This window comes from Homalodisca vitripennis, chromosome 7 (genome assembly GCF_021130785.1).
Source record: "Homalodisca vitripennis isolate AUS2020 chromosome 7, UT_GWSS_2.1, whole genome shotgun sequence".
In the NCBI taxonomy this organism is placed as follows: domain Eukaryota; kingdom Metazoa; phylum Arthropoda; class Insecta; order Hemiptera; family Cicadellidae; genus Homalodisca; species Homalodisca vitripennis.
Genome location: NC_060213.1, coordinates 108,690,269 through 108,762,357, shown reverse-complemented (window position 1 = coordinate 108,762,357; position 72,089 = coordinate 108,690,269). Strand labels below are relative to the sequence as shown.

Sequence of the window (72,089 nt, the reverse complement as noted above, 5' to 3'; positions counted from 1 at the left end):
CCTCGATGTCGCCCTGTACTGCCGATTTAAGTGCGAGTTCGTCCGGGGCAGGGACGTAGGCCCTATATCAATACGGGACAAGAGGCAGGGAAAAACCTTCGGTTACATCCGCACAGAACAGCCGCATTTAAACGTTTGCCATCCGAGGTTGGTGTTAAGCTGATCAAGAAGCTCCCTGATGAAATCAAAAATTTGAATGAACCAACAAAATTTAAAGCTCGGATTGAGACACTTTTTTATGTCGAGGGTGTTTTATTCAGTGGAAGAGTTTAAGATGAGCCGCTAGGATGAAATTTAAAGTAATTCGATCATCCTTTATTTCTGGTGGTAAAATTTAGAAGATTTTAAAACGTATGGCTGTAAGTATGTATCAGTCTTAGGAATGAGTGTGGACTGTATATGAACGGGTATGAATGGGGGCAATTTAAAATAGATATACATATTTCTAAATAATTTAATTTGAGGATTGTATGTAATTTTTATTACTGTTGATACAATAAAAAGTATTATTATTACCTCCGGTCGGAATATACCGAGAAAAAGCTCTACTGATTCAGATTTTGACGATTTTGGGTTTCACTGGTTGAGTCGTTGAGATAAAAGTGGTACTTAGAATTATGTTAGAACATTGATTTTAGGTATCAATTGAACGAATTAGGTATCTATACAATTATCAAAGAAAAATTGAAAAAATCGCTTCCGGTCAGAGAATACACCGGGAAAACTCTACTGATAAGAAGTTCCGACTACTTTGGATTTCACTAACTGAGGTATTATTTCATTTTTCTTAGTATATTCCGATCGGAAGTGATTATTTTTGTTTTCTTTTTCTCGATAATTATATATTTATAGTCGGCGTTGAATTAATCTCTAAATTCAATGTCCTTACATAATTATAAGTACTACTTTTACCTCAACCAGTGAAATCCAAAATCGTTAAAAACGAATCAGTAGAGAGCTTTTCTTTGGTATTTACCGACCGGAATTGATTTTTTTTTCTCGATAATTATATAGATAGTCGAGTACAGTTTAATGATAACAAAAACTCGTCGTCCTAACTCAATAAAAAAATACCACGTTAACCGAAGTCCGAAGTAGTTGAAGTTCTAATCATTAGAGTTTTTCAGGTGTATTTTATTTCCGACCGAAAGTGATTTTTCCGATAATTATATACTCGTCTACAGTGTAATGATACAAAAAATCGTCATTATAACTCATTCATAAATACCCCAATCAGTGAAATCCAAAGTGGCTGAACTTCTAATCAGTAGAGTTTTTCCGGTGCATTTTCCGACCGTTAGTTTGATCTGTACCCGAGCAACGCTCGAAAATCGCCCTTCTTTTCTAAAGGGTTTTCGGCCGTCAGTGGCCCAACGTCCACGAAGGAGTATTTCATTTTCTCCACAGAATATAGTTGAGTCAATTATACGCTTGAGTGAAGCTCTGTTTTGTTCTTTTTATTTCTTATCCAGTGAATCCAACATCACTTTTGTGCCTTCTACTCGGCCAGAATCGAACTTCGTAAAGTTTCTGTAGCTATACAAGAAAATTTGTGGTACTAGAGTTGCTGTGAGAGTTTAATTTGCCTATTACTTCTTTCCACTTTCTATAAGGCGTAGTTAGTAAAGCTCCATATTTTTGGTATTTACCTTTTACCAGTGAATTCATTGGCAAATAACACACAAAACGTCCCCCGGATGCCCAGGTTTCGGACCCCCCCCCCCCGAAAAAAATTTTTTGGCTACGCTACTGGTCACTTTTTTCATTTTTTGTACAATTTTCCAGACGACTTTGCATGGATTAGAAGACTGCTCTATATAATTTTTCATTGGCTAAGTTTATTTTCTATATTAATTTTATTTCTATACATTTTCTTAGTTTATATACAAATATTTCTATTTTTTATTTAATTTTCAGTACCTTCACTTGACTTAAACTTATCAGTATCGTTAATAGATATCATAACTTTTTTAATTGTGGAGTAACCATGTAATACTTGGTCTGTCATTACTCCTCATTTACTTTACGGCATTCTTCGAATTTGTCAATATATTTATAAAACAGTTTAAAACATCGTCAACAGATGACAACTGAGTTAATTGTGCTTGAAATATTTGGCTAAATAAATTAATAAAGATTCTAAGGTCTGGAGTAAACTATGTACATTACTATTTGGAGTGTGATAGATAGTGGCTATTAAAAGCAATCATTTTAGTTAGGAACCCAGACATTTAAAATGATAATTCTGTGCCAAACTTGTCAATTTCTACTGTTTCAAAAATTATGCCTGACCTAATTAAACTGATCTCCCACCTCTAGTTAAGGGAGGCTTTCTACCATAAATACTACCAACCGAATAACCAGCAGAAAATATAATAGAGACTCTTGTTCATATAAACCAGTGCTCATTCAGTGTCAGAATATCAAACTTATAGTCATATAAAAATAAATCTAATCTATCTAGCTTATTTCTTAAGGATTGCACATTTAAATGGTAAACTGTAAGAGGCCTTTGAGAGTCTTGGTGGATAATTAAGTCTGGTAATTTGGTGATGATTGTTTCCCTGCAGTGACTGGTTGTTTCCCTCAGTGCCAGGTGGTGGTGGCTGCTCTCCTTCACTGTATGTCTCAGCATCTCCAAGATTTTTAAAGGTAGCTGCGTTCATTATTTGTTCTACCAGCCAACATTCTCCTTTAGTATTTAGGTACATACCATGCCTCGTATATAGGTGTCTTCCAGCACAACTTACTTCCATTAAGGTAACATTGCTGTATTTAGACGCCCTTTTTTGAGTATTAGTTTTCTTTACCTCCCTGCTTACACAGGACCAGTATACCAAATCAAGCCTATTAGAAATATCCACAAGAATTATTTTGCTGTTGACTGTAGAATAGTTTCAATAGCATCAATGACGCTTGGCAAATTTACTGACAGCTTCGTTTGTTCAACAAATGACAACCAGTACATCTTCTTTGCCTAGTTTCTCTTCCTTAATATTATTGCTGTTCAAGACCTCTTTTGTATGTCCACGAGGCTTCACAAATTCATTGGCTGGATACGGTTTTTGTTGAAAATTTAAATTCCAAGCTAGATTCCTCCCATTTTATCAATGAGGGATATGGTAGACTTTTTGATGAATTTTTCATCAGCAAACATTGAAAACTTAGCTTATTTAGCTTTTCTTGCTATTTTGTCAGTTATAACTTGGTTGCAAGCATCGAGAACTTGATTTTGGAAATTCCAACTATGTTGCATTTCTGCCATATGACTCAAAATGAGATCTTAAATGTTGGTCTCCCCTTTCAATTCTAGCTCTGAGCAAAGCTCTAAAGCAGAGTTTCCCAAAGTGTGCGCCGCGGCGCCCCCGGGCGCCGCGAACTAGTGCTAGGTGCGCCGCCGTTGTCTACCAAAGAGTCTAAACGTCATCATACTACAATACAGTACTAGCTTCTGTTGAGGTTATGTTTTAGATTTAAGTTGCGAGTTTATGTTTACACAGTGTGACAGTCGCACAAGTGAAGTAAATAATCAAAGTAGTGAAGTTGTAGTTTTGTTCAGTTTATTTAGTGTTGGTTATTATATTGTTCTTTAAAATGAAAAGATTCTTATCTTCAAATAAAACTGAACAAGGAAGTAAACAAAGTAGTGATTCCGCGTCAACTTCTGCAAAGAGCGATGCCGAGGCAGCTGAGGGAAGCCGTAAACCAAAATACAGAAAATACGACGATAAGTATTTAGATTTTGGTTTTTCTTGTATTGAAATTAATAATGAAGAGCGCCCGCAATGTGTTGTTTGCATGGAGGTTTTATCAGTCGAATCTATGCTGCCTAGTAAACAAAAACGGCATTTAGAAAACTGTCCACTCAAACTTGATAGGGAAACCAAGAGAGTTCTTTAAAAGAAAGGAAACTGAGGCAGTAAAACAAAAGGCTTCTTTTTCTAAACATTCCAAAGCTAACAGCGATGCACTTTTAGCTTCATTCAAAGTGGCATATCACATTTCAAAATGCAAAAAGCCTCACACAATTGCGGAAGAGCTTATTTTACCAGCTGCCGTTGACATGGCTAAGATAATGATTGGCGAGGATGCAGGGAAGCAGCTTCTTAAAATTCCTCTGTCAAACAATACAATAATCAGGAGGATTGATGACATATCTGAGGACATTAACAACCAGCTTATAAATAGTTTGAGAGGTAAAGAGTTCGGAATTCAATTATACGAGGCTACTGACAGTCACAAAGACGTTAATTTAATTTACATACGTTAGGTATGTGAATAAAAACCAGTAGATAGAATATTTGTTGTTTTGTAAGGAAATTGAAGGAGGCACCTCTGGTAAAGAGTTGTTTGATATTGTTAACAATTTTATGGCAGAGAATGATATTAACTGGGAAGACTGTCAGGCCACTACCAAGGACTGCAATCTCGCATTCGGGAAAAAAGCCCCAAACGCTGTTTGGACACACTGTATTATACACCGAGAAGCACTGGCAGCAGCAAAGTTCAGTTCAGAGTTAAGTGCAGTTATAAAAACCGTGATCCAAGTAATAAATTTTATCAAAACAAGACCAATGAAAGCCCGGTTTTTTTCTAAACTATGTGATGACAAGGCGCTCAACACTCGTCGCTTTTGTACTATAGCAGTGCTCGATGGCTATCTCTGGGCAATTCTCTACTAAGATTGTTGGAGCTGACGCAAGAAATCCACATTTTTCTGAGTGAAGACAATAATGATCTTGCTGATATGTTTATTGATGACAGTTTTCTCCTTAAACTGGCGTTCCTGACAGATATTTTTGAATGTTTGAACATTCTTAACAAGTCTTTGCAGGGGAACAATACGGATATTTTTCAATTGACCAGTAAAGTTGAAGCATTCAAGAAGAAACTTATGCTTTGGGAAAAAAGTTTGAAGAATGGAGATTGTTCGATGTTTTTAACTTTGAATCAGTTTCTTAAAGAAAACGATCTTACTCTGAAAGAAGAAATGAAAACAATGTTGACTCAGCACTTGTCTAGAGTACAAAGTTATTTTGAAGACTACCTGCCAAAAGATGAAATCAAAGCGCAGCAGTGGGTAAACGACCCTTTTCAAACTGAAATGCCTGAAAACTTCAGCAATGAAGAAGCAGAACAGCCAATTGACATTTCAACGGACTTGTCATTGAAATCAAAATATTCCAGTCCCAATCCCTGTTTAAGTTTTGGAATGGTATTGAAAACGAATTTCCACTGTTGAGCAAAATGGCTTTGCGTGCAGTTATTCCATCTGCAAGTTCTTACCTTTGCGAGTGTGGTTTTTCCGCTGCTGCAGTGATAAAATTCAAGTATAGAGCAAAGCTTAACATTGAAAAGGAAATTCGGGTTGCTATATCAAAATTTACACCCAGGTACAATGAGCTTATAAATGACAAACAAGCGCATCCGTCCCATTGAAACAGAAACTTATGGACTTTGTTATTTATGTATAATATTTTTCAAGTTAGCATTTCATTTCTATTATAGAATTTTCTTATAAAGGGAGTCGTGTTTTTCTTATGGTTGTTTTAAGTTATTATTATAACATTTTTGCAATAAATCAAATACAATCCTACTTTTGTGTGTTTAATGATATTTTTTACCGTTGTGAGAACAAGGTAAACTTGGTGTGTAGTTAAAAAAGTAATAACAATCTTATTAACAATGTACGTAAAGTATAATAACAAATAACTATTAAATTTTTATACTAAAAATTTAATTATTGTAATGTAAGTGCAATGCAAAACGGATAAAGTATACTAGGTGCGCCGCAAAGCCATGTCTGTACTCAAAGGGAGCCGTGGGCCAAAAAAGTTTGGGAACCTCTGCTCTAAAGTTTCCCTCGTTTCCAATTGGTTATTGGACATTCACTATAATCTCTAGTATATAGAATAGAGAAATTTTTATTTGTGATCATTGAGAACAGAATATTTTTACAAAATAAATTAATAGTAAAAAGAATAAATTGGTTACAAATTACAATAGAATAAATTCAAACAAAAGGACAAAAATTAAAGGTTAAGGATGCAATAGGATTCTTCCATACTGTAAATGGACTTCTTCACCAGCCAATCATATAATTGTCTTTTCAGTGTCTTCGGGTTACAACTTTTAAAGTCTTCAGGAAGTTTGTTAAAAAGCTTAGCTGCAGCAAACAATGGCTTGTTGATGTAGAGAGTGGTTCTGTGAGCTGGTACATGATATACCTGAGTTATTCTAGTTTGGTGAGTGTGCACATCCCCATTTCTAAAATTTTGTTTTAAAGCATATATAATGACCTCTAGTATGTAGATTGAGGTAACTGTAAGGATTTCTAGGTTCTTAAAAGCTTCTCTACAACTGTCAAAATGATAGTCAGCCATAACTCTTTTAAATAATTAATATATATGGCTCCTAGGGGGAATATTTTACCACAATAAATCATAGTATTTATTATTGGAGGTATTATTTTCATATTATTTTTGGTTTGAATGTCTTTTTTATATTTACAGATTTGTTTATTGGTTTTATTTGACTGACCATTACTCTTTTAAAGTTAGCCACACTTATGCATGAATCTTTATGATACCAACCAGTTACAGAAACCTTTATCAACAAGTTGGCCATTATGCTGAATTTTACTCTTACCCACTTCTTGTTTCGAGAAAAGCATAAAATATACTCAGTATGCAGTCTTCAACTCCAGAATACGAAAGCCAAGAATATTTGTTTAGTCATGAACACAAGAAAATCCATTGTTGGTTCCCATATGATCTGTAAGGGGAGTTGTAATGACTTGGAGTAACCCATTCGGCGTAACCTTTGCTATACAAAAACAAACAGGAAAAGCGCTAGCGGCCAATCACAAACTTGAATGCAAGCAACAGCGAAAACACAACACACTATACAGACACATCAACACTGGCAGGTTCTTCTGCTGTTTGCATGGGTCAATGCTTACGCTCATTTACTCAATTAGTTTCATAACTTCAGTGTTATAAATAGGTCTAACAAATAACAATTATTTTATTTTAAATAAATGGGAAATGTACCTACACTATTCAACCTAGAACCCATAATGTGCAGTCAATTTGTTTGAAAAATATTAGTAATTTTGATAGGGCAGACTGTAAGTCCTTTGCAGGGGGAGGGGGAGGAGTCTTAAGCCCAAAAGTCCTCCTGGGTGCGCCACCGCTCCATCTAACTTCACCATTCCATTTGTAAGATCTATATAATAAGAAATGTTATATAAATTTTGCTTAATTTACCATCTATTTATGTATGTGTTAGGAGAGAAATCATCTTTAAATTGAGTAAAGATATCAATTTAAAATGGTTACTTTAACGTCAACATTCTCATACCAATTTTATTTTGCTACGACAAACAATTAACTTTATATTGAGTGACAATCAATGCGCTCAATAAGATAGTAAACACTTTAATGAACGCCATGCCTTACCGTACTTAAAATACACCAATAGATTAACATACTGATTAATGTAATCAGCTGTGTTGCATTCAACAGAAGAGATTACTAGCTCGTTGTTATTTTGAACACTTGTTTGGATGTATTACGAGTTGATTATTAAATTTTATTTTTTTACTATAACCAAATACGAGTTATTAAATTAAAAATTTTTTAGCTTAAACAATTATTTTGTTATTGTGTTTGTCTTGCTGAAAATGAGATTATCTTCTAAATGCAATCAACAAACAATTAGCTAGTAATTTCAGCTTTTAAATGCAATATGAGAATCGCTTTGAAAGTTTAGAAAGTTTTAGTGCATACTGCAATGATCTTATTGTTCCTATCTTATTGTCTAAGTACCAGCCAGTACCTAACAGAAACTTGGGCTCATCAGTGTATCTGTGTCATCTGTACGGAACAATCAATTTCATGAAGTCACAGAGTTATCGAGAAAGAGCTTTTTCAGATTACGATTTTCCCCGACCTTAAAGTAAGTTCATCTGAAGAGGAGTGCATCAAACATCTCAAAATTGCTCTTCATTCTGAAGCACCATGCTGTCCTACTGTTTTAAGGTAGTATCTGGAATTTTTATGGAGCCATAATTCGATTCAAGATGAGGAATATTCAGGAGGGTTGCATTCCGCCATCACTAAAAAATAATTGATTGAGTGCATGATTTTAGATGACAGACACTGTACTTATTTAATGATGTAAGCTTCATTAGGGGTTGTATCCACAGCGGAGCCAATAATCTTGCATTACCTTTTAAGCCAGAAAAATTGTAACTCACAATTTGACAGCCGAGCAACAAGCTGTGAGTGTGACAATCACCCAGTAGACCTTTCATCTCCTTACTAATTGTTGTCATCAGGTTATATCCAAAATTATTATGGGTGATGGATGTACATAACATTTTATGATATTCCAAGTCAAGGAAGGTCTTGTGTGGATCTTTGAAAACGAGCCATCTCAACAACAGTCAAAAAACGAAGATCGGTGAAGAAAGTAATGTACGCAGTTTTCTTCAGGAGTACAGGACTGGTAAAGGCTATTAACCGGAAGGACAAAGAACTGTCACAGCAAATTGGTATACTGAACAATTATAGTTGCCAGAAGTTCTTCAGGACTGGAACATTGATAGTTTAATTTTACACCACGACAATGTGTCTTCTCACACTCCTGCAAAACCTTTAGAATTTATAGACAAATATGGCATAAAAATGATGGAACATCTTTATTCACCCAATCCATCAATCTGAAAAACATTTGCATGGTTGTTGCTTTTCTTTAAAAGCCAGAATTGATAATGAGATTTGTAAATATTTTGTCTCCATTTCAAAAATTGAGTGACAGGGTGCTTTCAATAAGTGGAAAATCCAAGTTCAAAAGTGAATTGGCACTGAAGGGGATTACTTTGAACACGCCTATCGTTTGTTAAGTACAGCCCAAAAACTCTTTGTTTATCTAAAACTTAGCTGAAAATTAAGTAATAAAAAAATTTAACTTTTCTTCATTTCCTTTGGTAAATTTAGTACATTGTCTCAATTAAAGTAGTAAAAATAATAAAAATTGTGTAAATCAACTAATTGTATATTTTATAAGTGGTAATTAGTTACAATACATAAACAAAACAAATATAAGTATCAAATAATTTTCAAAAGTTTTCAAAATGACAACAATGAGCAAGCGATTTCTTGATGAATGCAACACCGCTGATTATTAATAAACATTTAAATAACGTTAACAATAATATTAGTGTATTTTAAGCGAGGGGTGGCGTTCAATAAAACTTTTAATATTCAGTTATTGTTTGTTGTAGCGAAATAAAATTGGCAATATAAATTGATCTACTAAAAATATCCAGTATATCACATATATATGTTTTTATAACATCTCCCGATTTTCAGTTATTAGTTTAAAAATTTAGTACAATCGCCATTTTTAAAACTAATTTGATATTTTTCTGAACCTTTTTAAACAGGTCTTAATTACACTAAACATTCTACAAAGTTTGAACTTGATATCTTTATTTAATTTAAAGATATAATTTTTACCTAAAAGATACAAACAAATAGACGGTAAACTAAGCAAGATACTAAGTTTATATAACGTTTCTTACTTTTTGACCTGTCTAATCAAGTGGTAAAGTTTCATAAAGTAATTTATGGACACCCTATATAATCTTTTTATACTGTTATTTATTTTCATTTATATTATTTGATACTATATTAAACTTTATTCTAGTCCATGTTACCAATGAGTTGGTCTTTCAGCACATCATATGTAATAAATACTAGTATTTACCACTAAAAATAAAAATAAGTATAATCTAATTATATTTATTATTGGAGTTTAAAAAGTGGACTATTACATTTCTGACTATTGTACCCTTGTGTATCTTAATCACAATAAATTATATTGAATAAATTATTGGAGTTCATGATTTTCATGGTATTATTTGCAACTGGATTTGGTCTTCTCCAACCTTTATATTCTGTTCTACCAACTCTTCCCCTCAAATTATTCTTGTTAAGCAGAAATTATCTGAAATATTTATTATTTATTTGTAAACTTAAAATATAATTATATTCCAGAACTCCTACTTTTAGGTGCTAAATTAAAAAAATGTCTGGGTGATATTTTCTGATCCTTCACTATTCTGAAAATACTTCATGCTCTCCTGATCTCTCCAAAGCTTAATAATATTCTGAATCTGTCCTTTTGCTCTGCTGGAAACAGAGAAATTAAAAAAACTTAATAGCTGGTTTTGGGACTGCATTGAGAAATCTGAGTAAGAGTGTCCAATCCATAAGAGGCAAAGAGAAGAAAAGAAAGGACCTAAGCTAATTTGTTATGGAGATTTCTCCAATTTCCAGGTAAACCAAGCTGTCACAGCTATCAGAAATAAACTGGAATGATGCCAAATGTATGCAAGATGTTGATGATATAGAGATTTATCACTTCCAAGATAAAGAATGTATTTGATGAACGTGCTCCTATTCCCTAAAGAATGGAAGAAAAGTATTCATCAGCTGGTGCCTAAAGTTACAATACTCAAAATCAAGCAGAAACTAAGACCCATTTCCATATTTCCAGCTATGTCAAAAATTGTGGAAAAGATAGCAATAAAATATATTATGGCTCATGTCCAAAATCAAGACATTTTACCAAAATTATAGTCTGGATTTAAAAGAAATCACAGCACATGTACTGCCCTCACAAACTTTTTTAGCGATTTATATGAAGCTAAAGATAAAGACAAATGCATCTCTCTTGTAATGACAGATTATTCCCAAGCCTTTGATTCAATCAATCACTAAATGCTTCTATTATGGCTTTGGTGAGGGTTGTGATTTCATGGATAAGATTATACCTGCAAGAAATGCAGCAGGTCATAATATTTGGCAATATATCAACCCCTTTTAAAATTGCGACCCTTAGTGAGAGTGGGGTGGTGCTCGGCGGTGAAAGTTTAGCCATGTTCGATAAGATTCTTGGCTTCGTGTTGGATCGTTGTCTCACTTTTTCCGATCATATTTCTCATGTCACTCAGCGTGTGATTGGCAGATTGAAGAGTTTGTGCAGATTCAGCATATTAATGCCGAAGACTGTGAAACTGTGGTTTATATAGACTTTAGTCCTGTCACTCTTGTCCTACTGTCTACCTGCTTATGAGAACAGTATTTCGAGAGAGTACTTTGGCAGAATCCAAACTCAGCCATCAGGTTCACTTTCAACCTGAGACGGTTTGATCATATCTCTCCTTTCTGGGATGGTGTTTAAGTTACTTCCCGTGGGAACAGTGTGCAGGCTGCTGACATGTTGCATGAAGCACTCGCCAAGATGGAAGGGTACACTTCCTGAAAGTGAGGCTAGAAATTGGAAGAGGAAGCTTCTCTTACATTGGTCCCAGAATTTGCAATGGCCTCCCCGAACATATTACTAGCATTGTTGTACCTTGTTAGTTTTTTAAAGATAATATAAAGGAATTGTTTAATCAATACCAACTAGTTTATGATTACTGAACTGTGGTTAAGTTAGTATTCAGTGTTGACCTGAGATGATTTGAAAAATGGTTGTTTGCTGAAATACACTCATCATTTATACAGGTTATTTTATTTATTTATATCACTTAAAACAACCACTGGCCTCTGAGACAGTGGTTCTCAGCCTGGGGGACACAGCCCCTTGGGTAGGCACAGACATTTTCAAGGAAGAGGTCAGTGTATCACACTGTTTGCAAGTGATTCTTGTAATGCTCACTAGTCAATTGTTTATTGTGTAATTCTCAACACATTCATGGTTTCACTATACTTTGTTGAACCAGTAAACATAAAAAGTAGGACAGAAGTTGTTTTTTTTTTTTTTAAGACTAAAATTGGTCATATCACTGCAAAATAAAAGATTATTATTGTTATGTTCATATTCAATATGGATTCATTTCCATTAACAAAAACCGTTATTATTTACCTCAATGCATTCTTTACAATGTTGTTATAAGTAATGATGTCACATAGGCCTAGACGTTTGAAACTCCTCTATTGTACTGGAAGTTTTTGTATCAAGAACGAGACAGCTCTCGAAGATACATCTACCGCTGCAATTTATCAATGAATTTCAAGATCTTGTTATTGGTATAAGTTAAAAATTTAACTAGACAGTATTCTCTAGATGTTAGGACAAACAGCTGGCAATTTAAGTTGACATGAGGTCCATTTAAAATGGATGTGGGTGTACTTCCTGACTGCAATTGACATAAAATGTCATTCTCATGGTATAGTATATTAATTAAATAAATAATATTATGTGGTGTAACAAGACAGTTGGTACCCTGTATGTCAGTACAATAATTTAGTTTTATGTGGTTTCACGTGTGGCAATATGTTTTGCAAGTTGTATGACGTAGAGGGTGAGCTGATTCTAATAAATGGCTCTGGTTGGTCGGCTGGCATCATACCACCTCACCTGATGCTCGTGTCCAATCCCACGCCTCAGCCCCTGCTACCTTTGTATTGTCCAGTCCTCCCCAGACCATGAAAAGATGCGGTCGGTTCGGCCAGTGCGTTAACTTTCAAACATGTGTTTAATTTAACAGCCCGGTTACCTCTAGGCTATGATCCGACCACCACCGTAATGTCGAATCTCGACATTACACATGGGAAGGCGGAATTCCAAAACATGGGTGTCAAATATTTTTGGTCTTCTTGTATACCTTCCTGTTTACCAACAAGTTGCTTTGGAAGCTGCAAAGTTGTTAGTACAATTCTCATCCACAGACTTCTGTAAGTCTGAATTCTCAACATATGCTTATCTAAAGTCAAAAATCTACAGCAAAACTGGACGTTAAAAATTATCTGCAATGTGCTTTGTTTCTGCTAAATCCAGATATTAAAAAACTTGTAAAAGACAAACAGTGCTAACCTTCTCACTATGTTACCAAGTGACTGATAAAATAGCCTATCAACTGACTTTTGATGATGTTATACCAAATTTAACTTTTGTTTAATGTTTCATTGGTTTATTTTTGGAAACTTACTGGTGACTATAAATATAGGCAAAGACTACCCAAAAAGGAATAATATTAAACGTTTCATTGAAAAATTATTAAATATTTTACTTTAAAACGTTGCAAATCTAAAATCTACACTAACCTAAGTACAAATTTAAATCCTACTACTTGTGTTGACAACATAAGGTAGTGATGGTAGAGGTGAGAGAGGCATAACCAAATTTCACTGTACTGAGGAAGGCACAAAGCCTGAAGGTTAATGACCTCTGCTCTAAGATACTCCAACATAAAATATCTGGCCGCAATGGATATCTGAATCCTCCTGTTTATTTCCTGTTTTGGGTTTTTCTCTTCCTGACTCCTGTCCAAATAATATATATGTATTAGCATTTGAACCTTGCTTAGAATTGGTCATCATCTATTCACTAATAAAATGCACAATATCTCTGTGTTGTTTAGCAATTAAGTGTTTACATACTACTTAGTAAATACTTACTTACCTTCATGAATTGAACTGAGTTAAAACACAGAAGTCTGAAGAAGATATCAACGGAGGATTACTGAATCAACAAAAGCAGTGGTTAATTTCAGTGGGAACGCAAGGGAACGGCGTTCCCTTACCTCCCAAGAGTGCCGGAACGCAAGGGAACGCTTTTATAAACTACGAGTACAAGTTTTAGTTTAAAAAAATTGTAGGTAGGATCAATATTATGCTATGCTTTGTTTGCGAGTGACTCGTAAGCAGATAGTAAGCGCCCGTACAAGCAGTTGTGAGCTGTGCTGTGATGAGTCTTGCACGGAATCAGGCAGGAGGAAGGTGACGGGCGAGTCATCCTAGTTCGCGCATGCGCGGCTGCGCCTCTCAATAACAAAGCAATACCCACCCCACCCCCTTCCTTTCCCCCTCCATTCCTTCACCGCGCCACCGCCCCAGTGATCACAAGTGTGTTGACTAGTTGACTTGACCTTGGTGTGTTTCGCGTTTAAGTTACAAGTTGCATCGCATCCCATCACGCTTAAGTTCGTTTTTGAGGTGCAGGTCGTTGATTGTGTTCGTGTTTATGCTTATTAGTGCTGGTGCAGCTAAATAGTTTCCTAATTGACTATGACTACCAGAAAAATTGTTGATTTCTTTAAACCTAACCCTAAGAAACAAAAAGGTTATGCGAATAATGAGAACTGCAGTTCGGAAGCATTGACTACAACTTCAATTGTTGATCAAGATAAAAAAGAAGACGCAATCGGGATCAATGAGGATAATTGCCATTACCATTCCCCTTCGACTTCCTCGTCGGTCAAAATAGTATCCAGGTTGGTGGGTTTGGGATCTGATGCAGACGAAGCTAAGGTTAGTAATGAAAATAATGATTTTGTTAATAGGGGTGAACAGCCAGTTTGTTGGTCTGAAGAACAAATTGTTGAATTTAAAGCTAAAAATCCATGGTTAATTGTGAACAGAGAACTAGGTTGCAACGTTTGCCGTAGTGTGAGTACTCTAGGTGCAGAGAAAACGAAGGGCCTAAAGATTAGCGAAGAGTGGGTTTTAGGAACTGTTACCGCTTATGGAAACAATAAAAAAGACCAGCAATCCTCTCTTAGGAAAAAGATATTTTTACACCGTGGGTCTCGAGCTCATTCTTTAGCTGAAAAAATACTCATTGAAGCTAAGAAAGATACAATGAAAAAAGCTGTTGCTTCTATGCATAAAGAGCAGCAGATTGTAACTGAGCGCATTTTCCGCACGGCTTATAAGCAAGCTAAACTAAATAGGCCATTTTTTGAGTTTGAAACTGAAATTGATCTTCAAATAATGAATGGCTTAGATATGGGGCGAATCCTACATTCAAATGTTGCTTGCTCCAATATAATTCATCATATTTCTGATGAAATGAAATCAGACTTGATAAATGGCCTAATCAAGTCAGACTCTAAATTTTCCCTGCTTTTGGATGAAGCCACTTCAGTTTCAAACAAAAATGCTTTGGTGGTTTATATCAGAACTGTTCTAAAGGGAATGCAAAACCCTATGACAGTGTTCTTAACACTTTTTTAGCTAAATAGCACAACATCAGCTGGTACATTACAAGAACTTTTAAATCAGTTACAAGCATTAGGTCTAAGCTTTGAATTCATGAAAGACCATATGATTGCTCTAACTTGTGATGGTGCTTCAGTGCTACTAGGCAAGAAATCTGGCCTTGCTATACAGCTTACTGAAACGTTCCCCAACTTGTTCATTTGGCATTGTTTGAACCATCGTTTAGAGCTTGCCGTGCACGATTCCATAGAAGAAGTAGCTGGAATCAATCATTTTAAGATATTCATGGATAAAATTAGAAACATGTTTAGTTGTTCACCGAAAAACAGCAGGGAGTTGGCAGAAGTTGCTAAAGGACTAGAGGAGCAAATGTTGAAAATCGGCCGTGTTTTAGATACTCGTTGGGTAGCCTCCAGCTTAATGGCGGTGAAAGCAGTTTGGACAGATTTTAAAGCTTTGTACAATCATTTCATTGAAGCATCTGAAGACAAACAAAGGGACTCGAAGCAACGTTCAACTTACAAAGGGCTTTTGTACACAACTTCTACAACTTTTGTACACAAACTGGCATTGATGTTCGATGCTCTAGAAGAGTTATCGGATTTGTCCTTACAGCTTCAAAAATCAAGCCTCAACCTTATCCAAGCCCACAGTGATGTAACACTGTTAATCAAAGTGTTTGAAAACTGTTGTGTACGGGTTACGGGGAATCGGAATAAAAGACTGAATTAGTTTACATCATCGACTGTGCTCGGTTAAGGTTGGAGGGTAACTGAGAGAGAGACAAGGGCAGGACACTGGAAGTGGTAGTGGTGGTATGATCTGGTGGCGTGATGAGAACAGCCAATGGCATTTTATTCAAACTGATCACCCCATATGACGTCACAGCATCATACGATCATACAGTTGGTCTTTGGCTGTGGCTTTAACTTGCCAGTAACAATTTATAATATGTATAATAATTATTATTATAATTATTATTGTAATTCAATACATTACATTTCCTCCCTTCCAAATTCCAAAATAAATTGAATTCACACAAGTCATAGATAAATTAAACAATACAAGTGTAATAATAAATATGTAATAAACACATTTAAATATAAATAACACATATCATTAGTAAATGTCATCCTTAAGTACTGTAAGTTATTTACAAGTTTAATTTCTCTACAGGTTTCCTAATACGAGTTGGGTATCTGTTTGTATGGTCAGCTGTTCTAGTGACAGGAGAAGGAACAGCTGAGGGTAGAGAAAGACGTGGTCTAGAATGAGGGGTAGTGATGTGACATGGAGAGGTATGATGCGGTGAGGAGGGGGAGAGACCAGCTGATCTAGTGAGGTCAGTGTTACTAATTCTGACTGGGCTTGGAGTTGGCGGACACTGAGCGCCTGTCTCACGCTCCGCAACTGTACGGTCCTGAGATGGTGGAATTTGACTGTCACTGTCAACAATACTACTGTGTAGTCCTATCAGCTGATCAATATGTCTACTCCAAATTAAACCAGTTTTTGTCATAACAGAATACATCACATTATTTAACTGTTTTATTACAATGTCCTCTATCCATTTGTCTTTAGAGCGATAATCTCTCACTAATACAGATTGATTAGGAAATAGAATTCTCGTTTTCCTACCGCCAAAATATTCTTTTTGTTTGTCCTGTTTTAATTGCACAGTTCTGGCTACATTAGGTCTGAGTAAATCTAGCCTGCATCTTAGTGGTCTATTGAACATTAATTTGGCAGGTGTCTCGTTAGTAGTACTATGAACGGAGTTTCTGTAATCAAATAACATCCTATTCAAGGCTACTTTAGTATCAATATTTTCTTGAAAAGCCAATCTTATTTTACGTTTAGCATACTTAACTGAGTTCTCAGCCTGACCATTAGACTGAGGATGATAAGCTGGTGAAAATGTATGTCTTATATCATTAAGTTGCATGAAATTTTTAAATTCAACTGAGGTAAATGGTGGTCCATTATCACTATGGATAGTGACAGGTAATCCAAATCTAGAAAATAGTTCTCTTAACTTTTCTATAGCTAGCTTAGCTGAAGTAGAGCCTACTTCAAATACTTCCAACCACTTAGTGTAAGCATCAATTACTACCAAGTAGGTCTTATCTTTGAAAGGACTCAAGTAATCAATATGCAATCTTTCCCATGGCATAGATGGATAGTGCCAAACATGTAGATTACTCTTACTAGGACTAGAACGTTCCATAAGACAGGAAGAGCAATTGTTCGCTAGGCTTTCAATGTTTTCATCTATATTTGGCCACCAAATATAGGATCTTGCTACTGACTTCATTTTTACAATTCCCAAGTGACTCGCGTGTAACTCATTTAATACGTAGCTACGCAACTTGTTAGGAACAACAATTTTATATCCCCACATAACAATGCCATGCTCAACTGTTAGCTCGTCCTTCCTTTGGAAATAAGGTAACAATTCCCTATTCTCTCCTGACAAAAAATTTGGCCATCCGTACATCACATAGTTATGTATTTGTTTTATAATAGGATCATTTTGGGTTTCAGCTTTTACATCTTCAAAAGTTAAAGGTACTGAACTTTCAGCGATACAGTGTAAATAGGTACCTTTCCACCTTGGTTCATTGTTATTATTTACAACGTGTTTAGTGCTTAATGGTAAGCGTGATAATGCGTCTGCGTTACCATGCTTTTCTGACCTTACATACTGTACATCAAAATTGTATCCACTTAAAAATAATGCGTATCTTTGTAATCGGCCTGCTGCGAAAACAGGTAAACCCTTTTTCGGTCCAAATATGCTAATTAAAGGTTTGTGATCAGTACACAATGTGAATTTTCGGCCATACAAATATTGATGAAATTTCCTTACTCCATATACTACTGCTAAAGCTTCCTTATCTATTTGTGAATATTGATATTCTGCTGGTGATAAAGTACGAGAGTGGTATGCAATAGGTTTCTCAACGCCTTCAGGGGTTATGATACTAAGTACGCAGCCCAGCCCTGTCGGGCTTGCGTCTACTGCTAGTTTTACAGGCAACTTTGAATCATAATGCGCCAAAACTGGTGCTTTAGTCAAAACATCCTTGACATGGCTAAATGATTTGAGACATTTTTCATCAAAATCAAATGGCACGTCCTTTTTTAACAAGTTGTACAACGGACTCAAGATTGTTGACAAATTACTGATAAACTTTCCATAATAATTTACCAAGCCAATAAAAGCTTTGACTTGAGTGACAGATTTAGGTGCAGGTGCTTGATTTATAGCTTTAATTTTAGATTCAGAGGTATGCAGTCCATCTTTATCGATACTAAAACCAAGATACTCGATTTTGTCTACAATGAACGTACATTTATCTTTTTTTTACGGTAAATCCTTTTTCACTCAGGCGTTTACAAACCTCTTGCAACCTACTTACATGAGTTTCGTTATTAGGTGCGGTGATAAGAATATCATCCATGAACACTGATATGCCTTCTAAATTATGCAAAGATTGTTCAATAACTCTTTGAAATATGCCTGGGGCTGATGAGATTCCATAAGGCATTCTACAATATGAGAAAATACCCTTATGCGTGCTAATTGTACATAATTTTTGTGACTCACTGTCTAACTTTAATTGCATATAGGCTTGACTAAGATCTATTTTAGAGAAACGTTCTCCATGCTGTAAATTTGCAAATAAATCTTCTATTCTAGGTATAGGGTACTTGTCTACTTCTAGATACTGATTTAGAGTAACTTTAAAGTCTCCACATAGCCTAATTTCACCGTTCTTTTTTAATACTGGTACAATGGGCGTTCCCCATTCCGAGCTGCTTACTGGAATTAATACTTGTTCGTCAACTAAGCGTTGTAGTTCTTTTTCTACCTTACTTTTCAATGAGAATGGTATCGGTCTTGGCTTAAAATACCTAGGTCTAGCATTTTCTTTTAGATTTAGTTTTACTGGTTCGCCTGTATACTGACCTAGTTTCTCAGTGAACACTTCTGGAAATTGATTAGTTAGCTCGGACGTCATTGTCTCGAAATTAGCCTTGTTATCTATAGGTCTGTTTATAACACACAAGTTATTTTTAAACGAAATGTCAACTCCCAGTACTTTAAGCCAATCACGACCCATTAAAGGATGTGAACCTCCTCTAATCACATACAAATCTAAGCATTTATGTATTTTCTCATAGCAAACATCAACATTAACTTTGCCCACAGGTATAATAGGTTCATTAGTGTACGAACTCAAAGTTAGGTCGTTTTATAACAATTTACAAGAACTAAAATTATTTTCATAAAAATCCTCACTACACACTGTGACACTAGCTCCAGTATCAACTTCAAATATGGTTTCTCGACCTTGCACTAGCACTTTAATCTTAATTGGGTCAACTCTAATTCTTTTCACCGTGAGTTTCATTTACTTTAAATAAATTCTGTATGTCCTCGACATAACTCTCAAGATTTTCATCACTCTGAACATAATTCTTAGAATTATTTGAATCTGACAGTTCTGAACTATCATTTACAAAATTATGTTTCTTATAATCTTTGTTTTTCTTGTTTTGAAAATTAGACTGATAAGATATACCTTTCTTAACTTTCGAAAGCTGATTGTCTGGTAACTTACTAATTTCAGTAGATCGACATACCTTAGATATGTGATTTCTTTTACCACATGTGTGACACACAACACCAAACAATTTGCACTGCTTCCTATAGTGACCACACTGCCCACAGCACGTACACTGCACCTTGACTTCGTGCCTTGCGTTGTAGCTCGCGCTGCCACCGCTGCCGCCGACTCTCACATGTGGGTGGTGATGCGCTGCCATCCGCTGGACCCGGCTGCCGCCGTTCACTGTCAATGCCGCCGCATTCTTCTCCGCCGCTTCCACTGAGCAGACGATTTTCACAGCCTGGTCGAAGGTTAGGGTGGTCTCTCCCAACAGCCTCTGCTTGGTCGACACTCCTGATGCCGCTCACCAGTCTGTGAGAGCAGTAGCAATATGTGTATTGCTTCTGAGAGGTTCATCGGTTTCTTCACTTTCCTTGTTTCCATTAGATATCTTGTTTAAACTGGCTGACATCTGATACATATTAGCATTATGCTATGAGATCTCTCTTATGTACTTCCAAAAACTGCACCCTACATGAGAGAATGTTTTGACACCTAGGCGATCTGGTAGTGGAGTGTCAACACCAACTTATGAAATCCGGCCTAGTTTTGATGAAGCGCCATATTCATAACTCTAAATATGACCCTTTAGTGGAGGATGAAACATTGATAGATAGAAATGCTGATTGTGCTTACGTTTGACTTCCTGCTGGCTGAGAAACTACAATATCGACAAGACACTTAGCTCCTCCAGGTGACTAAGATTAATCAAAGGGCTTATAAGTTTTGCCTACTCCAGGATTTGTTGAAGAAGACATTACTGCAAGAGAAGACCTTATTAGAGATCAACCAGGCCCACTATCAGAAGTCTTAGACCAGCCTACTCGACAACAAAATCAAAACTCCTCAGTCATCAACTACGAGTAACTGCCTTTTCCTTGTGAGTGAAAGAGCTCTAGAGTCAGACGTCATCAAGCCTATCTCTCGGATTATAACTTAAACTAAAAAATAGCTAGGGAGAATGTAACAGATTATATGTTAACTTATTACCATTGTAATAGATCAACATCGATAAAATTCAAATGGTTCATGGTAAAAACAGTAAGGAAAAATTTATGTATAACCTGCAGATGTAAATAAAGATGTTTTTAAATTATGTTCAAACATATCTATATCTTTAGGTCTGGGGAGCTAACGACTTCTGTTGATTTCTGCTGCGTAACCGTTTTGTGGGCCTCAACGTTTGTCGGAGAAATCTCAGCTTTCTTCCTTCTTTTTGATAGCAAGACAGTAAAATGGAAGGACGTACCAGTGTCCTCTCAGTTCTTTTCCATGTGCTTTTCAAATTAAGTGATGGAGTGTTAAATACAGATGATTCATGTCTGCTTACTTCTAATGTGATCAAATAGTAACTTGAATAATAGGAGTTTTAATTTAGTTTTTCATTGGGGTGATGAATTTGAATTTGGTGAGCACATGCTCTGTAAATATGTTTAAATCCATACCATGTTTATACCATGTTTGAAGTGGTGTTTTTAGCAAATAAATCGGTGCTTTAAATTAAAAATCAAAAGAAAAATGATTGATTTATTCTTCCTTGCTATTCATAATCAGACAATAGGAAATGTAAATGGTAATGATGGAATAATTCTACACGAATAAAAAAGAATATTGTAACGTTAAAGGTGAGTGATAAATACATAATGTAATGTCCACTACATTACATCTACAGCGATATGGAATTCAATAAATTGACAAATATTTGATTCATAGAAATAGAGTAACTGATTAAATAGTGTATGTTTTGTTCTAAACTTTAATTGTTTGAAGAAATCAAACCTCAACTATTAGCACAATTAAATAAGGACATGTATAATAATTAGAATCACAATCTTGGGAATTAAAAAAATCAAAATTAATTTTAAATCCAATGAACATCAAATGACAAACAAGTGGTGTTTTAGAATAGACACAGATCCATAACATATGAAGTCACCAACGTTGGGCAGTTAATTTTGACCATATACCATATTTCTAAATATGGGATAACCAACGTTTGGCTGTTTAAATAACCTGCACACCGGATTTGAATGTTTTAATTTTTAAATAAACAGTTCCCAGGTGCGCGCTCACGGAAATACAGCAATAAAAGAAGAAGAGAAGATGGCTGTGATTCTGCTACGGCGACACACTTGCTCGGCTCACGTGTTGGAGTATGAAGACCCCACCACTTCGTACCCTTAGCTCCAATTCACCATCCTCTTATTGCAGCATCCGGTATCTGACGCTGTCTCAGACTTGACTTCTGGAATCTGAAGCTAAACTCAACATTTAAATTGAATTAACCCTTCCTATCATAGCTACATTATGTGTAGAAAACTCAGTTGCACCACAAGGATATTTCAAATTCTTCAATTCAAAATTAAAGAAACATAATTTAAAATTGATTAATAAACTGTTATGTTTATGTTATGTTATGCTGTGGTATAGCTGTCTACACCCTTCTATAACAAAGTTTCAGGTGTTTGTATAATCAGTCAAGAATAAAAACACTGATAATGCAGTGAAAACACAGTAGTCATAAGAAAGTAGAGATATAGATAAAGAATGTTTGTTATCCACTTAGCACAGGTGTATCAATTAATTATCTAAATACAAAGTTCAATGACACTAAGTCTAATCAAGATATTCTTATCTGCTGTTGGAAAGACAAGATACTTGTTCTTATCTCTCTTCTAGAACTGAATAGGTTTTAGATGAAAACAACATGAAATCTTTGCTTCTGATGAAAAAATATAACAGATTACTACTCACAGTTACAGTACAGAAATTGTCATTTACGGAAAAAAATACACTAAACACAGTTTAAAAAACATTTAAATACTCCTAAAAACCAGGAGACAAGATGAACCTTTTCACTAGCATCAGAAGCTCATTCCACCCCGGAAAACTTAGAGTTGTGCATAATTATTAATCGCAATGGCCTCTGCATGTACTAACGTAATTGAACTAATATACTGTTTTGATTAGTATTATATACATATATATAGAACTGAAATAAATGAAAAACTTCAGGAGGTTATTCCTATAAATGTATGTCCTAAAATACATCTTTTCCGTCTGTTTGTGTTTTTTACTTTAAAACGTTTTTCTAATACGCCATTAAAGGTAAAAAGTTTCAACTTACGTTAATCTAGTAAAGATCGTCAATTAAAAAAAATGTAAATGTAAATGTAGTCTAAAAAATTCATGTACGGTAGTCTAAATGTAGACTTGTTAAAATCTTTGATGATGAATTTCTTAAAAACTACTTAAAACCCCCATTTAAAACATTTAAATGTAAAAACACAAACAGATGGAAAACAATGTAGTTTAGGACATACATTTATAGGAACTTTTTGGTTTGTTTTGACCCCAGGAACAATCTGCTTGTTGGTGTATTTCAGTTACACCCTGTATATGTAGCAGCTTATAGTTATGTAGTGAAATCTGAATATGTAACCCAGCTAAGAATAGTTTCACAAATCTAAATTCATTTTTAAATATATTATGATTATTTTATTAATTTTTACTGTTTTAACCCTTTGAACTTTGCTTGATTTTGATCTAAAACACTTTTGTTCTTCATCATTGCATAATAAAATACACCCATCTCCCAAGGGCCCTGGTTTTTACGAATTCTTCCATCTACCTTCCATCCAAATTCCAAGGTCCTGATAATAGATATTAGCATTAAACTTTAACCTTTCGCACACATTCAAAAACGTAAGGTAACTTCAGGAGGAGAGTGTTCTTAAAATAACGGCTTTCAATCGCCAAAGTATATTACATTGTCATTCTCTTGAGAATTGCGTAACCACTCTGAAGAAGACCCTTGACCTTCGCGATGATAATTTTCTTGCAAGTCATCACTTCAGTGGTCCCATTTTTGACAGACAGTTCCCCCCCACCCCACAAATTTTTACTTCCTCAGTCATCCTCCTCTCTCCAAAAACGGAACAAGATAACTACACAATTATATCGTTCTTAGCAGAATGGCTTTTAACCTCCAATGTATTATACATTGTCATTGTTGTTAAGTGGAAATTGTGTAATCAATATAAATAGTTTTCTCATTTGTCAACACTTTAGTACTTATACAAAATACACTTTGCTATACATTTCTACCCCAAGGTAAAACTTGAATGTTTGCTTTTGTACCCTCAAAATATTTAAAAATTATATTACATTCATGGTTGAATAAATGTTTGCGATTTTAAAATGCTTCAGTTCTACTGTATACAAATTTAGAACGACTTGCTATTTTGAGTTCTAATATAGAGAAATGACTGACTGATTATCTTCTTTTACGTTTACCCAAAGCTTTAAATTTCTGAGATTTGTTCAAACAAGTTTCAGAAGTTAAAATGTAGAAAGATCAGTTTTAGTTTGACTTCTCAAAAATTTAAAATTATTTTAGCTTACATAAAGTTATTTATTTTAAATTGTGCTTTTTATTTTTGAATTTTTATTGGTTGTACAGAAAACATTCCAAACTCTTTTGTACCGTACTTCATTGTTTAAATATTAAAAAAGTATACATTTTACAAGAATAACTAAAAGGTGTTTCGATGCGTATCAATCATATCTATAAAATGAGAATTCTCTCGTAATTCTAGGACCAAAAATAAGGGCGTAAAGTGTTTTCAGGTAAAAAATTGTTCTTATGAGGTACTCAAGGTTGTTCCACTACAGTACGCTTTTTAATCTTAAAGTACAAGCTTATGGCTATGTAAATGTTGAGTTTAATCCCATTTCATCTTCACATTGAATCAACTCTTTCCAATATAGCTATGTTACTTATGGTTATATCAACATTGAAGTTTATGTGATATAGACAGCTGATTCTAAATTGTATAGTCACTATAACTAAAACATAGTCCAACATTTTACCCTTGTTTCAGCTACACCTTGGGGGAAAATGCCAGTTTTGGAGATAAACGGAGAGACGGTTACACAGACCGCTGCCATCTGCCGCTACCTGGCGAGGGAGGCAGGATTGTGTGGCAAGGACAACTGGGAGGACCTCAGGATTGACCAGATAGTTGATGTCAATACTGATTTTGTCAGAGGTAAGTAAAAGTCAGTGAGTTGAAGTTTTACATAAAGATAATTAGTAAATTAGTCTGAAGATTTATGCAAAAATCCTTATATCATAATTTCACTGTTTCAGTTGTATGATTAAAATGTTATTCTAAAAATACTACCATGTATTTTAAACATGCTCATGCCGAATTTGTTAAATTCAGTACATAGGAAAAGCTGATAGCATGCTGATTACACTTGTGCATACTTTTCTAAATATATATGTATAAGCCACTTTTGTTCTTTGTTAAAAACAAAAAGAGATGCATTACGTTTTACGATCTGGTGTGTGTCTCCTAACATAAAAAGTACTACTTGTAATATTTTAGTAAAGTTTACTCATACCAAGGACGTAGCCAGCGGGGGAGTCCAAGGGGTCCAGACACCCCCCAAATTTTCAAATTGTTCAACTACTTTTTTAGTAAATGATTATTATTATTTAAATAATTCAGTATTACTGACATGTACTGCTGAAGGATCGTTCTCAATAAAGAAAAGGGTCAAGAACGTTTTAAGGAACAAAATGGGGCCTTACTCTCTGTCCACTACGGTAAAATATCAGTTGTCTGGATCCTCCCAACGATTTTTCCTGGCTACGTTCATAACACATACGTTACAAAATCATCAAAAAGAAAAGCAATTTACTTGACAACGGAAAACTTTGTCTGTTAAAAAATTACATGTAGACTTGATAACCATCATCTGTGTCTTTATTGTACAGTGATGTTATGTTTGCTTTACTACTTACTGTGTCTCGTGCTGGTTATTACGTATATACAGGGTGTCCTGTAACTCTCTGGACAAAGGCATATCACATTACAGGGGCTGCTGTTTATTTAATTTTTGTATTGTTGGATATTTGCTGAGAACCTCAATGTAGATCATGTCTTGTCACAGTAAATCTGCTCTAAATCAGTTATTTATTATTCAATTTAAATAATTTTTGTGGCATTAGGTTTGTGATAAAAAATCCTCTAAAAATGTTATTCTTGTAATTCTTGAGTAAATTGCTGCTTTTTAAGATATTCAAAGTTAAAAAGATGTATTGGCCATTTAAAAAACATTAAAGATAATATAATAATATTTATTGTAGTAATTATCCTTGTCACTGTAAACATTTAAAGAAAATTCGGTAGAATATAATTTATTAGTTTTTAACATAATTATTAATTTTTTGTACATAAAACACATACAGACAGACAGATGGGAAGTAAGCGTGTATGTTTATATAGTGAAATGTGTTTGTCTTGACCTGAGCAATAATGTGATTTAACATTGGCCAAAGAAATACAGGACATCCTGTACATATACACCTTACTTAGTCAATGGTTTTACATTGTTTTGGAACGCAAGTCCCCTTGTCAAGTGTATACAAACACGGAAGCCAACAACAGTGTGTATTGAAAACTGTTAAATTTTATTTTACATATTTTTAACTTTTGCATTTTTATATACATGACAATGAAACTTTCATTCTAAAAGATGTAATACTCTAATAATTCCACAAAAACAAATTTTTGAACTGTGTACGAGGTAAAGTACCGTATACTTGTCTATAATTATAATTTTGTTGCTATTACAAATATAGATCTAGATTTGTTAATGATTGTGCATGATAAACCTTATATTTAATATTTTTTATACCTGAAGAAGACACAGATACCTATCCTACATTTTTTATATGAAGGGTATCAACATGAATCAACAATGGAATCAAATTTTACCTCAGCAGCCAACGTTTGATTTGATAGATCACAATACTTACACTATTTACAACAGAGAAAGTAAAAGAATTTTTATGTGAACAAACAAATATAAATTTAACTACTTTTAACTGTAAAAACAATCTCACGTTGTTACAAACAATAAATAACACCCAATTAAAGTTAGTAAAATGCCAAAAGCATGTCTTTCATTTCCAAACTATTAAATACCTTTAAGTGTCTTTTATTTTGGTTATAATTACATTATATAGTTAATCGTTTTTACAGAATTTACAAAATATTACTATGAGTTCGACGAAAAGAAGAAAGAATCATTGAAACGACCTCTTTTTAATACAATTGCACCATTTTATATGAAGAAGTTTGACGCTCTTATCAAGGAAAACGAAGGATATCTAGCAAACAAAGAGGTAATTTTGTATCTTATTTTGTTTCAAATAAAGAAACGTACCAACAGAGTTAATCATTTTAACTGTAAGTACGGGTTGTATGTAAGTTCTTTATAAATAGAAGTTAATAGTGAATAAGATAGCAGTATAAGAGAAAGATGGAAACCCAATCGTACACACAATCTGAAACCTTTTAATTCCTTCAACTTCCGTGCGTAGAATGGGTGCAGAGATTATCTGAATTTGCACAGCTTGTGTAGCTTTGGCGGCAATTTTTTTCACCACCCAAAGTTCACCCAAAACCTCACAGAACTATCTGTGATATTCCTGAGCACCCAAAACTTTTCAACAACTCTTCACTTTGAGATGATAAAATCTCGAACTATGGGATGCTAGAAAACAAGATGGTGATACAACATATGAGCAGACCTTTTTAGACACAACCAGTTACAATTGTTATTAATGATATCTCTTTTAGAAGGGGATGTGCAAAAGTCCTTTTAGGACTTTCCTCATCTTATCTTATCTTATCTTAAGTAAGAAAGCCTGAATGACCAGTTTGGTTTAAAACTGAAATATCATATTTTTAAGTGATAGCAGTAATAATTGTGCTATACTGATATTGGGAATGCTGATGGCAGTCTAAGAGGGACTTTTTATCTGAGTTAGAGATAGTGCAGGTTCAAATCCTGTCTATGTACATAGCACTTTTTACTGTAAAGTCTCCCCCTTATTCTGTTTGATAAGATCCTCATACAAGTCCAGTGGCTTATAGGGACAGACAGAATAAGGCTTAAAAGGGATCAGCCTCTCTTAATTCAATTAATTCTTTAAGTGATTATCCCTTAGCTCAGGATTGTTTGGAATGCCATTTAAAGAGAATATTCTCAGGGTCTCCTTGTTTTCAAACTGAAATTGTGTGTGAAGCAGTGGGTAACTGCTAGTATATTATTAATTATAAGATACACACCCTTTCAATGCGGTAGTAGGCTAAATCCATCCCTTCATGTGCAAGAGCTTTGCAAATAATTTTATCGTTCAATGATCTAAACTATCTATGCTAAAGATGCACAAACATGCACTAAACATGATCTGTGCAGATGTCATGGGCTGATCTGTACTTCACTGCTCTGAGCGATGGCATCAGCCACATGAATGGTTCTGAGATAACTGATGGCTATTCAAATGTCAAACGGCTGCAAGAAACAGTCAACTCGCTTCCACAGATCAAGGCTTGGCTTGCCAAAAGACCTGCAGATGACTTCAGTTTCGAAGACGTTTTGTTTGCTGCTGCAAACAAGAAATGAATTCAGAACGTTTCACGCGCATTTTTTGTAGTAATTTATTTTTTGTTATTGGCATCCCTTTATAATAAATCTTTACACTATACTGTTATTTAATTCTCCTGATTTTGAATATAAAATAATTATTGCTGCTCTCTTTCAAAGGTTACCCATATGCTTACAAAGTTCTGATTGTATGTGGCCACCTCAGTTAACAAAAGTATTCTATTTACAATATTCCATAACCACGCACCCGTCACACACCGTTTCACCCCCTCTCCCCCATCCCGTTATCCCATTGACATCGTATTATTTGGTTAATGATAGTAAAATGCAATATGTTATTAATCGGACCATTTTAAGCATCACTTTAAATTAATTTAGTGAATCCTAAACATGTATAGTAATTAGTTTATTAGTTATCCGATACAAATTGTTTTTAGATATTGATAATTGTGAGAAAAATCTTTAAAATAAGTGATTTGTTCAATTTTATTTTTGTTCTCAATTGAAGATACTTTGTCTTTTGTATCGACTTTTAGTGACAGAATCACTTGATTTATTAATGCAAAACACTCAGAACATGAGAATTAGAGATAGTAGGAAAAAGAATACAATATTTATATAACTGGTAGGGATGAGTTAAATTGCAATAGAAAATTAATTTAGACGAAAAAATACATAGAACAACTACACAACTACACAAACAGCAGTTGCAAAATAAAATAAAAAAACCTTTGATCAAACTTGAAACACGATCATGAAGATCAGAATTGGTGTCAAACAACAGATAATAATAAATGAAAAATATGAATAATATGATAATATGAAAGCAATGCTTAAGCCTGAATGTTACAGAGCCTTTGGCATTAACTACAATTCTGTAAGCAAATTTACACTTAAATTTGCTGCAAGAAAAAAATATCTATTCCGGCTCATGTGGAAGAAAAATAGATTTTATTTGTGACCGTTATCTCTAAATGTCAAACTGAAAACGAATTATTAGTTTAGATTTTTAATTTGCACAACACTAACGGAACAGTATCTTTCAATGTTAGAATGTTATAAATAGTTGTAACACTTTAAACGTTTAGAATCTTCATAATATTGAAACTGTATACTTTTATAACTTTAAAGGCCAACATATTGAAATCTTACAACTCATTGAAAAATAAGTAAAAATATATGATACTAATTCAAAATTTTTAGAAAAGTGTCAACATTTATTTAGGTTATGAAACCTAAAGATAAAACCAAGATAATAATTTGGCCCAAATGCAAATTATTTTGCCGCCATCTTGAAGCGTTTGAGTGCTTAAGACTGGCTAACAAACTCAACCAAACTATGTATAAATATTGTCTCTGTACCACCGGTTTAGTCTGAAATCAAGGACGTAGCCAGCGAGGGAGTCCAAGAGATCCGGATCCCCCCCCCCCAAATATTCGATTACTTTTTTAGTAAACGATTATTATTATTTAAATAACTCAGTATTACTGTCATGTTCTGCTGAAAGATAGTTCTCAACAAAAAAAGGGGTCAAGAACTTTTTAAGGAACAAAATGGGGCCTTACTCTCTGTCCACTATGGGAAAATATCAGTTGTCTGGACCTCCCCAAACATTTTTCCTGGCTACGTTCTTGTCTGAAACTATCTTCAGTCAACATAGCTATATAAGATATAGCTATAACACAGCTTAATATAGTTAACATAGTTCTATTAAGATTTTAAAAACTTTGGCGGTTATCGCTTCACAATTATTCCAGCAATGTATACTACTTAAAATTTTGTTTGCCCATCATCTGGAAATTTTACAAGATATAAAAAAACTCGTAAGGACATATTATCATCATTAGAAGGTTATGGTTCGATCCTGGTGGTCATAGTCAGAAAAACATCAAAAATCTTTCAGAACTTCAAAAAGACAATTGCAATAGGCAACTTTTTATCAAATCTGACTACATTTTAAAAGTGATCATTAATACATCTTAAACAAAAGTGGCGCCATATTTTCTGACAATATTACAGCTGTGCTTCTCATTTTATTAAAACGTTAAAATATATTTGTCTAATCTCTTTTAAATTTTAACTATATCGATACAAAATATGTAGGTTCATAAAAAAAACTCCTAAAAATCCAATAGTTTCTTTATAATGTTCTTTTTTATACACTGTAATAATTCTCTCTTATTTTTATTTTGAAACATTTATATTTTCCTTATCTCTTATGCATTTTTTAGATCATGTACCTTCTTATGTATTGTGGTATAGGACTAAATCGACATATTTTTAAAAGTCGTTTTATGTATAATAGGCCTTCTGTTTAATTTATAAAGTCTCTTACTAATGTTGAAGATGTTGGACAATCATATGACATGAATAATACATGAATGTCCAAATATATTTGACTATAAATATCTTAATACCTATCAAATATCAGTACAGATACAAATATAAATTAATTTAAATATGGTGTTATCCACCGTCTACTTGATTGTGTACTCATTATACAATGTGATGATGGTTAAACAAAATAAATACTATCTAAAATACTTATGATGAATTTCTTATTGATTATCTTATCAAAATAAAAACGGACTTTATAAAAAGTATTCGGTTAACACTAATCAGGTTTAATAATTTTTGTACAAGTATTGAACCTAACTTAATCAATATTGATGCACTAATATTTTGATTGATCGAAATTCTATCTGGATTTATTATATAATGAGATACCATTTTGTACTGGGTTGAAACAGACAGCTCTAGTTCCCACTGTTTTTCTTCTTTTATCAAGACCTTTCAAATGAGGTGTCACTTAATGGGTCTTTCTTTACATTTACACATTTTAAGCCGCCCCCCCCCCCCAAAATCCCATTTTAGGGAAATGAGCAAAGTTTTACAATGACTAAAAAGTTAACTTCTATTTCCTAGAAAGGTGCCCCAAGTTCCATCCCTCCATCTTTATCCATCAAAAACTAAAATCCATCAAAAACTAAACACAGCGTATCCATACTTTCAACTCACACTGTATAGAAATCATTATGAATGTTACAAAACAACTTAAATGTCTTTCATAGTTCAAAAATTAATTTAAAAACAATAACTATCGGTATGATAAGAGATATATAAATGAATAATTTATTAGTTCATATTAAGTTAGAATTAAACAGTGAGGAAAAAAATATAACCAACTACAGTTACTCAAAAATGTATCTTGCCCAGGGTGCTAAGATATCTAGAGACAGCCCTGATGGTGATTTGTATGCAGCTGGGTTCATGGGCGGGAGGAGCTATCATCTGACCTTGAATCACACTTTACCACTCTTGTATTTATAGACTCGACAATCTACAGCCACCCGTTGAGCTGTGCGGTCAGTCCCAGCTGCTGTTTGTTGTTTCGACTTTGAGGTTATAGCCTACTTCACTGTAATGGCTGGTGAATCGAAAATCAAACTATCCTACTTCACTCTCGTAGGGCTTGCAGAGCCTATTCGATTTATGCTGTCCTACCTCGGAAAAGATTTTGAAGACTACAGATTTGGAGGGAAAGAATGGCTAACAATCAAACCAAGTAAGTACAAACATTGGAATAAACAATCACTTTGGCTCAAATCAAACAATTTCGTAAAATAATGTTATTTAGGCTACATTTATCGCTGAATGTAAAAATTAATGTTTATTATTTTCTATTTTATAAATAGATCATTTGAGAATTTAATTATAATTAATAATATAGTTGTTGGTACGTTAAACAATACAGGGTGAGTCAGATAAGTTGTCCTAAACATGCATTAGGAGAACGAGAAAAGTGGGTCTTAGCCTACATAAAAAAACCGGTATTTTCAAATACTTTAAAGATAAAATACTTTTACTTAATCGGCTATAATTCCCTTTAAAATGACATGTACCATATGAACATATTTACTACCATTTCTTCATTTCCACAAAATTAATACCGTAGTTAAATAAGTTTAAATCGACATACTTCAAAATTCTAAATTGAAGGGTAGGTACTTCATGTTTTAACTCGTTTTAAACGTCTTTGAAATATTTTACGTTACAGCCATGTCTAACAGTTGTTTAGTGAGAATTAAAGAATAAATGTTTAACATTAAAACAAACCTAGTATTATTAGTATAAATTATAATTTCAACATTTTCAAACGTAACTAGGTGCGTAATTTAATGAAAATATTTTAAATGGATACTCTATGGGTGATTTAGTAGGGTTGCATTTTGTTTGACTATTAAAGCCCCTCTCGTTCTCCTAATGTACATCTAGGACACCTTATCCTACTTACCTGTATATCAATAAATTCTATCTCATTAGTGTATCAATTTATTTGAGATTGTGGGTTAGACTAATAATTTATTCTTACAATTATTTTTAGGATAAATCAGATAACCAACTATACGCAATGAGTTAAGAAAATTACAAAGGACAGAAGTAAATAATGGGATTTGATTGATATATGAGTCTGAATGCTGGTTTATCACCACCATAAAGAAACTTGAAAATCTATTATAGTTACATTGACAGTTGATTAAAATTCCATCAAAGAGTTTTGATTCATAATCTTGTACTGCTGTTTTAAAACTTGATTTTTTAATTTCATATAAAAATAAATATATACAATGCGTTATCGAACAAAAAAACCATTAGTTCAATTTGAATTGTTTTTCAGTTATGACTACTTATTAAATGGGTATCAGTTGTAAATTCTATTTCATTTTAATAATTGTTTAAATCATCCATTTTAATTCACGCACGTCTTACAAATCTGTGAGAAAAAGTCATACATTCGGTCTTCAGGGAACACCAGGCTATACCTGTTTATTAAAAAATATTTCGATTTAACACTGTCATATAGATTGAGGGGACTTTCAGACAACTTGTTGAAATGGAGAGGGTTTCTGATGGTGGAAAAATGGATGATTCATAAAATGCTTACATACAATGGGACTAGAAATGCAAGATAGTATCTGTAGAAAATACAACGAAGTCGACAAAAATGTACGCAGGTAGTAGTTTTTAATACCTGAAAATGAGCAACAGATAAAACCTCTTCCTAGGACAATATTTCTAAGAACTAATATGTAATGGTGCCTAAATTCCCTCTAAGAAGATGGACCGAGCCAAATGTTCCAGAATATGGCCCTAAAAGGTGCAAAAATTCCGAAGCTATTTAAGTTATAACTGACGAATCACAAAGCCAACTTTTAATTATTAGTCTCTCGCTACACTTATGTTAAGTAATTTCTCACCTGAAGAAGAAGGTGCGTTATAGTTCTCGAAACGTCGAATTTTTGTTGTGACGCACTTTAGAAAATTACCGGGGAATCTTTTGAATTTTGTCTCGCATTTTTTAAACTATTTTTACCAGCTCAAAATTATTTCTACATACTTATGGCGGATCCAAAAATTGTCGTCCATGACCCATTTTATAGCCTTAGCTGTTTTAACCGTATACGATAAAGTAGATTCGTTATCTCAATCGTTATCAGCGAGAGCTCTCTGTGCCCCGTTATCGCTGTTGATTGTTGGAGTTTCTCATTATCGGAAATTCGTTTGCAGTCGCCATCACGCTACCGTTTCACTCAGTTTGTAACAATAATTTAGTTATGTATTAATGTAAAAACGAATATTATATTGTCATCGTTATAAGTCTTTTCTGAGTTTACCAAACGATATTTGCTGTAAAAAAGGAAAAAATAACAACAAATCAATATTATTGTGTTTGAAATGAAGATAAAATTGCTAGTAAATTGCGGGGACGTAATGAGTATACCCAAACGGGTAGCCTATTAGTAGTAATGCATTTGGCCATCAGCGCGGAGTGAGGCAGTCATTGATGGCGGAAATCATTACTGTCAGCTCGTTTGACGGGGGGGGGGGAGGCGCTCGACGATAAAGACTGTGGTAGAACGATTTATTTTACCTTTTGTACTATAAATTTTGTAATCAACATATTTTGGTATCTCGAGCGGTTTTTGAGATATTGATTACATGTAATGACCATAAGAACTTTACTATTACAAAGACGTGGGTATAGGAATGAGAAACAAGTCGAAGTTTGGTACAAAAACTGTTTTTTCTAAACTCCTTGTCTAAGTTCGTTGACCAGCTTGGTACGCCATTTCTTTCCTTCAGAGCGGCCGTTTAAACTTTTGAAAATTGACAACTCCGTTATTTTTTAACCTAGAGAAAAACCTCAAACATTTCCTAAACCCATTGTTATACAATATTTTTTTGTATCTAGAGTGGTTTTAGATATATTGAGTACATGTAAATCCCCTGGTAATAGAGTAGACCTAATAATACTACAGTTCTCACAAAATCTACCAACTTCGTACTGAGATCACTTTTCCTTTACTAAATATTAAGTACGGTATTAAATTTTATTTGTTGTAAACGATGACGTAAATTGTTTATATTTTGCATAATTATGTACCGTAATGTAGTGAGAGTAAATTAGAATTAGAAACTAGCTGTCAAGGAACTTAGAACTTGGGAGGATAAAGAACGTTAAAAAAATGAACACAAAGAGAAAACACAATGTAATCAAAACAAAATAGTGGCAGCACCAACAGCTTTGTCGTAGGCAATTTATTATCTTTACACGTTACTTGCTAGATAAGTATTATCCAGCTGGACTTATTCGTATATGTTCAAGATACTCCATGGGGCAAATGTCCAGTGCTGGAATTGAATGGACAGAAATTGACTCAAAACGTGGCCATCTGCCGCTACCTGGGGAAGGAGGCAGGACTGGGTGGCAAGGACAACTGGGAGGATCTCAAGATCGATGAGATAATTGATGTCCTCACCGATCTTCGTATTGGTAAGTAGACTATCTGAGAACCAATATTCGTACTAGTGATGCACAGACCATGAGCGAACCGGTTCACTGATCCGGTCACGAAACTCTTTACCAACCTTTTCAAGTGTTATTGCAGGACCAGATACAAACAAGAATATATCAAAATTTGTGACAATTCAATAATCATCCTAACAGCCGCAATGTTGTCTCTTAAATTAATTATATTTCATTTGGGAACGGCTTTGTTGTAAAAATTTGAAATTCAGTATATAGCTTTATAACCTAAAGACTGAATTAGAAAAAAGTAATAACAAATAATAATAAAAATAAAAAACAACAAGCCTTAATAATATTTAGCAGTTTATTTAAGTAAACAAATCAAAATCGTGGCTTTTTGGGTATTTATTAAGTTTTCGCAAGTATTAATATGAAGTTTGGTTTGTCTTTGATCCTGGAACAATAACTGAAAATGTTGGTACAGAGTTTGTGACTCTCTGAATGATTTTTTTACATAATTACGTTATAAAAACAAGTTTTTGGTCGTAAGATATATGTTTTAGTTATTGATCAAAATCTTTTCTATGAAGTGTTAACTCAAAATCGAGTTTAAAAAATCTGTAAAAATGTTACTAGATATACCTTAAACTAACCCTGACACGCTTTTAAGTAGGCCTAGTTATTTTAAGGATTACTTCAGTTATTTAAAAACATTTTAAAACCAGTCATTGAATATTTTGTTTATTGGCAGGTTATTGTGTGTGTTTTGTATAGCGTACTGATTAGATAAACAAAATTTTACACCGAAATAAAATTAACTTGAAATAGGATTGGACAAGAGAGGAGTCCTTATTATTTTAATTGTATTAATTATTATATAGATTTTTGTTTGAAAATTTGGTACATTTCAAAATTGCCAACATTTACAAGTGAGCTGTGAATGTTAAATAAAAAAAAAACATACAAACAAACATCAACCGTCGTGGTTATGCGTTACCGATCGAGTGGTAAATTAAGGAATAATAATTATTAATATATTAAAATAAGCATTAAATACGCTATATTGAGTAGATCTAACAATAATAAAAAATATTAAACATTTAAAGTTTAACTAATGAAATTGAGTCCATTACTAGAAGATGGATTAGAAATAAACGATTTTATAGGCATATGCTGGTAGCGCTCTTTCAACGAATTACATTTGCCGAACAAAATTTCTACCACACAAGTCATGTTCTATTCTCTTTTGGAATAAATCATATTTTAAACACACTAGAAGGTATTTTAAGTTTAACTGAAAGTATTAAACCTACGAACTAATGCGAGAGTATAATGTTCTATTCTCTTTTGGAATAAATCATATTTTAAACACACTAGAAGGTATTTTAAGTTTAACTGAAAGTATTAAACCTACGAACTAATGCGAGAGTATAATGTTCTATTCTCTTTTAGAATAAATCATATTTTAAACATACTGGAAGGTATTTTAAGTTTAACTGAAAGTATTAAACCTACGAACTAATGCGAGAGTATAATGTTCTATTATCTTTTGGAATAAATCATATTTTAAACATACTAGAAGGTATTTTAAGTTTAACTAAAAGTATTATACCTACGAACTAATGCGAGAGTATAATGTTCTATTCTCTTTTGGAATAAATCATATTTTAAACATACTGGAAGGTATTTTAAGTTTAACTGAAAGTATTAAACCTACGAACTAATGCGAGAGTATAATGTTCTATTCTCTTTTAGAATAAATCATATTTTAAACATACTAGAAGGTATTTTAAGTTTAACTGAAAGTATTAAACCTACGAACTAATGCGAGAGTATAATGTTCTATTCTCTTTTAGAATAAATCATATTTTAAACATACTAGAAGGTATTTTAAGTTTAACTGAAAGTATTAAACCTACGAACTAATGCGAGAGTATAATGTTCTATTCTCTTTTAGAATAAATCATATTTTAAACACACTAGAAGGTATTTTAAGTTTAACTGAAAGTATTAAACCTACGAACTAATGCGAGAGTATAATGTTCTATTCTCTTTTAGAATAAATCATATTTTAAACATACTGGAAGGTATTTTAAGTTTAACTGAAAGTATTATACCTACGAACTAATGCGAGAGTATAATGTTCTATTATCTTTTGGAATAAATCATATTTTAAACATACTAGAAGGTATTTTAAGTCTAAAAGTATTATACCTACGAACTAATGCGAGAGTATAATATTAAAAAACTAATGGAAAATCCATATTAGAAGCCTGACAAACTTTGACTATCATAATTAAACTTAATGACTGTGCATGTATACCGCCTTCAACTCAATGGGACGGAGGTTATCTCTACTGTAGGTGTCACGAAAGAGTGTCGTTAGCGGCGATCAATAGAATGGACAAGTCCGCGCGACGTTGCCACACAACACGTCAGTAGTCAACGTAGAGAATTTTATTTACTTAAAACTATGTGGGGAACAATATTAACTTGCTGTATTATTATGAAATGTCGATAAATAACCGTCGAGGATTGAACACATAAGATTAAACATGCGCAAGAAAATGTGGTGATGACTTGCCACACACTAAACTAAATTTTGGCAATAGAATGTCGTGTACATTCTTATTTTACCAGGCGACGTTATGGATAAGAATCCCTCGATGACACTTAAGCTGGAGATCAACAACGGCTTAAATGTGACTTCCAAACCACCACCAATGGCCAGGCAGGCGGGCTGTTTGCAAGGACAGGGTCGCTCAGCGGTCACCCATCCAAGCGACTGTCATGCATATAGCCATGATTTTTGCTGTTTTGCTCATAATTAAATTAACTATAACAGTTTAAATAAAAAGTCGTATTAGCCCAGACGTATTTTCATTGAATCTTACAAAGTTATTTTAAGTAAACGTTATCAGATGTTTCTTTTACGTCCTTTTACCTGTTACATATTGGTAATATGTTGTATATTTTATATAGTACATATCTATATTGATATGAATGTGGCAGTGTACCAGTATTGTGATGGCACACAGCTCCACGTAAGATACAAAGATAGATTGAAGAAGATGCTTAGAAGAATACATTGTGTTGTGAACATGTGCCGTATTATTTCAATCCTATTAAATGCTAATTAATAAGTAATAATTAAAATATCACCCAAGTGATATTAAACATGATGTCAGGTGTGAATACTGTAAAAGTAGTGTCGTGAAGTAATAATCGCGATAACCTTGTTTTTAAGTAATGTTAATAGATTGAAATTATAACCTAAAAATGGATTTTAAACAACCTTGAGGGTTAGTGATTGATGAAAACGTAGCAAACAATTGGGCTCTGTTTAAACAAAAGTTTGGAAATTTCCTCCTTGCATCAGGCAATGATGGAAAAGAAGACAAGGTTAAAGTAGCAATGCTTTTACATTGCATAGGGGATGAAGATATGGAAATTTATAATACATTTAAACAAGACGAAGCAGATACTTTCAAAAAAGTGATCGAACTCTATGATGCATACTTCAATCCTAAGAAGAATGTTGTGTACTGTAGGTATAAATTTTTTAGTAGAATACAACAAGAAAATGAACTTATAGATCATTACGTTACGTCATTGAAAGCTCTAGCCAAACCTTGCGATTTTCAAGAAGACGAAGACACTCTAATAAGAGATAGGGTAGTGATTGGTATTAGCGACAAACAGTTACAGGAAGCTCTACTTAGAGAAAGCGATTTAACTTTGTCTAAGGCGTTGAATCAGTGTCGAGCTGCTGAACTGAGTAGGCAGCAAGCACAGGTGATTCAAGGCAAGGTAGGCCTAGGTACTGCAGATAGCGTAGGCTTGCATGCAATCAAGAAGAAAGGTTATATAAGACCTAAGTATTTCACTAATGATAGGCCTAAAAACAATAATTTTTAGTCCAAACCAAAAACTAAGCGACCAATCAAGAGGTCAAGGAGCTCGTCAAGATTTTAATAAAGGACAAACGTATAAGTGTCTAAAATGTGGAACTGAGCATACTAGGGCTAATTGTCCTGCGTATGGAAAAACTTGTAGAAAATGATGTGGGTAGGCCAAATGATAACAATATAAAAAATGTTGTTAAAGACCTAATGTTGTTCCTGATAGGCCAGTGCAAAACCAAACAACTAGATGTGGTCGGGCTATCAGAAAGCCTGCTCATTTGAATGACTTTGTTTAGAGATAACTTTTGTTTGAAAGTTTTTGGTAACATCCATTTTCATAATTATATTAACTTTAATCTGTTTGTGCTGTTTTATCATTTTTATTAAAAAAGGAGGATGTTACATATTGGTAATATGTTGTATATTTTTATATATTACATATCTATACTGATATGAATGTGGCAGTGTACCAGTATTGTAATGGCACACAGCTCCACGTAAGATAGATTTAAGAAGATGCTTAGAAGAATACATTGTGTTGTGAACATGTGCCGTATTATTTAAATCCTATTAATCCTAATTAATAAGTAATAATTAAAATATCACCTAAGCGATATTAAACATTACCTGACATAGGGCACTGCATTACTTTTTTAATGTTAACCAGTGTAGTCTTTGATTGTATTAGTTACACAAGAGATAACACAGCCAATGCTATAAATTGAGGCACGGCAATAGTGAGCGCTAGGACTGCCATCTGTGGAGTGAGAGGTGAAGTAGCTCAGCTTATGTGGCGCATCCCTAGCGTCAGATCTCAGAACTAACTGAAATAATCCACTGGATCCAGCATTCTACGTCTGTGTAAATTATTTATCTGATATGTAATTAATACAGTGAAAGGTGTAATGAAGTATTATTCTAAGGTTTTATTAGCATTTCATCAGAAATTGATGTATTGTTGGGCATGTAGTACATAGCCTACACTCGTATGTTAATATATTATTTCATTTTTATGTTGGATAGTGAAATATCAATAATGCTATAGGATGCCATTATGAGTGGGGTTGTAAGCTTGAATAACTATACATTTAGCGTAGAGGTAAAGTAGCGTCTAAGGTAGAGCCGGAGATCTTTTTTACTTTTTTTTACTAGGTTTCTTTTGTGAGAAATAAAGTTTCTTTCTTCTTCTTAAGACCTCACTGGTTCGATTCCCGGGGAGGAATCGAATAAATATTTGCAAATGGTTTGAGTAGTATCCCCGAGAGTATAGACCGAGTCTCTGATCGGCCCGAGAGCTTACCCTTTCTTCTTCCCAATTCACGTCCCCCGTCATGGCGGTACTCTTACCGAATGGTTACTGAGACAAAAAGTTGTGGGTATCGGCCGGGATTTGAACCTGGATCCTCGTGCTTACGTGTCTGACGATCTAGCAAATAGGCCACGGAGAATAATAATTGGAAGTGGCTAATTCATACAGTATTCGCCACTGTTGTAGTTCCCAATATTTCCACTGGAGTGCAACCAGTAGAGAAAAACAGCTGGTCAAGCCATCGTAGTTCCTAATATCTCTAACAGAGTGCTCGCCACCTGTAAAAACGCCACGCTCCGTGTACACTACCAACCGATCCACTACCAAACTGATTTACTTATTATAATGGCTAGAGCGCCAGGCACTTGGCATGGGGATCCGGCTTTAAATTCCACCGACGCGATGTAAGAACGTTTTGCCCCAGTCCCAGTACTCCACTCAGACCGTCACCGCTATTTCACTCACGGGGAGCGTCGCCATGGAGGCGTGACTTGGGGAGAGGAGAAAAATAGCTCATAACTAAGCTATAGCTAAGGTTTATACTCTCTTGAAAACTACTGATTTGGCCTTTATTCCTTAAATCGGTTTATATACTTAATTTAAATGTCACTGTCATAGAAACAACAATATTATAAATTAATGGTTTCAACTGCCTTCAAATTTAATAGTTATATGTATCAAAATCAACTCTTTATATGTATTTTGTTACTAGAATTGGTGAAATACCACTACGAAATGGACGTAGCAAGGAAAGAAGCACTGAAAGGGCCTACCTTCAACGAGATTGTGCCATTTTACATGAAAAAACTTGATGACCATGTAGCAAAGAACAATGGTTATTTGGCCAACGGAAAGGTAGGCTGATTTTTGTATATTTGTTATATGTTATTTCTGATTCAATAAGTTACGAGAAAAATATATATTTTCACGCTAGCAATAGAGTCCATTGTAATTAAACAAGCCTACTATAGTACCTAATAAATGAGCAAGATAACATTATTTTAACAACAACCAAGAAACATATCACATACTGTACCATATTAAACTTGATTATATAAATATTTCCTAATAGTATTGCAAATACACAGGTAAATAGTTTCCAAATATCCAAGTTTCCGGTATTGTGCGTGTATTTTACTCGGTTTATGTCGATTTTTATGACAATAATACCAGCGATTTCCTATGAGCCTGGACCACCTTTTGTCGGCTTCTTTGTTTGTCTCTATTTTGGGAATTCATCGCAGCAAAAAAGCTTGACTTCTTATTATCTAGATTCACTTCAACACACCATCGTACTCCTTCCCCCAACTTCGCCTGGTAAAATAAAACATTTCCTTTCATTACTTTTGCTATAAGACCTTCACTGCAGTCCAGACCGTTCTCCTGTACAAACTGAGGTGTGGGCAGATACGCTGAAAGCGTAATGGATTCGGCTTGGACAAGTTCAGCGGGTGGTGGCTCATAGTGCCTAAGCTCACAGCGCCACAACGTGAATTTGCTCACAGCGCCACAACGTGAATTTGCTCACAGCGCCACAACTCATAGCGCCACAGATTTGGCCGGAGTGCTCACAGCGCCCAACACAACCGAATAAATAATCGGGTCCATGCTCACAGCGCCACAGCTCATAGCGCCACAGATTTGGCCGGAGTGCTCACAGCGCCACAGCTCATAGCGCCACAGATTTGAGAGTGGGGGAAACACCCGCTGGAGGGGTAACCCGCCTTCCCTGTACCAACCTCCAAAGTTATAATTCCCGTGATAACCAAGAAAATTGTTTCTATTGTTTGAACCGGTATTTTAAAACCTATTATGTGGTAATCACGCTGTATTAATTAATTATCCTTTGTGTGTATATCTGTATTTATAATGTTTAAAAATAGATTATTATTGTTAATGAAATAATAGTAGAACAGGTATTAATTATCACGAATTGATTGTAGTTTTTTATTTTCTGTACGCATCAGCTTTATGTCATTGTGAATTTGCATGTTGTATATTGAATTGTAATCGCTTTAAAATTAGTCCTCACACTCGTACATGCATAATTGTTGTTAACATGATATTTTGAACTACGTGTGGGCTATGTGAATACTTTTTGATTTTAGTTAAAACAAATTTTATTATGTTCCTATACCTTTTTTAAATGATCTGATTGTTTTAAATTCTTCGTGAATGACATGCGTATTTGAAACAGAATACAGTTATTGTTTAATGGACGTTCAGATACCTATTTAGTGTACTAGACCTGAACTTGTATTAGTACATACTAACATTAACAATACTCATGTAATATTGTATGTATTTAGGAATAACAAAAAATACTATATTCATGGGAAACATATGTGCAGATCACCAGATTTATGCATATAGATAAAACAAGTTTACTTAACTAAAAGACATGACAAAAATCGAGAGAAAACAACAAAATTTATTAATTCTTATCTCACCCTGCTAGCGGTCTATTCTTAAGCGTAGTAGCCTAGAATATTATATATATATATATATATATATATATATATATATATATATATATATATATATATTATATATATATATATTATATATATATATATATATATATATATATATATATACACACACAGACACTATCATTTCCTCACTTCCCGCGCTTCCGGTGAGAGAGACAGCGAGTAATGGCCATGAACGCCTACCTGTCATCTCTTATAACGGCTAATTTGTAATAGTCTTAACATAGTTCTCATCGCTTTCGTTGTCGGCGCTAGTCGTGTATTAATGACTTTTGTTATTAATGAGTATTGATGTATATAGTACTAAAAAAACTAAATAATACCATAAAACCTCTAGATATCTAATTTTACAGTTTAGAAATATTATAATTCCTAAAAGAGAATATATTTTACTCTCTGTTACTTATAAGACATTTACGTTCTTGAAAGGTTCCAGAAAGGATCCGTGTACTTAGTTGATCTTTTTATTTATTTATAGGCTTCCTAAAATATGTAGAGCCTTCTCATTGAACAGGATACGGAGTTGACTTTAGTTCAGTTCGCCAAGCTGATCAGTCCGGCATTTTCTTCAATTGAATGTGCCATTATTGTACTTGTAAAATACAGGTTTAATTTAAACATCTAGCTGTTTTATTTGTGTCCAAACAACATTTCATCTTTTATTTAGTTTTTAAAATATAGGATAGATAGGTGCTCGTTTAACACGCTGACGGCACAGAGGCTGGTCGGGCCGAAAACGCGGCATTTCTAGAATTGGGCACCCAAGATTTTGCAAGATGTGCACCCACACGTACAAGTAAGGAAAGTCAGTAATAAATGCTGCAGAATCATATAAATATATCTGTATATATATATATATATATATATATATATATATATATATATATTATATATATATATATATATATATATATATGTATATATATATGATTCTGCAGCATTTATTACTGACTTTCCTTACTTGTACGTGTGGGTGCACATCTTGCAAAATCTTGGGTGCCCAATTCTAGAAATGCCGCGATATATATTCTAGATATATATATATATATACACATAATTATTGGTTGTATTATTTGTATTATTATTATTTTAATTATAATTATACACACACACACACACACACACACACACACACACACACACACACACACACACACACACACACACACACATACAGGGTGTAACTGAAATACACCGACAAACTTCAGGAGGTTGTTCCTGAGGTCAAAACGAACCAAAAAGTTCCTATAAATGTATGTCCTAAAATGCATCGTTTTCCGTCTGTCCGTCTGTTTGTGTTTATTACATTAAATTTTTTTTCTAAACAACCATTAAAGGTACAAAGTTAAACTTTTCAACATATGCTAATCTAGTAAAGATTGTCAATTTAAAAAAAATTGAAAATTTTTACTCAACAAAATTCAAAATGGCGGCTAATTAAAACCTTTGATGGTGAATTTCTCAAAAACTACTTCCTGTATAAAAAATCTACTAGAATATAAAAAAAAATCTAAATTTATTTATAAAACGAACGGTACCTCATTTTTTGAAATCGCTCAAGAAATAAAAAAGTTATGGCATTTTTCTTAACCTAGTAACATATCACATTTACAAGTTTTTTTCTTGTTTCAAAAAACTACAGTAGCCTACAATATTGTTTAGAACATTCAACAAAAATATCTCACATTAAACAAAAATATCTCACATTAAACAAAAGAGTTTTAAGCTGTCATTATTAAGAAATACGGAATAACTTAACGGAGCAACATTTATTTCAAAATATCACTTTACAATAAATGTTCAATATGCCTTCCATTTGATGCGATGCATTCATTAACACGTCTGGTCATTGATTGCCGAGTTCTTTCAAATATTCCTGGTGTATTCCTTACAGTGTTACAGGCTGCAGTGATACGCTGTAAAAGGTCATCCCTGGTATTAACTGGTCTTTCATAAACTAGAGTTTTCAAATGGCCCCAAAGGAAGAAATCGATTGGATTTAGATTTGGCGACCGAGGCGGCCATGATACAGGTCCCCCTCTGCCTATCCATCTTTCCCATAAGTTTGGTCCAGAAATTGCCTGACATCTAGTCTGAAATGCGCGGGAGCTCCATCATGCATGAACCAACAGTGCTCTCTCACACCCAAGGGAACATCATCTAAAATTTCAGGCAATTCGTGTTGTAAGAAATGTCTGTAGTTTTCACCATTTAGTATGTCAGGTAATACAAAAGGACCTAATAAACAGTCTCCAATGATGCCTGCCCAAACATTTATTTTAAACTGCTGTTGATATCTCCCTTCATGAATGGCTTGTGGGTTTTCATCAGCCCATTGATGCATATTGTGGTAGTTGGTTATTCTATCTCGATTAAAACAAGCTTCATCTGTATACACAACTAATGATGTAAAACCAGGGTTGCTTGCTCATAAAACCATTGACAAAACTGTAAACGTAATGGAAAGTCAGCTGGACCAAGGGCTTGTACACGCTGATAATGGTACGGATATAACATCTGCTCATGTAGAACTCGCCATACTGTCATGTGGTCTACGTTGAGTATTGCTCCTAACTGCCTAGTACTTACGACTGGATCTTCCTCTACTCGCTGTAAGATGTTTTCTTCCAAATCAGGAGTTCTACGCTGTCTCTGTACACCTCGGTCTGCAGTAGAAGGTAACAAAGTGCCAGTCTCATGAAGTCGGTTGAAAACAGCAGCAAATGTTGAATGAGTAGGTTGTTGTCGATTTGGAAATGATTCGTAATACAGGCGGGATGCTAGGCGACTATTACCGTTAGCTTTTCCATACATAAATATCATGTCAGCTTGATGGCTAAATGGGTAACCTGCCATCTTCAATAGAATAAGAGCACTATCGACTAATAATGTTTCTACAAGTGAAAGTAACAGATCATATCTTGTCAAAAATAAACAAGGAAATGACTTACTTATCTGAATTCATTGTTGTTTCTAATCAGCTGTGTCTCAACATGAAAACATATTCAGCTGTTTAAACCATGAAAGTTGAGTCATGTAGATTGCTTGTTACAATGTCGTTTTTAAAATTTAATACTAATTATCATGTTTAAAGTTTTTTAACCCAAAATATCGTTTTATTTTTATACTGCCTAAATACTTACATTAACTTTTGAAACAAGAAAAAAAACTTGTAAATGTGATATGTTACTAGGTTAAGAAAAATGCCATAACTTTTTTGTTTCTTGAGCGATTTCAGAAAATGAGGTAACCGTTCGTTTTATAAATAAATTTATATTTTTTTTATATTCTAGTAAATTTTTTATACAGGAAGTAGTTTTTGAGAAATTCACCATCAAAGATTTTAACTAGCCGCCATTTTGAATTTTGTTGAGTAAAAATTTTCAATTTTTTTTTAAATTGACAATCTTTACTAGATTAGTATATGTTGAAAAGTTTAACTTTGTACCTTTAATGGTTGATTAGAAAAAAAATTTAATGTAATAAACACAAACAGACGGACAGACGGAAAACGATGCATTTTAGGACATAAATTTATAGGAACTTTTTGTTTCTTTTTGACCTCAGGAACAACCTCCTGAAGTTTGTCGGTGTATTTCAGTTACACCCTGTATATATATATAATTCTTTTGTGCGTCACTGAACCCCTGCTAAGCGCATGAACCAATTTTAATGATATTGTTTGTGTGTCTTCAGGTAGATTCGAGAATGGTTTAGATTTACAATACGATCCAATTTAAATTTTTTAATTTAAGAAGTTTTTTTATTTATACAGTGTAGGCTACTTATTTTTTAAATATATTTATTTGTACTTAACAGCTGTTAATACTTTCACCTGAACTTCGTCAAAGAGGCAGAAACATTTGTTCATATTTAAATTTCAGAAAGTATTAAACTATTTTAAAGTGCTTGATCAGTAGTATAATGCAGATTTCAAAAAACGAAGTTATTATCTAATTTTAAGTTTAGATTGCACCAATAATCGATAAACCATGTAATGCAATGAAAATACTATTTAAACACTGTTATAAAAACTCCCTTATTGCACAAAGCAGTGCATGTTTGCACATAAGCTAATCGAATATGGTTAACTCTCTTGACATTGTGTATGGCATTTTTATTGTAGCTAAAGAAAAGGAAGGGGAGCACACTCTACCCCTTATAAATTTTTCTTGATAAGTGAAAACATCAAAATCACTTAGTTGGATTCCAAAAACCAACAAATGGGATGATTTTTTTGTAAGTGCAACAGCATAATCCAATAGTGTAACTGTAAATAAGGCCGCAGTAACTTTTAAGTCACATTGTAAGATATATATTTTCTTCATCGGAAAAAGAGGCTAGCTATAAAAATTTCGCCTTAAGAATCATAGATCGAAAAAAAAATTGAAAGAGTCGAAAGAAGACGCTGTATGATCGAAGTTGGTTTTTGTTAGTATATATTTTCTTGATCGGGGAAAACTCTACAATAGTACCTGAAATGGACGGAACTTGGAGCAACAGTTTTCTACACATAACATAGCTGGGGTAGGAAAGATGTATTGAATTTGAATGTTAAATATAGCCTCTGTTCACCTTTTATTGCAGCTTCTGTTATCTGACACTGTCTCAGGCTTGACTCCTAGTACCTCATTCCTCTGAAGGGATCCAAAGATAGTCAGAAAGTCAGAATGAAATTCATAATACAAATTTAACCAACCCTTCCCACCATATTTACGTTATGTGTATAAAACTCGGTTGCTCCACTGTGCTTAGAGACCGTATCAGATCATCGTAGTGCACTCAGTTGTGCATATGATGAGATAATGAGAACACCACTCCATCTATTCGGAGGTGTCTCTGATGATGTAAAGGTGTTAAAGCTTCGTTTTGAGCTTCTTCGTCGCCGACTTTCTTTGGATCTCTGCAGGACTCAAGTTTGAGACAGCGTCAAATACCAGACACTGGTATAAAAGGATTGTGAATTGCAGCTAAATTCAACATTCAAACATCATAAGTGCTTTGAAAAAGTAGGAAACGGCGCCGCGCGTGTAACAGCTGGTTGATTTATAAACTAATAAATGTCTAATGAGTATAAATCCTATCAGTATTCACATGCAGAACGTGTAATATCATACAGTGTTTATTAAATCTCAAAATAATAACTGATAACCGATTTTGTAAGGTTCTTCCTGATTTCTTTGTATGTCGTTCTTCAAAAGACATACACAAAATGCAAAATAATAATAAGGAATAATGATAAGTTAACGAGAAGAAACCTTAAATTTTAAACAAAACTGTTTTTGGTTATCATAATCCAAAATAATATACAAAATATTTTTCTTTTACTCGAATACATGTGTGAATACAACCTAATCGGTAAAAGATTATTCCAATGTGATATAGGTGTATAGACTACTTTAATGTGGTAGAAGTTTGAAATAAGATGTTTAGCATGTAAGAGAGGTCTTCGGTTCACGGTTCCGTCAGGTATATCCTGTAGAAAAACAAATTATAGTAAAACAATTTATGGCATGGATGTGTTCTAGTTTTTAAAATGCTTTCAAAATCTTTAATTTGTCTTGAAAGCGGTGTAACAATTTTCATTTTTTATTGTACCAAAGGTATCAGTGGAGAAAAAGCAGTGTTAAACCGTATACTACACAATGGGCTTCCCATTAAGTATTTTTAGTGTGAACTTCAACATCTGGAATCTGAATTGGGTTTACAAGCTATTAAAAAATCGTACAAATTAATTTCCATTATAATTTTGTTGTACGTATAGGCTACCGTATATTGAACAAGAAACTTCAAAAGGGAATGGTTGTTGGAAAACAAGTGCCCAAAATATTAAGGACTATTTAGGAACTAGGTGTATCGAGTCATCAGCCGATGTGGCCAGGAAATAAAACGTAGATCGGGACCGGAAGATGAGCAGATAAAGAGATTGGAATGCGTGAGAGCGAGCAGCCAACTTAGTTCGTAGCTCGTGGGATCTTCGCCTGGCGCGCAACACCAACGAGTCTGTGTTTTCCACCCAAACCACACATGAACAAAGTCAAAACCGATCTTCTTTAGAAAAACAATCTATACTAAAAGAATTGGGCTGCTAATTGATATGTGCAGTTTTTAACTGCAATAGTATGATATTATATGTAATCAAGAAGTAAAACAAACTTATGTATAGAGATAACTAAAATGCGACTGCAATGTCATTGAATTATCCACTACATGCGCCGTGACGTTGGTTGGGATGGTTGTCTGCCTCAGTATTTCCCCTATATCAAGTGTCCCCCTCCAAAGTTATTATTTAATAAGTTTGAACCATTTGTTGTGGCGCTGTGAGCTGTGGCGCTATGAGCTGTAGCGCTATGAGGCCGCACCAGTTCAGCGTCCAGAAGAACTCAGAATCGCTTCAGCGTATCGCACGACCTCTGGGCCAGCAGTCCTGTTGGTCGCTGGAGTCTACACAAGCTCTTAGCAGGAGACATGAAGGGATCTACCAGCGACGTGGTGACCACCGCTTTAAAAAGGAAAAACGTGCTCGCACCTATCGGAACTGGCGGGAGATGTGGGAACATGAATTTCGGGACGATGCGATGGTCTGCAAGTCTTATCCCGCAGGTCCAACCTTGGGTGAAATGGTGAGGTGGACTACTACCTCCAAGTGGACTTGGTACTTCCAGGTTTATCTTTTACATATGGCCAAACAGGGTCACCGGACTGAATCTACTTCTCGGGCGTTCCCGACACGTGGAGCACACTTTCTTCCGCTGCTTGCGTTAGGAAACGCCCTGTTGGTGCTTTGTCGGTAACCTCGGAAATAATGCTGGAGGGTCAGAAATCTGGGCCTGTTCGTCGCACCTCGTCCAGAACATCCTCCCCGCAAAGGAGGCTGATCTAGATCGTCACACGGTCTAGACCTAGCTCTTCGAAGGCCAGATCGGCGCGAGCCCTGAGGGTTTAGGTTTAAAATCAGACTTAACCTGAAGTAAGTGGCTGTCGGTTTCCAGGTTAGGATCCTGACGCAAAAGAAGAGGTTTTAGGGGGTAGTTTACGTCTTTCGTGAGAGCCCTAAACTACAGGCTCGGGTCACCTGTGTGCATACATGAATTTTCTTGCCTCTTCCTTAAAATAAAAACTTCACTGCGTATCTGTACAGAGTGACTTATAACATCAAAAGTGTTGTAAATTACCTGAAAATTGTAAACACCTTTTTCAGTTTTTGCTGAACGATCCTCAAAAGCTGAGTTGTTATTGATACAGTATTTAATTATTTTAAATGATCGCTATCCCGAACCTTAACTGATGTTTTATATGTGTGAGTATAAAACGTATTATAACTTGAAATTTTAAATAACGTTTTATCTTTGTACGCTAATCGAGTTGATAATTTTGCATACATGTAAATGGCCATCAACCTGACATGTCGCTTGTCAAGTTTTTGGGTAATGAATTTATCTAATGTGAGGCTATGTAATTTTCGAGACAAGGTTTATTTGAGTCGGACATTATGGTAGTAACCGTAATCACTCATATTGTTACTATGAGTAACATATATGTAATAAAATAAAGAATAAAAATGTTTATATTGTACTTCTTAACACATTGTATACCCTTCGAACCTTAAAACACTAACAAGTATATAACAAACATGTATGTAGATGACTTTTGAATTCCACATCCTGTCGGGTTTACTCTGCAATGCTTAAGTAGTTGAAATATAACCATCCATTACCTTTTAAAATTGTGACACCGTACAGAAAATTAATTCGCCTCAAATATATTCAAAGGTTTTAAACTTGTTTATACCATACTTTATGCAATAGTTTGTGAAAACAAAACTAATTTCTTACGCTTTCCACAGTTTTCATGGGCTGACCTGTACTACGGTGCCCTTAGCGACTGCCTGAACTATCTGTTAGGCACTGAAATAACAGATGGCTACCCGAACATGAAAGCTCTGAAGGAGAAGATCTTCGCGCTGCCCGCCATCAAGGCCTGGGTCGACAAGCGCCCTCCGGACGATTTGAACCTTTAAAGAAGAGTTGGGTTTAATCCCCAACAAAATAATTGGAGTGTCACCACCTGAAAAATAAAGTTAATAATTCTAATGATAATCAATTTTTAATATGGAATAAGTAATGTTTAATAAAATTCTTCATAAATTAAATGCATTTACCTTAACCTATTTATACCTGATGACGAATTCTCTGAATCCGAAATGTGCATAATATACATAAGTAAAAGTGTTTAAAATCAACCCTGCCCACCATAGCTACGTTATGTGTGAAAGTCGTTTTACTGTTTGTCAACTTTAATTAAATGGTTTCATTTGCATAAAACATCCATTCTTGAACGTGATTAACAGATTTGATGTAAAGGTATGCCACACAATTTTGAACTTGTGCCCACATTGAGGTTTCTCAGCGAATACCCCCACAATACAAACTGAGTAAACGGCAGCTCTCAATGTGGGCCATGTCTTGTCACAGTAAATCTGCTCTAAATCAGCTATTTATTTTAAATATTTGATTTAAATACTTTTGGTGTTATTATATTTGTGATGGAAATTCTCTAAAAACTGTTATTCTTGTAAATACTTGAGAAAATTACAGATTCTTAAGATATTCAAAGCTTAAAAGTTTTAATGGCCACCATTTTGAAAATACTGAAGATAATTTCATGATATATTTTCAGTACTTGTTGTTATCATAAACATTGGAGTAAAATTTAGAATAATTTATTATTCGATTTAAAATAATTTTCGTGCCATTATATTTGTGATAAAAACCTCTAAAACCTATTATTCTTGTTGTTCTTGAGAAAAACTGCTGGTTTGTAAGGTATTCAAAGTTTAAAATTTCTTATGGCCGCCATTTTGAAAATACCACAGATACTTTTATGATATATTTTTCAGTACTTGACCTTGTTATCATAAACATTTTAATTTGGTATTATTTAATTTATTGGTATTTGAGATGTTCATTTTTAATAAAAACATAAGTTTACAGACGGACAGATGTGGAACTAAGCATCGGGGACCCATGTTCATATGGTTAAATACGAGTATGCTTGTCTTGACCTGAGCAGTAACGTAGTATACCTTTGTCCAGAGAGTTACGGGACACTCTGTAATATTATACTTGATTGGGAAACAAGGTAAAATCAACAGCGTAACATAATACCAGTAATAATGAATTGTTTGTCTGAAACAAGTGATTGCATGGAAAAATTGGTCAGTAAATACTAAAAGCGTAATGACTAGCATAAAACATACAATAAAATTCGTTAACAGTGTAAATGCACATGTCAGTAATACTGAATTATATAACAATAATCATTTACTAAAAAAGTTGTTGCAAATTTGGGGGGGGGGGGGAGGGTCCAGACAAATAATATTTTCCCATATTAAGGCCCCATTTTGTGCCTTAAAAAGTTCTTGACCCGTTTCATTTGTTATGAACGATATTTTCAGCAGTGCATGTCAGTTATTACTGAATGATTTAAAATAATAATAAATCTTTTAACCAAAATAAAATTAAAAAATTGAAAATTGGGGGGTTCGGACCCCTTGAACCCCCCCCGGTGGCTATGTCCTTGCATTGCACCACTCGGTCTATCAGCTTGGGTTTAGAGTTTTAGATATTACTGGCAGAAAACAGTGAGACCTAAGCTATCTGCAAACACAACACATTGAACTTGGGATTGTTTGGCATAACTCAAACTAGAGGGAAACAGCCCGATACACTAGATGGACCGATATAATATATTTATTTATAGCTATTAATTTAGTAGATTATTGTTTTGATTTGATTCCATCAATATCTCAAGAGTGTGAACTTGCGGAATATAATGCTCCAACTGTAACTTAAAAGGAAAAACAATAATTTTTCAGCATAAGATTTAGACAACAACAGAAATAGTGTTTTTTGTATTACAGCCTGTAACTAATGTAGAAATAGGATATTATTTTGTTTGAAATGCCATAAACGAATTATGGACACAAAAACTGAATTTGATAGTTAATGTTTATTGAGTGGATCAAATTAATTGAACACAATCCCACTAATCCACTACGTCACATAAACGAAATAATAGATTATATCAAATAATCGAGCCGGAAGTTTGGTATATACCATTTCGTCGATTACCCCATCGCTGAGGAAGGAACTCCTTCTCTTTCACGAATCTACGGTGACTCGGCGAGAAACACAGGCTTGACAATAAAGTTAGTTCTACCTCTGACCACCAGGCAAAGCAATAGGATAGTTTCTGTCGCTCTCCACAAGATAAGCAGCACTGTCGTCACTTACTTTTTGAGTGCAAGTAAAAAGTTAGTATTTAAACTAAAAACTAATATTTTTTAAATGGATCTAACTAAATCTATATAGATATATATATAGTATATATATTATATATAAATATATATATATATATATTTATAAAACTACACTTCGAAGACTTTATTTTATTCTATACATTACAAATACAATCATAGTGAAATCATCAACTTAAATTTCGGTACAATTCTCGTTTGTTTAAAAAGTGTTCTGTTAACACAATTATTCAAAACATTTCGTCAGTGTCGTTACGAACCAATGGTAGAGAAGGACTTTGGGTATAACCCAAATAGTGTTTGAAAGCTGCAGTCACTCATCTTTACCTAGATGGTGACGTGTGGCCTATCATTGTTTTGTGATATTAAGGTTAGGTTGTATTCAATATGTTTTAGTGGTAATAGGTTGTCGTAAACTTATAAAAAACGTATACAAATATATAAGCAGCTAAACCTTTTTGTCGTCACTAATACTGTTACAGTCAACGAATAATTCAAAATCGTTCAACATATACGAATTCCAAGTTCTGCACTGTTGTCGAATTCACCGATTCCGCCAATAATCCGCCATTTTTACTGTTTCAACTAAATAAAGACGAAATGTTCCAATTTACGACCTTGTCTTCCCAACATCAAAAATGTACCGATTTTTTGAGTCCACGTGACGCCAAACTACAGACACACTTTCCCCCACTATAATTTTCGGAGAAAATTATTTACGCACAATCGAAACAGGTTGCATTGCACTCCGGGGGATTCGCATTAATACCTCGTCGCCAATTGTTGTGTACGGGGGGAATCGGAATAAAAGACTGAATTAGTTTACATCATCGACTGTGCTCGAGGTTAAGGTTGGAGGGTAAACTGAGAGAGAGACAAGGGCAGGACACTGGAAGTGGGTAGTGGTGGTATGATCTGGTGGCGTGATGAGAACCCAATGGCATTTTATTTCAAACTGATCACCCCATATGACGTCACAGCATCATATCATACGATCATACAGTTGGTCTTTTTGGCTGTGGCTTTAACTTGCCGAGTAACAATTTATAATATGTATAAAATTATTATTATAATTATTATTTGTAATTCAATACATTACAAAAACATGGTAGACGTTCAAGTGGAAGCTAAAATTGCTATTGACGATTTGATGTTTCAAGATGTTAAACTTTGTGTGTAAGATCCAAGGTATATCCCCATTCCAGCAAAAACAGTTCTATCGGAGCCTCGCTAACAACTTGACTTCAAGTTGCTATCGATATCTTCAAATGCGGCTAAACAACAACACCAAAAATATGAATGACATCAAAGTGATCCGACCCCATCGTAATTGGCCCAAAAGACTTATCCATCACCTACGGAGAATGGTGAGATCCAGCGGAAATCAATGCGATAGATTTTTTTAAGATTTAGCAGCTCTCAAGGATATAATTAGAGGACTTCAGACACTTCTAAGCAGGGACTGAAGCCGAAGCTCATGTTAAAGTGAGAGAGAAAACCTGTCCTATTTCTAGAAGCAAACCGCTTGTCGTTTAAGAAACTGATTTCCGTCATAACATTAGAATTGCAGTGTATAGTGCTGAATGTTGAACGTGGGTTTTCTGCAATGAATCTTAATTAATATGCTCTCCTATTAGATCTTCACTCTACATTAAGCACTGTTTGCGATATTATTGCGGTATTCAGGCACGTCCTGAGGGATCCTCCTGTTGGCTAGATTATCACATACAATCCCGAGCGACACGTCCAAAACCTGGCTGGCGAAGGGGACACCATTCATGCGACTTGACACCATAGTTCCAAAACAGACGAAAGGCAAGAAAACTTACCATGAAGACAGCAATTAGCATTGTGTGGAACTTTTGGTGGGGGGGGGGGGGGGTGGGGGGGGGGGGGGGTGGGGGGGGGGGGGGGTGGGGGGGGGGGGGGGTGGGGGGGGGGGGGGGTGGGGGGGGGGGGGGGTAATTTAGTTAGACTGGCATTAATTTTAGTGTATGCCAGTAAACGTTACTACGTAACTACAGTAATAAAAACACACGTACATAGTGTAAATATCAGTTTTAATTTCAATGCTTTAAATAGTCAGTTTTCAAATAGGGGTTTTAAGGATAGAAAATGAAATAAAAAAATTAAACATATTAATTTATTTTTTAAAATATGTATTTGTACATTTACAAGCAACATTATTTTTTATTTGGTAAAGAATATTGTTTGTTCAAAGCAAAATAAAAACCAGGCCAATATCTTTCAATTTTATTTAGATATGAATTTTTAAGTAAAACTACAAAATACTACAAAATACAAAACATACCACAATCCCTATAATTTTACATATGAAATATCAAAAGATACCTAGCACTACAGGGTTAATAATAATATTAAAAACATGTGGAACCCTTTTTTGCAAACAACTGTTGAATACCGACCATAATTAAATTTTCTTATCAGTCACTTACAACTTTATAGTGTTTTTTATAATACGGCTTAACTACAAATTATATATCTGTTGTATGCGTGAAATAGAATATATAATAAAGTGATATAGAAACAAAATGTCACAGTAAAAAAATATAAATCAATATAACATTGGAATCGACTTATAATACAGCACCAAATACAGACGACAAATTTATTTCTAAAAGCATCATTGCAACACAGTTGCCAAATAAACACCAATCAAATCAACATGAAAAGTACAATATTATTAAAAATAAGACGTCATTACAAGAATTGCAAAACTTGCAAGGAGATCCAATACAGTCAGTTATTAGCCAACAAACCCTGAATATTAATCGAATAGAATTGGTTTTATTGTTTAATTTGTACACAATAATATAATTTATTTTTAAAAACAAAACATTCTAATTAAATTAAATTTGAAGTGGGGTACTGGTGAATTGCCTCCTCTAGCGCTAGCATTTTTTACTGCCACTAATAACTGGGAAACAAAGAATCTTCAGAAATATATTGTTCTTTACATAAGTGACACTCTGAAATGCTTATAATAAAATGAACTCAATAAATGAGTGTTTAGGGAGTGTTGATGGAAGGTTCTTGAGGCGAACAGAATAGCCTGATCTCATGATTAGAATTTTAGATTAGATTTAAACGTTCCTTTATTTTCTTAACTTACTTTTGTTTCGTTGAAATCCGTTAATCTAAATTTAACACAAAATACGAATTTAAGTATTTTTGGTACGACACTATGTACCACAAAATACAACTATTATAGTTGTGGTATATTAAGTTTACAAACTAATCTGGGATTGCTATAGAACGGTTCGAATGGAATATAAGATTTAGAATGTCGTCTACATAATTATTTCTTGTATATAGGCTAGTTTCTGAACTGCCAACAGAAGCTTGTTTTCAATATAAAAATACTGGAAATAAACAATATTATCGTGTTTATCAGTTATACTTAATTATACTTATATGGATGGATGAAGACTCTGAGTGGTGCGGACTGTGAAGAGAGTTTTGTGGAAAGTGAAGAGATATAGGATATCGTGAAAGACTGCAGATTAAGTTGGCAACCATGCACGATAAGTGGAAGAGGCCATGAAGCGACCACAGCCCTAAACTATACCCTTTTCTCCTGCTAGCTTTGATGATTATATATTTCTATAGAAATTAAAAATATAAATAACAAAGTGTAAGTGCTAATATACGAATATATCAAACCGAACATAAATACGATGCACCGTCACCACGCCGATCCCCAATCACGCTCAAACTTGTCCCTTCACATTTAACAACATTTTAATTTTTAATCAACTTTATGTTTATCATTGTTTAAATTACATCCATAAATTCTTACACAGTTTAAAAATAATATAGTTAATAAAGATCATCTCAATAAAGCAAATTTCAATGCCAAACTACACCAAGGAGTTGGGAAGAAAGCAATTCACTTATACAGCCATTAAACATTTCAATGCATTCTTAATAAAATATGGTAATAGTCTATTATATGAACCGAAACCAAAATTTAAAATGAAAGCTAGATAATATGTGAACGACCAACATTCTTAATGGTTTTTATTTTTATTGTTGTGTCACATCACATATAATTTAAAAATTGTTATGTATTTAAGAGTTTCTTATCAAATGTCTAATGTTGAGCTGTTATTGTTGAAATTGTTTGTTAGATCTATATATTATATTGTTACTGTTGTATATATTTTATATTAAATCCTGTTTTGTTGAACTTCTACTGGACTTGGCGGACCTTGGATTTATTGTAAAATTTGTACCATCATCTAAATATTAATTTATTACATTATTAATAATTGTTATTTATCCTCTAAATAAAGTTTTTTATTAAAAGTCTACTGCCAAATTATAGTTATTGAAATTGTTAAGTAACTTAATAAATTTGTTACGGTTTTGTTTTATTTTTGTATTTAATCTTATATTTTGTATTTATTACTTACATATATTTTAAATCTGCCTAACTAAGTCCTTAGGTTTGTTAAGCATTCTACTATTAATTGTTTTTGATTGCTTTATGTAATAATTTATTTATTTATAATATCTAACAATTTCGAAACATGTTATTTATTTAAATTTAAGTCCACCCTCTGCCAAAAGATGGCTGGATAGACTTTAAATATACTTTTACAACTGTAGTAGCTTATATAATGACAAAATATTAAAAAGGAAATTGTTTTTCTCTTCCAAACGTGCTTTGTACTCGTATAGCACATGGAATTGTATTTTTGTGTGAACTAATTGAAAACTAATGTTTTTTGTGAACTATGAACTGTGAACATTATTTTAATTTAGAAATCGTCTCCTAAAACGTCTGGCACCTACACCGTCTTTAACCCATTACCCATTTATAACGGTACAGTCTCGTAATGGCCGACGCGCGGTACCAAAACACCGATCACGAGACTGTTCCGTGATGACAATACACGTTATTAAATATTTGTTTAAACATTAGTATGAGCTCAAATAATAAAGTTTATGTATTAAAATTAAACAAAAGAGCACGTACTATACATATAAATATGTATTACCTCAGAAAAACAATATGAATAAAGAATTAAGTTTTCTATAAAACTACACCAAATAACAGTGTTCTGTATTAAAACAATATTTCTTGCTTTAAAAAATCCAAAATTAAAATTGTTTAAAAATTATTCTGGAAATTTAAAAACCTTATATACTTTAGACTCTTTAAAATTATATTGGTAGCTATAAGATAAAAGGCCGGAGCGGCAAATCACGAATTTGACGTTATCAACGTATTCTGCTCACCCTCCTGAACAAAAAATATATATAGTACTAGGGGGTGCAAATGACAAATAACATGATTTTAGGGGGTATATTCATAAGTGGTTAAGTTTCTAATGTTTTAATGTTCAGTTTGTGTGCTGTGTCTCGATAATCTGTTTACTGAATATTGTCTGCGGCCGGAACCGATAGCAGCCTGATAACGTATCTGTTATCTGAGTTCTCCGGGCCAGAGTCAGTGCTTCACAAGATATCGTGTTCAGTAGATTGGATTGAGTGAGTGCGTTACAATCATGAATCAACCATCCACTAGTTCGACCAACCCTAGTGAATTGTGTGTGTCGGAGTGTTTAGTAGGGCACGTAAAGAGTTTACGTTTTAATCGAAACGAAATTATTTCCTTTTTAATTGAACATGGAATTTTTAATAATGAGTGTATTTGTTCGTTGTGCGGTCGCGTGTTGTTTTTAAACCGGGAAACTTTGTTGTTTCGGTTGTTTCGTTGCGATAGGAAAGTTAGAAAAATTAGTAAGAAAAGAAGTTTTAAATGTTGCAATTTTTAAAAATACACTTTTTTGTTGCTGCTGCTCAGCTATATCCGCCAACACACTAATGGTAAGTGTTCTCTGTTAATATCCATCTATATATTTATATTTGAGTTTTTCATGATTTATTAAGTTTTTTAACTTTACATAATTGCCTTTGCATTACATTTCAATTTATATTTCTGATCAGCCCCTCTAGAATTTTATATTTTACTGATAGGTACTATCTCGAGGGATGTTTTTCTTTAATTGACATCAGCGCGGGGCAGCACCGAAAGCAGCCCGCGCTGATGGCCGGAGGCACTCGTCTCATTTCGATAACAAGTAATTAATTTGTTGCTCGAAATTAAGAAAAACATTGTTCATTTTGATCAAAATTCTGCTCATTTCAGTATTATTTTTCATTTACGTTTGCAAAGATGGCGACCCATCCGATGACGTCATCACGAGGTTGAATTATGGTCACAAAAGGTCACGTGACGCTCGACGTCGATGTACAACATGGATATATTACTCCGCGCGTGAACAGTTGTTCCATTTTTTATGTTCTAGAACTTCGTTATGTCTCATTTCCACCCCAGCAAACCTTATATTTTTTTGTTCTATAGGACGATTCCAATAAGTTAATAACGCAAAACTTATTTTGCCGCTCCGGCCGTTTATATGATAATTACCATTATATTTTATTATAGCCTGTTTAATAAGCTAAAAACAAGCAATAGCTGAGTCAACAAAATAAAAATAAAATATATTTTGTTGTGAGTTTTATCAAACTTTTGCGCTTTTTGCGTGTTTGCTAGGATTTGTGTAAGAACACTAATGTCGCGTTTTACAAAAATCTGCGTCAAATTGAAAAAAAAAAAAAATAAAAAAAATAAATGAATGAAGTAAAATGCTCTACGTAAAGATTTAAGTTTTCTATGAAACAACACCAAATATCATGGATTATAATTGTGTTTTGTAGTAAAAAATGTTTTGATTTCAAACATTTACAAAATATTCAGTTTTGTAAAAATTATTCTGAAAAGGAAACATTTCTCTTGTACTTCAGACTCTTCTAATTAACATTATGCTACAGCCTGTGTCGTTAGCTAAAAATCAATAGCTTAGTCAACGAAATAGGAATACAATTTAGATATCTTGTGAGAGTTTTGCAAAACTCATGCATACCTATTTAATTGGATTTATACAAGGAGGTTAGGTGCACAATTATTGAGTAGCTGATGTGTTGATTATTAATTTATTCTATAGTAAACAAATTTATGATTACAATATTAATATACAACTTGCTGGTAGAGTATAGCCTCTCCGCCTGAACCTTCCTCCTACATACTCAGTCACTCATTCCGCTTTTACACGTTCCGCTCAGTCCGTTCCTCCGTTCCTGTCCTCCGGTCCATTTCAGTGAGGCGCATCGGTCGGTGATCAGCAGTCAAGTGGGTTGTTTCATCAGCAAAATGATAAATCTGGTCCTAACTGTTGATCCGGTTGCCGGGAAGACTTTAATAAGCGGCCTACACTCGTTATTCGATTGCTGTTATCGAATGGTTCGGTTGTTTTTATCCGAAGGATAATTCGATATTACAATTGATTTGACTTATCATATGATTACAACTTATTAGTTATAGTAATTTTGTGTAAGCAATAAACAAGAAGTAACTAATATTCTGAAACTGAAAATGGCGATGAATATGATGAAAATATGTAAGATATTTCTCATAAGTGACGAGATTTGTTTAAGTAGCTTCAACATGTGGGTTTGGCTCTTGGTAACACATGGGAAGAATTCTTTCCGGTACTTTGGGATTACCAGACAACTCTTTAATTAAAAAAAATCAAACTTACAACGATTATTAATTATTAATGTCGCTGTTATTTTTATCTTTCTCGAGAATCCCGATTACGGCAGGCCGCGCGGCATCACATAATTAAGTTTTTTTGCACGGTACATAATCGCCTTTCCATCACAATTCAAATTTTATTTCTGTTCAGCCCCTCTAGAATTTTATATTTTTCTGATAGGTACTATCTCGAGGGATGTTTTTCTTTCGTTGACATCTGCGCGGGGCAGCACCGAAGGTGCTGCCTTAGTCCGCGCTGATGACCGGAGGCACTCGCATTTTGGGTGGCGGAGTCTGATCAAGAATAAAAACAAGTTTTGTGTGTTTTTTTTTCAATAAAGTGTTTAGTTTTTATTTGGTAATGTTTGTTTTTGTTGAATTTTTGTGTTTGGAGAAATGTAGGGGTAAAACACGGAAGTACAACAAAGCGACTCTCCAGCTGAACGGGCGGCGAGACTCTACAATCACGTTATCTACTAGACCGCTCGAATTTGACCTCTGTCTGAAGATGGGGAGGGGTTTGCGATAAGACAATTCCTGTTTTATATTGACGAAATACTGTTCTCGCTAATCTAGTAATCAGTAGAAGCAAAATGTCAAATAACGATTCATGTCTGGGTGTGGTCGGTATAATCCCAGAGTACCATTTTTTCCTCTATTTCACACAAAAACGGTTACTTATTGATATCAAGCTGGGCAGTTTATAAATATTATTAGGTTTCTGTGATATTTAATTCTAGGGCATAGTTGATATATATATATATATATATATATATATATATATATATATATATATATATATCAGATATATGATATCAGAGACAACCCAGAGATCAAGTCCACACAGTGCTTCATAGCGGACAACCAACTAAACAGCCAAAATGTTGCAACACATGAAAGCATTGCTTCGAGTCCTCTAGATATATTACGTTACTCTAATTTTCAAATGTTTCCCAATATCCTAGCATTTGTTCTTCAATAACATAACTCCATATCCTCAACCCTTATCATAGCATGTATACATTTGGTACATAATCCAGACGGTTACTAGTCTCGGTATTGTCACACACTCACTATAATATATGCAGCAAGAAACATGTTTTGAGTACTAATATTATGGTTTTGAGCATGATTTCACACATATTTAAGAATACTAAGTCTATATATAATTTAAAGGATAGCATTTACCACCTCTTAAAGAAAGAGCATACTTCATAACATTGGATCGTTAGAATTAAGAATTTTAGTAGTAATTGTATAACTAACCAGTACATTTACGAATTTTATTCCCACCACTAAGAATATCTTAGAGTAACTTTTAGGCTTGTGCTCACACAATATTCTATTATATAAAAATCTAATTGTGTCTGTCTTTGTGTTCGTGTGTTACTTAAACACGAAAAAATACTGGACCGATTGTATTAAAATTGTACACGGACATTTTTAGAGTTGCTGGTTAACAAATAAGCTTATTCCTATTTCTAAAATTCCTCCGGGTTACGCCTTACTGGTCTTGAAAACTCCCTTTTCGATAGTAAATGTATTTTTGTTAACATTATAATGTGACAAGCACAATCATATGTTTAATTAATTTAAGTACCATTTTAAATGTCTTTACGTTTATAGTGAAAGTATGCAGTGAGTTCAGAAGTAACAAAACTTCTTATTTCAACCTTTTATATAATCAATGTTGAGGTTATCCAGATAATAAAACTAGAAGTTTGATTAAAAATACACTTTTAACTGTAAATGTTAGTAAATATTAAGTATGCAGTGCTAGATCAGTAGAGTAATGCAGATAAAAAAATATTATCTTCTGTTACAGTTTTCAAGGCTGTTTATAAAACCCATTTTAGTTGTTTCTGTGACAAAAGTTGGGTTCTCAGAACTGCATATGTATATATTTTCTTGATCAGTGTAACAAAGCAAACTCAACTATGCATCAGTAATACCTTAGACCGGAAGAAGATTACAATGGCTGAAAATAAACGGTTTATGGCCGAAGTTAGATTCTCAGGTCTGTGTGTTTTCTTGATTAGGGCAACAAGGCAAACTCAACCAGAAATATAATTCATTCGAACCAGAAATGCTCATAGACGTGCAAAAGGTAAAATAAAAGTATACGGAATTTTATTTAACATCTCAAACTCTTAACTATGAAAACTGTAATAACTTGTACCTAAAATACGCCTACTTCCATTTAAAAATGGCACAGAGCCACATCATATATCACATCTCAAGTGCGTTAACTGAAAAGCTAAGGACTTCTATTTTAGGATTCCTCCACTCTAAGTTAAATAGTTCAATTGTTACTGAAATTGTTGGAGTAATTCAGTAAAAAGTTATAGATTATTTAAGAGAAATTCGAGCTGTTTTACAAGTACTTTTAAGAACTGTTTCACTCTTTCACATCCGAGCTCCAAAACACTGCTCTTTAAATTTAAATATACAGCGGATTTAGAATATCTTTCATTGACTATCACTTACCTCAAGATTGTTTGAATTATCATTTAATAAGAATATGCGCTCTCTATTTCTCAACATGAAATTGCGGGCGATGCCACGGGCAACTGCTAGTATTTAATACATAGACACATGATTAGTTTAACATACTGCTGTTACAGGCTTTCTAAAAACTAAAAGTTTCAGAACTGGTCTATAATTTCTAAATACAAACACACATTTGTATACGGCCCGTAACAGGCGAAAATTGAAAATAAATTACACTGCAACTTAGTAAATAAAATTGATTTTGGTATAAATAGTTAAATTATAATTACCTCAATACCTTTTCAAAAACTATTTCAAAATAATGTTATGGAAGAAAACATATATCACTTAGTAGGTCACAAGTAATTCAATCCCAATCCCAACATTGTGGAATGTCCTATCACGTGGATGCTTATTATGTTTCCACTTTGTCACAAAAAAGTTTGTACAATACACCTTAAATACTGCATACATATTATGGAATTCTAAATTTAGAGCAAAAACTAATTTAAATATGAACTTTTTGTAAATGGATTGAAAACAACTGATGGCAGCTTGTTAGCGAGCACTTTTAATAGTTATTTTTCAGTAGTAGCCGCGGACATGGTGACCAGCATTCCACACCCATCCGAGCCTGCGGTGCTTGTGCCCCCCAGCCCGGTTGGCAGCATGTTCATCAGTGAGGTGTCAGTCTCTGAGGTGTGGGATGTTGTGAGGCGGCTGAGGAGCACGCGTTCAGCTGGGATGGACGGTATCCGTGTTGGTATTATAAAAAGGTGTTTTCCGTTCATTTCTATTGTTTTCACTCATTTGGTAAACTCCAGCTTAACCCATGGCATTTTTCCATCTGTATATAAAATAAGCAAACTCATACCGATATTTAAATCAGGCTCTAAATATCAGATAGAAAATTACAGACCAATCAGTATCCTATCGGCATTTTCAAAAATCATTGAAACTATTATGTGTAATAAACTTATCCAATTCTTTCAGCAACAAAATATGTTTAGTCCGCACCAACACGGTTTTCTCAAAGGTAAATCTACGTCTTCTGCAATTTTTAATTTCATTAATTCCATTATAACTTCTCTTGACCACAAGCTGTACTCGATAGGCATCTTCTGCGATCTCAGCAGGGCGTTTGACTGTGTCAGGCATGACGTTCTGCTGAGTAAACTTGAGGCATATGGCATTCGAGGTGTTGCGATTCAATTATTTGCCTCCTATTTAAAAGACAGAAAACAAGTCGTAGAAATATCCACAAATACAGGTATTCACCATTCAAATGAGGGAGTCATTAAGTGCGGCGTACCACAGGGCTCTATTTTGGGACCAATACTGTTTGTCATCTACATAAATGATCTTCCCAAAAACATCAACCATAGTAAGATTATCATGTACGCCGACGACTGCACTTTACAAACATCAGAGTCTACTGCAACAGCAGCAGTTGTTGCTGCCAACAATAGCCTCGCTCAAGCTTCTCAACGGTTTTGCAAAAATGGGCTTGTTCTCAATCCAATCAAGACAGGCTTTATACGTTTTACAATACTTAAAGCACCCAACATTCACATATTCCCAGGCAGTGGACTCACCTACAACAACAACTCATTGCAACATTTTTCTGCTACAAAATTTCTTGGGTTGCATTTGGACGCCCATCTCAACTGGGAATCTCATGTGGATGTCATCTGCAAAAGGCTCCGCCCAGTCTGCTATGCTCTCGGCCGCCTTGCTCAGGTATGCAGCATCCGGGTCCTCCTCGCTGTATACTTCTCCTATGTTGAATCAATTTTAAGGTATGGAATTATTTTTTGGGGTATGTCAAGTAACAAAAACTTTCAAAGAGTTTTCAAAATTCAAAAAATGGTGCATAAGAGCAATGTTGAAAATGTCCAGAAGGGAATCTTGTCAGTTAGTGTTTAAAGAATTAAACATAATGACGTTGGCTGGTCTGGTGGGGTATGAGTGCTGCATGTTTGTTAGAAATAATCCCACTCTGTTTACTGCTGGCGCGGCTTGCCACTCGTATTCAACGAGGGGCGCGCAGCGACTGACAGTGCGGCAACATTCGACTACATTTTTTCAAAAAGGGCCACAGTACATATGTACTGCAGTATATAACAGGCTGCCACCAAACATAAAAAAGAGACAGGTGCTTATACTTTTAAAAGACTTTTAAGACAGTATTTTGTAACAAAAGGCTTTTATAAGAAGGACTTTATACAAGAGATGTAAACTGTATTTTCTTTGTTATATGTTTGTTCTTACTTTGATGTGTTCAATGGTATTGTAATTTGAACGAATAAAATATTATTATTATTATTAAAACCCAACTTCCAACTTCCAAATCCAAAATCGAGTATGATCCGCTTCAACCTACTCAACCTGTCGAAAACAACCACTGTGGTGGATTGATGAATAATCATTCTACAGAATGCCAAATTTACTTAAAAATAATGATTAGCTTTGCTACAGTGATCTACTTGAAGAATATTTTACTGTTTAATATTTAGGTTGTGTATGTGCGACAAAGTGCACCAGGGTCGTGCAATTTCCTCTCTGTTGTTTGCTGCGGAAACATACACACTCGATGTTCCGTTCTTTGTGTATCGTCCTGACCGTAGTAAACAAAAGGCGACGTGATTGTGTTTACCTGGGGCAATGCCTCATAATGTGGGCGATACCCTCCAGTATGTCTCAGACAGACAATCGCTCAAAAAGTAAACAAACAACATTTTCAAGGGAAGCGTTATAAACCAGAGCACTATAAATAATACTTGTTAAGTATTTATTGCATTAAATAACTTGTTTTTTATTGCCTAATATGAAAAGGCTACTTTTATTGAATAATAATTATGTATATATTTTTTGTGCAACTTATACTCTATATTTGCCTTTATTACTAAACTGTATATACTACATTAATTCTATATCTCTTTCTGCGGCCTAGTTTGGTTCTATTGTTTGCTGGTGCGACTCTACTGTGACCCTCGCGTGGATCAAAACACCTTCTTATCGCCTCAAAACCTATGTGGCTAATCGTGTGGCGCAAACTCAAGAGCTTGTGGCTGTGGAATGCTGGCGCTACATACCCAGTGCTTCCAATCCTGCCTGACTGCGCCTCCCGTGGGATCCTTCCCTCTCAATTGGTGGATCATCCCCTTTGGTGGCATGGACCCCGACTGGTTGCGTCTCCCCCCTCCTCGGCCTGGCCAGATCCTGATTCCAGCCTGGACTCGGTCTCTCTGGAGGAGCTAGGGGAGCTGAAGCATTCCACTCCTGTCATTGCCTTGGCCACAGCACCGCCTACGTGGGACCTCCTCATCCAGTACTCTTCCTGGAGGAAATTGTTGCACGTGATGGCCTACGTCTTGCGTTTTAATCCACAACTGTCGTTCACCAAAACCGCCACTTCGGACCTCTCTCCAAGACAGAACGGGGACTCCGCCCAGTTGCGAATTTTCAAGACCGTGCAAGAGGAAGCTTTCACTGAAGATCTAGCTCTACTGCGGGACCGAAAGACGTGTTCTACCAGACTTCAACGCCCTCGCCCCATTCCAGGGTCCGGATGGACTTCTCCCGCGTCGCGGCAGACTGCGCCACGCTGACCTCCCGCCGAACGTGTCTCACCACCCGTGCATCCTGCCCAAGAAGCACCCTGTCGTGGACCTCCTTCATTGACCATGTCCATGTCAAACATCTCCACGCTGGCGCGCAGCTTACTCTCTCTCTGCTCTCCCAGCAAGTCCTGAATCCTCTCTGCACGCAGCGTGGTGAGATCTCGCATTTTTTAGATGCCTCACATGTTTTTAAGAATCGGCCTAAAAATAACGCCCCTCTCATGGGCGACCTCCCCAAAGCTCGCATTACTCCAGCCCGAGCTTTTCTCTCCACCGGCATGGACTAATGGTGGCCCCTTTTCGCTCAAGGTCCATAATTTACGTTCTGTCCGCATTATTAAGGCCTATATTTGTATTTTTGTTTGTATGGTTACGAAGGCCGTTCACATTGAGGTGTGGTGACGGACCTGTCCACCGAAGCTTTCCTTGGTGCTCTCACTCGCTTCGTTTCTCGTCGTGGCCTGTGCACAGACCTTTATAGTGAACTGTGGCACAAACTTCGTAGGTGCTAAAAATGCCCCTACACAAAAATCCTCACGGCTGACCAGCGCAAAGTCCAAGACTTTGCTGCTGACCGTTCAATTCGATTCCACTTCAACCCTCCTGCTGCTCCCCATCAAGGTGGAATATGGGAAAGTGCCATCAAGAGTGCTAAACACCATTTAAAAACGTGTCATGGGACTCCACATACTAACTTTGTCTCAATTCATGACGCTCACAAGTCAGGTTGAAGCGATGCTCAACTCCCGCCCGCTCACCGCTCTCTCCAGTGATCCCAGCGACCTTCTCCCACTGACGCCTGGACACTTCTTGATCGGCTCTCCTCTGGTTTTTCCGTGCCTGAAGAGAACTTGCTGGACGTACCCACGAACCGCCTTTCCTCACTGGCAGCTGGTTCAAGCGCTGCACCAACGTATCTGGAAGCGTTGGCAGCGAGAATATCTCCAGACTCTTCAGCAGCGCCTCAAGTGGAGCACTCCTTCCCGCAACCTCCAACCTGGAGACCTCGTCCTGGTGCATCAGGATACTCCCCGCTCTCTCTTTGGCCCCTTGCACGGTTCACTGATGTCACTCCAGGACAAGATGGTACAGTTCGAGTGGTACATCTCAAGACCTCAAGTGGAACTCTCACTCGTCCAGCAGTGAAGGTGTTTCTCTTACCTCACCTCTACAATTAATTAACTGTCTCTCTACCACCGCCTATAACCTTTGTAATTTGAGCCTATGTTGCTCTTTCTCTCATTGAATCCCAAGGTGATTCAAGGCCGCCGTATGTTAAGTATTTATTGCATTAAATAACTTGTTTTTTATTGCCTAATATGAAAAGGCTACTTTTATTGAATAATAATTATGTATATATTTTTTGTGCAACTTATACTCTATATTTGCCTTTATTTACTAAACTGTATATACTACATTAATTCTATATCTCTTTCTGCGGCCTAGTGCCTACAATACCATTCCTTACTGGATTAAAATATTCACGTACAGTGACAGACCAATGAACCATTGTTTCCCGAATCAGCTGTTTACTGTAAACTCACCAACCCAATCACACAACGTTGACTTATCAATTGCCCACCTTGCAAGCGTAGGCACGCTTGCTCGTTATACTCTCGGTCCCGCCTGGGGCACTTATGTACTCTCTAGCCACTGCTGACCATACTTAATCTCTCCCCCATGTGTTACTCTCATTTAAAATATTAGTTTATTTCTATTTGTTGTACATTTACATTAACATTAAAATCAGTGCTCTGGATTGGCAATCTCTACCAGAACGTCTCTGCTCCCGGACACCCGCGTCTACCGTGCTCTACAGGACTGGCCACAGTGTTATAAACTATTCGTTTGCGGTCGTATTGTGCGTGAAGTGAATCCGTGAAGGACATCTTCGTCTTCACGCCTGCCTACAAGACAGCAGCCTATTTCCACACTTACTGATCACAACCTGGCCCTCCACAACAGCAGACTACGGTTAGGTACCTCTCATGAAAATAAAGGTAACTGTTTATTTTATACACTTTATTTGAATATGCACTGTTCATAAACTCATTATGTGTAACCTAGTGAACTCTTGTTAAAATCAGTGTGTTTCGGCGCGTCTTCACTGCCTAGTGTAAAGTGGTCCTTCTTAATCGAGCCTCTAAAATATTATCTAAACGGTTTCTCATAACCAAAATTCATTCTTTTCAATACTGATGGGCACCAATCATGAGGTCAAGTAAACTTTGTGTTACGATCTTATTGGGTTTGCAGAACAACAATGGCTACGGTGAGATAACATGAGTTGCTTATTGAGGAGACAAACAATATGCAGTGTTGCCAACGTAACTGTTAATAGTTGTTTACCATCACCTCGTACACAACTAAACGCCGTTAACCTTTAACATGATGCAACAGTAATAGCATACTATCTGCGTGAATAGAGAGATTGCCATTTTCTTGATCTTTCAATCCGTTGTCGATTTGGAAATAAACTAGAGCAATTTAAATATTTTTCTGATTATCAAAGAAATACCACTTTTTGGCATGTCCAAAAATCCACAACCCAACTCTGTGCAACATCCCAAAGGACACTAATGGTAATGACGCTAGAAACAGTGGTATTTGTTGCATTAATAATTCCAATGGTAGTTGTAAGTTGGTAAATCTCGTGTCTCCAATTAACCCTGTTTCGTAATCCCAATGAAAACCTCAAAGCTATCCCAAGAAAAGAACAACGAAATACTGGGATAATCTGAGAAATAAAAGTTTTTTATTAAGTAGCTTTTTTATGCATAATGAGCCTATTAAAATTATCCTAATGATAGCACATACCGAACATTTCTGCATAACTTCATCGTACTTGAACCACGCGTCGTTCAAAAGTTTATATAACGCGTTGTACAATATAACGCGTAGGCTGGAAGCGATAACTGCCTAAATAAAGCCCAAAGAAGTTGAAACTCAGTACGTCACTTTGTTTCAACATGGCGACTTTTCAAAATTAAAAAAATCACAATTCCGCTATTTATAAAGCTGGCGAAAAAAACATAAAGTAGGCATTCCATTGATTTCGTAAACTTTTTGTTACGAAAAAGTTTTCGTATCTCGAACGAATATTGAGTGATGCAAAACCTATGAAAATAATTTAACCAAATTTTGCTTGTCACAAAAACTACCTACTACTTCCGACTGAGCCGTAAAGATTATTTTTAACCCTTTTAAATACCATCTCCTTTCAACTTCCACCAAACTAGCGCAGCTGACGATTAATTACTTTCTTAGAAAATTCCCTCTTTTGAATTTCAAGAAATAAAAATAGTTTTTCATTGTATGCTTTGTATTCTTTAGGGAAGTGAGTAGGTTTTAATACAAAAGACATTTTTTATTCTTCCACATTTAATTTATTTTAAAAGCGCTTTCGCCGGTTAAGCTATTATATCGTATGTTTTTTCTATTTTACACATACGTTTTTTTTCTGTAAACAATATCTAATAATTGATAATGCTTTAACCGGAGAAAACGCTTTTGAAATAAAATGTGGAAAAATAAAAAATGTATTTTGTATTACAATAAAAATAGGCTGTGTGATTATAAAATAATAGTTGCATCTCAGCTTCAGACCATAGTTATGTACCTATATTAACTTTTTGTTCTGCGAGAAAATGAAATTGTTTTAGCCTTTTTACTAAAATATATGAGTATTATAAGCCTTTTTGACACATAAATTGTGTAAAAATTAAATAAAAAATAACATATTTTCTAAGAAATCATCTCTTATGTAAAGTAATTTACTGGGTGATATTCATATTGTACTTTTCATCTTCTTTTCTGAAGAGGTTTCAATAAAGCAAATGAAGTCAAAAAGCAATGTTCCGCTGCATGAATTGCTGATTTCTGGCCTTTTCTACAAGTCAAGAAGAAAGCAATAACAGTCAATATCAGCATGTTCCTCGCCTCTTTATGCAAACCAATACCGCCTTCTGTCTTCGCACCTTCTATTCGTTTCCTGGGTTTGTAATGTAGGTGAACTGGCATGTCATTTATAGAGGACCATTTTGCTATCACCACAGCCGCAGTCAAATACACTTGGAGTTAAGGACAGTTTTTTGTTGAGCTATACAAACTAAACGAGGCAATTACATTTAAATGAGCTTTATGGAATATATCACGTTAAATGAAAAATAGCTAAGTAAAAGTAACGGAACCTTTACATAAACCTGGACCTTGTAGTGGAAAGTTTGAATAGCAACGATACTCAACGAAATTTTAAATATTGTAAATCTGTATAATGAAAGGAGATTTAGGTAATTAAATCAAATAAGCAGTTAAAATTTGAGTGTCAACTTAATACATAACCTTAAAAATGATCAAGACTTCTTATGTCGGTACGTTTTGCAGTAATGGTTTTTTTTTATATATTCTGCTTGTTGCAGAAATGCTGTCGTCAATAAGAGATCCAACGTTCAGTCTACTAGCCGTAATGAATTACTATTACCATATTTACATGTTCTCTAAACCACCATTACCTATGAAACGTAGCAGTGACTTAAAATATTGGTGGCGGGATTTGAGTATATATTATTTATGTATGATGTATTTAAAAATCACTTTCGTTGGTCGAAATGCGTGCCACCATTAATTAGGTCATGTTGGTGGAGTCTTAATGCTTTCCCAGATTTTTTCCAAACATGTTATGTAATGGATGAACGTGAAATCGAAGTATGAGGAACAATATGAGAGAATAAAAATCGAGATGCATTAGTGATCTGAATTCTGTCAAGAGTTATAACGACTAGATACAATACTTTACTGAATTTTATTATCGTTTTTATCATCCTTTTAGTTTTCCACCAAACAGTGATTGATATTATGGAAATAATCCAGTGTATTAGGTATTTTGGTTATGCCTTGTGTGATTTTTAAGATAAAATTAATCATACTTCACTTTAATATATATTATCTGGCCCAAAGTTCAGATACCGGATACGTTCAGGATTCGTTACAAGTATGGTAATCGAGATTATTATGTAACTAATGGGATAGGAATGTTTATCAAGTATAGTTAGGTAAAATTATAATAAAACATCAGCACATACTCTAAATGGATGATTGTAACACAACTGTATTGAACCGTCAATAAAGTTGATCTTTCTGTGATCAAATCTTCATGGTTGCTCTCATTTTGGTCACGTTTCCAATATTTCCACCAATACAGTCACAGCCTCTAGGGGTGATTGTGCTCCCCAATCGGAACAGCGCTCGGTGAAAGTAGGTTTTGAGTTTGTAGTACTTTTTTTTATCTACAACATAGACAAACAATATTCTAATACCGTAGAAAGTATAAAATATGCTTCATAGTAATCATGTTG

At 34.6% G+C, this 72,089-nt stretch overlaps 2 protein-coding genes across 2 annotated transcripts; both read left to right on the top strand.

Moving 5' to 3' along the window:
* The first annotated feature begins 24,204 nt into the window (after positions 1-24,204).
* On the top strand, positions 24,205-28,265 carry LOC124366173 (glutathione S-transferase-like). The gene is made up of 3 exons (XM_046822525.1): positions 24,205-24,744; positions 26,749-26,891; positions 27,971-28,265. Exons 1-3 carry the CDS (start codon positions 24,594-24,596, stop codon positions 28,175-28,177), a joined length of 501 nt encoding a protein of 166 aa, XP_046678481.1. The 5' UTR covers positions 24,205-24,593; the 3' UTR covers positions 28,178-28,265.
* A 3,225-nt stretch (positions 28,266-31,490) lies between these two features.
* On the top strand, positions 31,491-50,824 carry LOC124366172 (glutathione S-transferase-like). Its single transcript, XM_046822524.1, has 4 exons — positions 31,491-31,725; positions 34,828-34,995; positions 40,898-41,040; positions 50,524-50,824. The coding sequence occupies exons 1-4, from the start codon at positions 31,584-31,586 to the stop codon at positions 50,695-50,697; spliced, it is 627 nt and encodes a 208-aa protein (XP_046678480.1). The 5' UTR covers positions 31,491-31,583; the 3' UTR covers positions 50,698-50,824.
* Positions 50,825-72,089: the final 21,265 nt, after the last annotated feature.

Excerpts from the sequence above, each read along its gene's own strand:
- LOC124366173 (XM_046822525.1), top strand. The coding sequence starts at position 24,594 with ATGCCAGTTTTGGAGATAAACGGAGAGACGGTTACACAGACCGCTGCC. Across the intron at positions 24,745-26,748 it reads CAATACTGATTTTGTCAGAG|AATTTACAAAATATTACTAT; the intron begins GTAAGTAAAAGT and ends TCGTTTTTACAG. Across the intron at positions 26,892-27,970 it reads GATATCTAGCAAACAAAGAG|ATGTCATGGGCTGATCTGTA; the intron begins GTAATTTTGTAT and ends TGATCTGTGCAG.
- LOC124366172 (XM_046822524.1), top strand. The coding sequence starts at position 31,584 with ATGGCTGGTGAATCGAAAATCAAACTATCCTACTTCACTCTCGTAGGG. Across the intron at positions 34,996-40,897 it reads CCTCACCGATCTTCGTATTG|AATTGGTGAAATACCACTAC; the intron begins GTAAGTAGACTA and ends TTTTGTTACTAG. Across the intron at positions 41,041-50,523 it reads GTTATTTGGCCAACGGAAAG|TTTTCATGGGCTGACCTGTA; the intron begins GTAGGCTGATTT and ends CGCTTTCCACAG.